Consider the following 72,089-nt stretch of genomic DNA (forward strand, 5'->3'; position numbering starts at 1 on the left):
TCCGATTACTGTGGCCTCCCCCATCCCGCGCGCTTCCCGAAATTCGAATCCCGCTAAATCTGCGGGCAACAGAACAACTTGTCAGACGGAAGATCTCCTCCACACCATCACTCGGAGCCTTTCAAGTAAAGAAACTCACTCGACAAAAAACTAAGAATGGATCAAGGCGACTGAAAAGGAAGTTGTTGTCTTCACTCAGGTTCATTGATCCGAAACAAGATATGCTCATGGCATGAAAAATGAGTCGGAGAAGTTCTCAACTCCTTCCCCACTCAAACCTCGATCCATTCGGGGGCTAATGATGAAGCTATGTACCTAGGGTAGGGTCATGGACCTGTCCCAACTGCCCTACTCAAGGACATCTCTAGAAGAAATCACCTTTCAATCGACTTGGAGGTGTTCCACTCGACAGACTCGAAGACACTCGACCAAGAAGCAATCACTCGACCAAGATCCAACCACTCGACGGCCAGGAGACCTAAAGGCACTCCGCACGCTAACGGTCGGTTATTAAGTAGCTTTTATGGTCATCATAGCACTTTATTAGGGGCGTTACCAGTAACGCCCGACCTTAATGTATTTAAAACCCTGCACAACTGAGGGCCGAAGGGGTCCGGCGAACTCTATATAAGCCACCCCCCTCCTCAGTGTAAAGGGTTCGTACCCCTGTAATTCATACACGCATAATCCAGTCGACCGCCTCCGGGCTCCGAGACGTAGGGCTATTACTTCCTCCGAGAAGGGCCTGAACTCGTAAACCTCGTGTGCTTACAACTACTCCATAGCTAAGACCTTGCCTCTACATACCTACCCCTCTACATTACTGTCAGACTTAGAACCACGACAGCTACCTTAGCCGATATAGCAGAACGTAAGGTACCAAAACATGGGAGCCGGGCAAACCCAACTATTGACCCAAGACATGATTCGGAGCTAATGCATATAATGCTATAAGTTCGGGGTGCCGCACTGTCAAAAGTGTTCGGACTTCTCACGCCGTATTATGGGGTATGCTTAAGCCCCTGGCGTATTGGCCGTACCAGAGTGTACGGGTGCTGAATATCATGAATGAACATATATATAAAAAAGAATAAAGAATGCGGTAATAGTCTAGTGCTATGCATTATTTACTCAAAAAGGTGCGTCGAAGCGGAATGATACAAGTAGTGCGATAAGCAAAAAGTAGGACTATTTGACATGTCCCCTCCAAGGGCAGGCTGAGGAATTGTATTTAAAGCAGGTATTTCGCTCGTTATCAGAGACCACCTGGGAATTCCATGATGCGACATAGCTTTCTGCCTCCTTGGTTGTTGTATCATGTGTCCGGCAATCGTACTGCCGGACGGGGTTTCCAGAGAGTAAAGTCCTGAAAGAGAGAAAAAATAATAAGGCGGGAAGCCCCTAGTACGGTTGAGCCATGTTTTGGGGCGTGCCGTAGTCGTGCCCCCCATCTATGTCCATGGTATTTTCAATGCGTAATTATGTACGCGTGGCATGGATTTTGTCGTTTGGCAGGGACTGCGGTGGGGGCCGCATTGCTATGCGAGCTCGGAGCATGCTAGGCGGTCTTGTTGCAGATTACTCTGGGCGCGCTTGATAGTGTCCGGGCGTTTAATCACCGAACTGGTGGATTGCCTGAAGAGGCTGCTTTATGCTTCTGTTGCGAGGGCCGCAGTGTGCTCCTCCGTGCGGAGAGAGCGCTCTGTGTTTCCATTGACTGTGATGACCCCCCGAGGTCCTGGCATCTTGAGCTTGAGGTATGCATAATGCGGTACCGCATTGAATCTCGCAAATGTGGTTCGCCCGAGTAGTGCATTATAGCCACTGCGGAACGAGACTATATCGAAGATTAACTCCTCGCTTCGAAAGTTATCCGGGGATCCGAAGACCACTTCCAGTGTGACTGAGCCTGTGCAATGGGCCTCTACACCTGGTATGACGCCTTTGAAGGTCGTTTTTGTGGGTTTGATCCTTGAGGGGTCTATACCCATTTTGCACACTGTGTCCTGATAAAGCAGGTTCAGGCCGTTGCCGCCGTCCATAAGGACTCGAGTGAGGTGAAATCCGTTGATGATTGGGTCTAGAACCAGTGCGGCAAATCCACCATGACGGATACTAGTGGGATGGTCCCTGCGATCGAAGGTGATCGGACAGGAGGACCATGGGTTGAACTTTGGGGCGACTGGCTCCAACGCATATATGTCCCTTAACGCACGCTTCCGCTTCCTCTTGGGGGCGTGGGTTGCGTATATCATGTTCACCGTCCGCACTTGTGGGGGGAACCTCTTCTGTCCTCCGGTGTTCGGCGGCCGGGGCTCCTCCTCGTCATCGCTATGTGACCCCTAATCTTTGTTTTCGACATTTAACTTGCCGGCATGCTTGAACACCCAACATTCCCTGTTGGTGTGGTTGGCTGGCTTGTCGGGGGTGTCGTGTATTTGACATGAGCGATCGAGTATACAGTCCAAACTGGACGGGCCCGGGGTGCTTCTTTTGAATGGCTTTTTCCGCTGACCAGGTTTAGAGCCTCTGAATCCGGCATTGACTGTCGTATCCTTGGTATTGTCGTTGTTGATGCGGCGCTTGTGTTTGTTGCGACGTGACCTACCATTGCCATCCTTGGTATCCGAAGTACCATGGTTCTTTGATATATTATTGCTGCGAGCCAGCCAGCTGTCCTCTCCCGCGCAAAAGCGGGTCATGAGTGTCGTGAGGGCTGCCATAGATTTCGGCTTTTCCTGGCCAAGGTGCCGGGCGAGCCACTCATCGCGGATGTTGTGCTTAAAAGCTGCTAGGGCCTCTGTATCCGAACAGTCAATGATTTGATTTTTCTTTGTCAGGAACCGTGTCCAGAATTGCCTGGCCGATTCCTCTGGCTGCTGAATTATGTGGCTCAAGTCATCGGCATCTGGTGGTCACACATAAGTGCCCTGGAAGTTGTCGAGCAATGCGGCTTCCAGATCTTCCCAACAGCCAATGGATTCTGCTGGCAGGCTGTTGAGCCAATGCTGAGCTGGTCCTTTGAGTTTAAGTGGGAGGTATTTGATGGCGTGTAGATCGTCACCGCGGGCCATGTGGACGTGCAGGAGGAAGTCCTCGATCCATACCGCAGGATCTGTTGTGCTGTCGTATGATTCGATATTTACGGGTTTGAAACCCTCTGGGATTTGGTGATCCATTACTTCATCTGTGAAGCATAGGGGGTGTGCGGCGCCTCTATACTGGGCTATATCGCGACGCAGCTCAAATGAGTCTTGTCCGCTGTGTTTGGCCCGGCCGGATTTACTTTTATTGTATCCGGCGTGACGGTTATCATCTCGCATAGTGGCGCGCCCTCATGATCCGTAGATCAATCTTGCGTGTTTTGCTTTGTCCTCCAATACGTCTCGTAGGTCTAGCGTGTTTCCCCGTGCCTTGACATTTTTGTTTGAGTGGCGTCGGGGTGCGGGCTGAGCTTTTGGCTGAAGTGCCTCTCTGTCGCGGCCATGAGGTGGCCGATCATCCACGGCATACGCTAGAGATGTAGGTTTTAATGCTTCCTCCTCGAGTCGGGGTAGCAACCTGCGCTTTGGGTAACTCTTGGAGGGGCATTCGAGTTCATATTCCTCGGCCGCAAGGACTTCGGTCCATCTGTCAGCTAGCAAATCTTGATCAGCTTGAAGTTGTTGTTGCTTTTTTAAGGCTATTTGTCATGGCTATAAGCCGGCGCTTGAAGCGCTCTTGTTCGACGGGATCCTCAGTTACGACAAATTCGTCATCGTCGAGGCTTGCCTCGTCTTCGGGGGGAGGTGTGTAATTATCCTCCTCCTCTCCATCTGCCGCTCTCTCGGGCGGGCAAGCTTCTCCATCCTCCTGCTCTAAATCTTGCTGGAGGGGATTGTTGTCATTTTCGGCACTGTCCGGAGTGCTATTATCTCTTGTGCCGGTATCACTGCTTTTGCCTTGGCGGGACTTAGAACAACGCCGCTGACGTCGGCGCTTGGGTTGCTTCTTGGAGGGGTCATCCTCCGATGTCCCGTCGCCATTGCCTTCTTTGGGTGTGTCCACCGTATATATATCATATGATGAGGTGGTTGTCCACTGCCCTATGGGCGGTGGTTCTTATTCGTCTCCTGCATCGTCGTCCATACCATCGATGTCTTCAGAGTCGAAGTCGAGCATGTCGGTCAAATTGTCGACAGTGGCTACTAAGTGGGTGGTGGGTGGGCGATGAATTTCGTCATTCGCATCCCAATCCTGCCGGGCATAGTTCGGCCAGGACTCTCCTGACAGGGAGAGAGACCTTAATGAGTTCAGTATGTCGCCGAAGGGTGAGTGCTGAAAGATATCCGTGGAGGTGAACTCCATGATCGGCGCCCAGTCGGATTCGATAGGCACGGGCGCAGGCGGTTCGGAGTCCGTGGCCGGGGAAGAATCCGGCATTTTGGCATCGCGGCTCCTGTGAAGGGTAAGGTTGATACTCGGCTCGATCGCCGCTGAGAATGCGGCCTCCGTGGCGGGGTCTATCCACCCGTCCATGGATGGCGCAATTGGCTCCGAATTAAGGGTCGGAGCGGTTGCCGGTGCAGTCTCCTGAACACTGTCCGATGGTAGAGCTAAATCATGCTCATCGTGACCATGCGGCGCACTCGGCAGGGGCTCGAATCCGTCGAAGATCAAGTCTCCGCGGATGTCGCCCGCGTAGTTTAAGCTTTCAAACCTGACCTGGTGGCCAGGGGCGTAACTCTCGATCTGCTCCAGATGGCCAAGCGAGTTGGCCCGCAGTGCGAAGCCGCCGAATACAAAGATCTGTCCGGGGAGAAAAGTCTCACCCTGGACTGCATCAATATTGATGATCGGAGGAGCCATCAAGCCTGACAATGACGACACAGAGGAACTCTCAATGAAAGCACCAATGTCGATGTCAAAACTGGCGGATCTCGGGTAGGGGGTCCTGAACTGTGCGTCTAAGGTGGATGGTAACAGGAGGCAGGGGACACGATGTTTTACCCAGGTTCGGGCCCTCTTGATGGAGGTAAAACCCTACGTCCTGCTTGATTGTTCTTGATAATATGAGTAGTACAAGAGTTGATCTACCACGAGATCGAAGAGGCTAAACCCTAGAAGCTAGCCTATGGTATGATTGTATGTTGTCCTATGGACTAAAACCCTCCGGTTTATATAGACACCGGAGAGGGCTAGGGTTACACAGAGTCGGTTACAAGGAAGGAGATCTACATATCCGTATTGCCAAGCTTGCCTTCCATGCCAAGGAGAGTCCCATCCGGACACGGGACGAAGTCTTCACTCTTGTATCTTCATAGTCCAACAGTCCGGCCAAAGGATATAATCCGGCTATCCAGATACCCCCTAATCTAGAACTCCCTCACCAAGCAAGCTTGGCGAATTCTTCAAGTCCCAACATCTTTGTGTGCCCATGTGCTTAAGACTCGATACTTCAAGGATGACTCGATTCTAACGGCTTCGTGCCCTTCATCTGGATCATACACGTTCATAAGCGTGCTGCATGGGAGGGACCTGCTTAGGAAGGGCCTTATTTGGAGAATAGGAAACAGAACTAGCATCAATATTCACCATGATCCATGGATTCCAAGTTCGGGCAGTTCGAAAACGCTAGGACAAATTTACATTCTGGACATCACTAAGGTTGCGGACCTTCTAAGAGCAGATGGCTTGGGATGGAACAATGAGCGAGTTGACTCTATGTTTACCACGGGGGATGCTACAGATATCAAGCAGGTTGCAGTGGGGGGTCCGACAACTAATGATTATATGGCCTGGAATCTGACAAAAAATGGGCTATTCACGGTGAAGTCGGCCTACCACTTCAGGATGTATTTGAACAGGGCCAAGACCGGACAGCCGGGGCCCTCAAATTCAGTCCAAACGCATAAAGGGTATATGGCCTTGTGGGAGACAAGTGCGCCAGCAAAAACAAAGATCCATATGTGGCGTATTATCAGAAACGGCCTCGCCATTGGGTCGAAGCTCCTTCGTCGTCGTATCAAGCCGGGGATTTTTTTGTGCTGCGTGTGGTCGTGAGGAAACGACGACGCATCGTTTTTGGACCTGCCAGCATTCGGTTTAGTTTTGTAGGGCGTTGTGTTTGGAATTGGGAGTAACGGTGGATATCCCGCCGTGTCAGTTCGACTCTCAGAACGCTATCGCCTCCTGGCTCCTTGGTTGGTTTGCTGGGGCGTCAGACGATGAGAAGGAAATTATGATCCAGTCGGTGTATAGTCTGTGGCTAGCAAGAAATGAAGCAAGGGATGGAAGAAGAATTGCACTGCCACATGAAATTGCCACTGCTATCAAGATGCATCTTGCGGAATGGAAGGAAACACACCAGAACGATAAACTTGTTCGGGAGCAGAAGATGGTGCATCGATGGGAGCCACATGATGATGGATGGGTCAAAGTGAACTCTGATGGAGCAGTTTCACGCTTTGGTGAGAAGGGCGGTGGCGGGGCTGTATTGAGGGATCATCATGGAGCTTTTCTGGGTGCATCCTGCCAGTTTTTCCCACACAACGCCGATCCAGAAGCTGTGGAGGTTCTTGCCTGCAGGAGTGCGGTTCAGTTAGCAAGCGCAATTCAGACTACGAGATTACATATGGAACTGAACAGCAACATGCTGGTGCAAATGCTCAACCAGCAAACACGGAATTTATCTGCAGTAGGGCCTTGGATAAAGGAGATCAAAGAGATGCTCAACACATTCACCGAGTTCAAAGTCGCTTGGGTTCGGCGCTCTGGGAATATTGCCATGCATAAATTAGCTAAAGTAGATGTAGGAGAAGAGAGGTGTGGTATTTGGGTGGATTCACCACCAGACTTTATTTTAGAATGTAATTTCGAACGAGGTTCCAAACTTGATTTGAATAAATAGCGGCAAGTTCCACTAAAAAAAAGGATATTGGCGTGCCAGTGCAACGAACCACACGCACACGGGCCGTCAGCCCGTCAGACCCGACCAAAACCCTCGACCGGCCGCGTCTACCTCCGCGGCCGCGTGCTTCGATCCGACCTGACCGCGCAAAATCTCGCACACGCACCACCCTTCCCCCGCCGCCGCCACGAACGACATGGCCGCAGCGCTTCTGCTCCGCGGCCTCCGCTCGTCGGCGCGCCGGGCGCGCCCCGCCTTCCCCTCGCCGGCCTCGGCCCCGCCGCCCTTCGCCTCCTCGCTCCTCCACCGCCTCTACTCCTCCGCGGCCGCGTCCGCGGCCAGCCCGCCTTCCTCCGCTCTGGGAGGCGTTACGGACCCGGCTCGCATCCGCAACGTGGCGGTGATTGCCCACGTTGACCACGGGAAGACGACGCTGATGGACCGGCTCCTGCGGCAGTGCGGCGCCGACATCCCCCACGAGCGCGCCATGGACAACATCAGCCTCGAGCGTGAGCGCGGCATCACCATATCCTCCAAGGTAACCCTCTCACAGTCGCATGGATAGTGCGTGGCTACTTAGGCTGCGCGCGAGAATTTCTGCTCGGCATTTTGTCGAGCAAACTGCGCGCGTCAGAGGAGGGGCCATAACACAGACACAGGACTGAGATCTGGTCCAAAGGGCATACTCAGTTTGCTATTTTGTTGGCCTCTGTCACGACACCTTGTGCGCATTTATCTATGAATTCGAATTAGTGGGAGGATGGACCGATGGATGCCACGTCTGGTTCAACAACTGGCTGGCTAGAGCTCAGAGCCTGTGCTCAGTTACCCACTCATTAACTCTCTGGCAGTTCTACATACTCTTTAGGCGTGTTGCAATGAGGGCCGCAAGTAGCAGAACACTAGTCTGCCCCATTTTAATGTCCTAATGAAGCATTGTCGTAACAGGGAAGATGTTGACAAACGTTTTCCAATGTAGATAATGTGGCAACGTATGTGACATTTCTTGTTTCCTTTTGGTTAAATGTTCAGGTCACTTCTGTCTCTTGGAAGGAGAATGAGCTCAACATGGTCGATACCCCTGGCCACGCTGATTTTGGTGGCGAAGTAAGCACTTTTGGTATAATTGTATACTTATAAGACTGAAATGATGATTTTGATGTGGTGTTTGAGATGGCCATTGCCTTTTTATAGGTTGAGCGAGTTGTTGGAATGGTGGAAGGGGCGGTCTTGGTTGTTGATGCTGGGGAGGGACCTTTAGCACAAACCAAATTTGTGCTTTCAAAGGCTTTGAAGTATGGTTTACGCCCAATCCTCCTCCTCAACAAGGTTGATAGGCCTTCAGGTCTGCTCATTACCAGAAATTTCGCCCATTAAACAGTAATCCACGTCTCATGGGTGTAGTGTTTGAGTTTGAACAAAATAACGAAAACAACCCATTTTTTTACGCAGAGCAGAATCATTTGGTTGTTGAGCAACTAAGTTGTACTTGTTTGTTCCATTAAACAAGGATGTTACCGTATGAACATGTCCATAGGTGAATTGCCATAATACAGACAAAGCATAAATAGAGACTAGGTGCATGCAAAGTCAACTTAGAGTGGCGGTAATTTAGTGAAGGTAAGGGAAGAAAACTATAGAAATATGTACAGTAGTCATTAATTAACTGTACAATGAGGCTACTAAACCATCACTTTTCTTATGTTAACTCCACATAACTGGAAATCTAGCAAATTTTGTCTTACAAAGGGCACAGTCGGATCTGGTAAATTTGCTTACAACTAAGGAATCTAGCGTTTCCTTATAGTCCTGTTTATCCTGCTAGCAAAGTAAATTTTCTCCGGAAGGTAAAAAAAATATTCTAATTGCAGATGGTATACATGTGCATTAATTTTTTGGCACGTATATGTTCCTTGTACGTTGTATTTGTTGTAACTCTTCTACGCCAACAGTTTCTGAAGAAACCTGCAACGAAGTTGAGAGCTTGGTCTTCGATCTTTTTGCAAATCTGGGTGCCACAGGTGCATTTCTAGCAATTCAAATTGGTTTGCCTTAGAACTTTCTTTTCTTTTTTAGTGACATTGTTTTGTTTACATATTACAGAAGAACAGCTAGATTTCCCAGTTCTTTATGCATCAGCTAAAGAAGGGTGGGCTTCCTTGAAATTCACTAAGTGTCCGCCTGATAGTGAAAAAAACATGTCTCCTTTGCTTGATTCAATTGTACAACATGTTCGTTCCCCAAAAGCTGACCTTGAGGCTCCGTTCCAAATGTTGGTTAGTATACCGAACAACATCAGAACATGATATTTGTTTGAGATGAGAAAGCATTTTATATTTCTTTGTTATTCCTGAATCCATGCTTTGTAAAGTGTACGATACAATGAGTGGTCATTAAGTGGACTGCATTTACTTTCTATAAGAGTGTTCCACTTGAATTAGCAACTACAACACGATTCCTACCTTAATTGTTTTATACGACGTATAGTGTTAGCTTTGAAGAACTACTATCAATTGTTTGACCTTCTACTTACAAAGCAAAACAACGTGTCCCCAAGTCTGTACTCCCTCCGATCCATATTACTTGTCGCTCAAACGGATGTATCTAGACGTATTTAAGTGTTAGATACATCTGTTTGAGCGACACCGACAAATAATATGGATCGGAGGGAGTACTTTATTTCTTCTGGCTTCACACGACTTGGTGCAGCCATAGTTCTTGGTCCACCACTAATGACTCGTACAGCATTCTTTTCATGGAATTTATTTATTTGAGCTCCTGTAGATGGCAAGATGCTCAGTATGTGTCTTAGCTGTACCATTTCGGAAAGTGGTTATGCATCTTAATTAGACCGGAGTAAAATAGCTCCAAGACAAATTATATAACATCTTGAAAAATATCCAAACTGGATACAGTCTCCACTCAGTTCAATCCAATACACCTGGTTAAGCAAGGCCAGCCATGATGGATAAGCTAATTGTGTTTTGCTAGCACATCTGATACAATCTTGAAACATGTTGATTTTATTCTCAAGTCAGCTATGTATGGGGTGATGCAGGTTAGCCTCGTAAGCTAACCTAGATATGGCTTAGGTACAATCATGAGGCATCCACGCATGCTGCAGCAACCATGATAATGTTGTTGCGCGCATTCACCTACCTTTTTAGTAAAAATTGCAAGAGGATTATCCCCTATTGTTTCTTGCTTTTAAGAATGAATTTGCTGAAGGCATCAATATGAAAGGTGCTTGATATGTACTTCTTTATTCCTTTTCTCTTTGGTCCTTGCTTTGTTCAGCGAGCAAAAAAATCTTGGGTGGTTCAACATTAATAATGGAATGTTGAGTAGTGGTTGAAATGGGGCTTTTAGCTTATTGTCCATGCTTCCATGTTGATAGTTTTTCCCCCTCTTAGTACATCTCCTAAGGTGGTGTATGAATTTAGTCCTCGTTATTGAGGAATGAGTATCAATTTGTTTCACTACCTTTTGCAGTATGACATCAACTTTCAGTCTTTCACTGAGTCATATTTTGGATGTCTACATTTCTTGTGATTTCTTTGGCCCAGTTCATATTTCATGGATAGTTGGCAAGAACCTTTGTCGTCCCATGATCATAACAACATGGCTCAAGCTGTTATGTATGCAGTTTCATCTTTCTTTGATATAAAAGTTTGCCACATTAACCATGTTAAAATCACATTTGATTATGTTAGATGTATGGTAGCCGAGCATATTAGTTGGTCTGTAGGTATTAGTTACTACTCTACTGTTGTGTAGTACATGTATATGTTTGGTCCATTGGAATAACTAAAAGTCCATTTCCTTACACATAACACTATGGGAATATGCTGTAAGTTCGAGCCAGGCTAACATCTGTCTGGAAGAGCACTACACTGCCGATGTGTATACCAGCTACCAAGCACTGTCCTAACTTGTAGCTATCCTTGTTGCTTGCATACTCTGAGACATCTGTAAATGGCAAACAATTAAACTATTACAGTATAGAATTGAATGAAATTGCATATGTACTGGTCTGAAAGAAGTAGTCAAATATTTTATTCCAAGTGAGTTGACTATACTGCCGATGTGTATACCAGCTACCAAGCACTGTCCTAACTTGTAGCTATCCTTGTTGCTTGCATACTCTGAGACATCTGTAAATGGCTAACAATTAAACCATTACAGTATATTTTTAATTCTTCGAGTTATCTGTCAGAATTGAATGAAATTGCATATGTACTGGTCTGAAAGAAGTAGTCAAATATTTTATTCCAAGCAAGTTGCATTTTTTTCTTAGCCATTGGTAAGGAATGTCCACAATATAAATCATCATATGGATTTTTCTTGTTTCAACATATCACATTTTATGTTCTACAGACAATTCCTTTATATCCTTACAGCAATTACTTTTCTATAATGCTCCTTGAGCGTGGATCCCCCTTATTTCGAAACAGAGGAGTTTAAATATGATGCTCCATCTAGCATTCATCTGTGTTTTGAAATGTAAACTCAAATAAGTTTGTAACGGTCCTGTACAGGTTTCCATGATGGAGCGTGATTTTTACCTAGGAAGAATACTCACTGGGCGTGTAACCTCTGGAGTTATCCGTGTTGGCGACAAAGTTCATGGTCTGCGCATCACGGATGAAGGGGTTCACAAGATTGAGGATGGAAAGGTGTGACCGAACTTCTTGCACCTTTTCTCTTTGATGCCGAACCTATTCTTTACCATCCAATATGTGTTTGCCAATTGGGTTTATTAAAAGCTTTAACAACCTTTGTATGTTACAAAATAAATTTAGGTTGTCAAGCTTATGAAAAAGAAAGGCACAAGCATGGCAGTAATAGAGGCTGCAGGCGCTGGTGATATAATCTCAATGGCTGGATTGTCTGGTCCAGCAATTGGACACACCGTGGCAAATCCGGAGGTAGGGGTAACATGTTTTGATTGGCTACTTGTTGCTGTACAGAACGTATTCTCCTTTTCAATTGTCAGCAATTCTTTGTTTTCATATGTGAATGTAATTGTGTGTAGGTTTTGACTGCTCTGCCTGCAGTTGAGTTGGACCCTCCCACAATTTCTATGACTTTCGGTGTGAATGATTCACCACTGGCTGGCCGTGATGGCACTCATGTAAGTACCAAATAACAGTTCACCACTTTCGGTGTAAATGATCCATCTTGATCCTCTTTCCATCTGAGCAAACCTGAGCGACTCCTATTTGACTAAGTGGAACAAAAAAGGTGTCTACACATGTCAGAACAGGAGTGCTTGGCAACCAGTTCTTATTTTGTATGCCACATGCAGAACAATTATAAATTTCAAGACATGATAAATGATGCTGTGAAATTTATCGTGCCTGTTCATGTATGTTTAACTGTTGTCTTACAATTTCATATAGAGTTCAGAAATCCCTTAATAGGTGTTAATTGTCGTGGAACAATGATAGTGTACTCTACACATTACACAACTATTTTGTTCAGTAGGTAGATTTCATATGCAGGTTTTGAAAATATATCTTTATATTTCAGGTTGGATTTGATTTGTTTGGTGTATTTACACTAAAAATATTCTCTGTTTGACCTTTGATTTTTGGGGGAAAATAGAAGCATAGCATTTGGCCAGGTTGTAACTTTATAACTTGATGTAGTTGACAACCCATTGCTCAATTACAAATCATGAGTAGATGGAAAAGGCTGACCTCCAGTATATGATGGATGACAAATTTGTTCTCGAATCATCAAATTTTCCCAAATCTATTGTCAGTTAGCTTCTGAATGTGCTTCTAAATTGGTAGGTGAGAGTAAGGAGCTAGTCTCCTACTATCATTAAATATATGGGGGGCTAAATCCAAGGTATGGTGCTAGCCTCCTACTATCCTATGCAATATAAGTTTTTTTTTTGCAGTATGCACCATGATAGATTAATTGTGAAGTTCCTTTGGCATTTTCTAATGTTTGACATAACAAACTTACACCAACGTATTTATGAATTCTGATTATGCCATTTTACATCATCATATGTGGAATTTTATGAGGACTTGTCATTGCTTAAATGACATAAGATCCAATAGCGCTTCTATAGATTAACTTGACATGTTGCTGGTGCCAACTAAAATGAACTCGTTGGAGCATAATCTGTCAATTTGTTGGGTGATATTTTAGTGTATAATTTGCAAAATCTGAACTTGGCCGACTTGGCTTGATTTTAAAATTTTGCAGGTAACTGGAGCGAAAATTGGGAACCGTTTGATGGCAGAGGCTGAAACAAACTTGGCAATTAATGTTCTTCCTGGACCATTGTCAGAATCTTATGAAGTTCAAGGAAGGGGAGAGCTTCAGTTAGGTCTGAAACTTTGATGAAGTCCCTCATATTCTAGCTGAAATTTTATTCAACTCATTTAAAAGTGCCTCATGCCAATTTTTTGTGATATAATGAGAAATTTAGTCATCAACATCATAGGATGATCTGTCTAACTTACAGGAATCTTAATTGAGAACATGCGGCGTGAAGGATTTGAGCTTTCAGTTTCACCCCCAAGAGTGATGTGAGTTCCAATCAATCACAAACATTATTATGTCTCATTTGCATGCAAACACTTTTTGTGGCAAGCTAACCGTCTCAATTCTTTAGCTAGACATTCATATTTGTCTCTTTTATCAATCATATTCACTCCTTCCTTTCTAATACGTGTATCTCTTTGAGCAATTTGACTGCACTTTGTCCACTATGAGCTTGACCAGTTTCTTTATGGAAATTAGGTATAAAACAGAGCGTGGGGAAAGGCTAGAGCCTATTGAAGAAGTTACTGTCGAGGTAGCAATCAGGAAAGCTATGTTTGAGCTTCTTTATCTTCACATGTTTTAATCTTATATTTTCAATTTATGAATTGGATATTGTAGGTGGACGAGGAGCATATCGGATTTGTGTTGGAAACCCTTAACAACAGGAAGGGGGAATTGTTGGACATGGGCCCTGTTCCTGGGACAACTGGAAGAACTCGGGTCTTCATGACCTGTCCATCTAGGTCAGTAGTGGTCTCTGTTCTGCTGATTACTAGTTGCATCACTTGTTAGCCATTTGTACCTTAATATAGTTATATTTCACCTTTTACTTCTATAATTTTAGCCAATTATGTTCGTTTTCGTATTTGTATATTGCCTGTTTACCTCATGGATATGCCCCCAGTAGAATTTACTGTAAAATCAAATGAACCTAATTTTGGAATCTACCGATTCCTTTGACTTGATGTAATATGCATTTATGGTTTTGGTTCAGATAATATGAAATGAGCTATTATGGATGCAGGGGTTTGGTGGGTGTTAAAGGAGTTTTCAACAGCTTTACACGTGGAACTGGATTTATGCATCGTGCTTTCCAGGGTATGATGCTATTTATAATTCGGTGCTACATAACGGTTGCAGTCTGTAACTCACACATGTTGTTTTTAGGTGAATAGCAGGCCACATAGTCATGTCATGAATTCATAGACTTGAAGTGCATAGACAATGGTCAAAACCAGAATTCTCGTCTTCCCAGTTTAGAGGCAAATTATGTAGTGATCTGTGCAGACTTTGCTGTTAGTGCTGTTAGTCTTCGATTTTCTTTCAACTGCATAAGTCAAAGGATCGAGTCCGGAATGATGATATACGAGATAGAGTTGGGGTAGCACCAATTGAAGAGAAGCTTGTCCAACATCGTCTGAGATGGTTTGGGCATATTCAGCGCAGGCCTCCAGAAGCTCCGGTGCATAGTGGACGGCTAAAGCGTGCGGAGAATGTCAAGAGAGGGCGGGGTAGACCGAATTTGACATGGGAGGAGTCCGTTAAGAGAGACCTGAAGGATGGAGTATCACCAAAGAGCTAGCTATGGACAGGGGTGCGTGGAAGCTTGCTATCCATGTGCGAGAGCCATGAGTTGGTTGCGAGATCTTATGGGTTTCACCTCTAGCCTACCCCAACTTGTTTGGGACTAAAGGCTTTGTTGTTGTTGTTGTTGTTGTTTGTTGCATAAGTCAAAGGATCACAGCCCGTTCTGAAAGTATTATTACCACCTTGTGCTGTTTACCTTAGGTAGATGTCAACGATCCTCCAGTTTTCAGGCTATGCATGTGCACACGGTTGCCACAGACCATGAAAATAAAATTTATGCTATGACACAAGAAAATTAGTGCGCTACTGCATCAAAATGCAGCAGTTTATTTGCGTTGCATGCCTAACTAGATTTCAAGAATTCTTGACGTATGATTTCCCAATGAATGCAGCATATGCTAAATACATGTAACTAAGACTTCATTGTTATCTGACCGATGGTTTCCCTATGAATGCAGCATATGCTAAATACAGAGGTCCACTAGGCACTGTTAGAAAAGGAGTTCTGGTAAATCAAATTTCAGCACCTTCATAATCTTATATTCTTATGTTACTCTTATTTGCTTATCTTTTAAATTATATTTTACACTGCAATAAGGTATTAATACTGATATTCATTTGAGCAAAGAAGCAAGCATAACTTAAGTAAATAGAATCAGTACTTTTGAACAATACCTATGTGCTTCTGAACTCTACAAGTGGAGCTTAATTTTTCTCCATGTTCATATATAGGTATCTGTTGGCAGAGGATTTATCACTTCACATGCACTCATGAGTTTAGAAGCTCGTGGTACTCTTTTTGTCTCTCCTGGGATGGAGGTAGCTATCACTTCATTTTGTTATAGTACCTTCTAGGTGCAGGAGATTACCTTAACTCTCTTTCTTCCTTGTTGAAAGACATATGAAGGCATGATAGTTGGCGAGCATTCACGTGATAGTGATCTTGAGGTAAGTTGATTATTTACTTAGCATGAATCAGTTCCTGTCCGCTAATACATGAAAATAATGTTGTTGGGCAGATCAATCCTGTGAGAACTAAAGAACTTACAAACATCCGAGCTCCTGGAAAGGATGAAAATATCCGCCTGTCTCCACCTCGCTTGGTATGTCCTTTGCTCATGTATCAAGACATCATGAGATATCTGCACTTTGTGTGTGCGTGTGTGTGTGTGTGTGGGATATAGACACAACATACTACAAGACCTAATTGACAACCATCAAGGCCCCGTTGTGGACCTAGAACATCATGGCCACACTTTTCTTTGTTTTTGGAGTTGAGGACGGATAGCTTTAGATATGTGCATTATTTTGATGAAGAAATGTAGCATTCCTTCTTTTGGGCTCATTTAACCAAACACAGTGACTCTTAGCTATTGCATAATCTTAATGGAAGCTGTTGAACCATGCAGATGACTTTGGAAGAGGCAATTGGATATGTTGCTGTAGATGAGCTTATTGAGGCAAGTTTTTTTTTCTTAAGTTCTTCAAACATTTAATAGAGCAAAATTTTCACTCTGAGGATCGAGTGTGGTAAATGGTGATAAACAATTGATTCTTCTAGACTCTGAAGCATTGTTCCAATTCCTGTTTCATTGAAGTTAGAAAAATGGATACTTAGTTGGTTATATTTGATTTTTAATGATTACATATAACTTATGTCAAAATAAAATGTCGATACTTTAAAATAAACTCTAGAGTCTAAAATCAAATAAAGATCGGTATGCAATGTTATTTCTTCCAGATAAGAGTAAGCCATAATCTTTTGCCATGCAGTTTGGTATTACTGCTTCTATCCAGGTTTATAAGTCGGGCTTGGGTTTATAAATCTTCAATTTCACTAGCGAAACATGGGTTGTATGCTGTAAAAGATTTATCTTCAGATTCATGGTCAACATAGCTCTATCTTGATCTGGATACGGTGATAAGTGAGGAAGGATCGGCTCGTGACATCCTTAGTGGTGCTCTACATCGACGCTTGGGTGTAGTGAAAAGTGAGCAGGGATCTTCGCAGTTGACTCGACGAGTGCGAAGGGTAAGGAAGCTAGCTGAGCCAAATAGAATTCGCTTAGGTAGTTGGAATGTAGGGTCCTTGACGAATAAGTTACGGGAGTTAGTTGATGCAGCGGTGAGGGCAGACGTTGATATCCTTTGTGTCCTAGAAACCAAATGGTGTTGATATCCTATGTGTCCAAGAAACCAAATGGTGTTGATATCCTATGTATCCAAGAAACCGAATGGTGTTGATATCCTATGTATCCAAGAAACCCAATGAAAGAGACAAAAGGCGAAGGAGGTGGAGGATATCGGCTTCAAGTTGTGGTACACGGGGACAACTAAATGGAGTAGGCATCTTGATTAACAAAGTATAGTGTGGTAGACGTCAAGAGGCAAGGGGACCGGATCATCCCGATCAAGCTCGTCATTGGGAACTTAGTTCTTAGTATTATCAGCAAGTATGCCCCACAAGTAGGCCAAAATGAGAGCACGTGGGAAGGCCTGAAGGACATGGTTAGGAGTGTACCTATTGGCAAAACGCTCTTCATAGGAGGAGACCTCAATGGCCACGTGTCTAACACAGGTTATGAAGGGGTGCATGGGGTTTTTGGTATGGCAACAGGAATGAAAAAGGAGAGGATGTCTTAAGCTTTGCTTTAGTCTTTGACATGATCGTAGCTAACACCCTCTATGAAAAGAGAGAATCCCATCCAGCGATTTTTAGTACTGGTCAACACTCTAGCCAGATTGATTTCGTCCTCCCGAGAAGAGAAGACAGACGTGCTTGCCTAGATTGTAAGGTGATACCTGGAGAGAGTGTTGTCCCTCAACATAAGCTTGTGGTGGCTGACTTCCACTTTCGGATACACGTCTAGCAGGATAAGCGCGTCAAAATCGCTAGAACAAGGTGGTGGAAGCTCTGGGGGAGGCAATTGGGCTTTCAAGGAAAGGGTTATTAAGGAGGGCTCTTGGGAGGAAGGAGGTGATGCAAACAATATGTAGATGAAGATGGTGAGTTGCGTTCAGAAGGTGGCTTCAGAAAATTTGGGGTGAGCAGGGGAAGTAAAAGCGAAGCTAAAGATACCTAGTGGTGGAACGATGATGTCCAGAAGGACCTCTACCGGCGTGAGTGAAGCAAGGGGTCGGGCGTATGAGGACCTCTACCAACTTTTAAACACGAGGGAAGGGGAAAGGGACATCTATAGGATGGCCAGGATCCGTGAGAGTACTGAGTCATGTCAACCAAGTCAAATCCCTTTGTGTTTTGTATACAAGGCCACTATCCCATTTTTCAGGTACCAAAAAAAAGCCAATTAATAAATAGCACGATTAATTGTGTGAAAACCTTTCGTGTTTCGGACTAACTAAACATGTTGTATGTGGCGCCTCCTCTATGGCTGCATGCAACGTTTGCATTAATAAGCACCATCGGACGAGGCAAAAATCTTATCAATTCATCTCGGGAAGAGATATTGGCATTGTATAGATGCAAATTGTATTTCCTTATAGTGGCCTTGTATTTAAAGCCGGAGGGGAGTAGATGGCAAGAGTACTTCGACAATCTGTCCAATTGTTAGAATTAGAGCTCTGCCATTGAGTTGGACTCCTTTGATGATATCAACAAACGTTTTGTTTGATGAATACATGAGTAGAGTCTTGAGGTTAGGGAGGCTTTAAAAAAGATGAACCCTTATTTTCAACCTCATTTTTCAGTCAAAGAAGATGTGTGAAGAATGAAGGCAAGTTATACTAGTACCAATCTTCAAAAATAAGAGGGATGTTCAAAGTTGCATTGATTACCATGGAATTAAGCAGATGAGCCATACAATAAAGTGTGACCAAAAATCTGTTTGGTTTCATGTCTTGGAGGTCAACCATGGAGGCTATTTTCTTGGTACGACAACTTATGGACAGGAAGGACCTTCGTATGGTGTTCATTGACTTGGAAAAGGCCTGCGATAAGATACCGTAGACTGTCATGTGATTGGCCTCATAGAAACACAAAGTCCCAACAAAGCACATTACCCTCATCAAGGAAATGTATGATAATGCTGCGACACTGATGACTTTCCAATTAAAATAGGATTGCGCCAAGGGTCAGCTTGAGCCCTTATCATTTTGCTTTGGTGATGAGTGATGTCATAAGGGGTATACAAGGAGATATCGCATGGTGTATGCTCTTTGCGGGTGATGTGGTGTTAGTCGGCGATAGTCAGACGGGGTTAATATAAAGAATCGAAAGTTTTAGGCTTAGTAGAACTAAAACTGAGTACATAGGTGCAGTTTTAGTACTACGAGGCATGAGGAACAGGTTAAGCCTTGATGGGCGGTCAATGTTGCAAAAGGATGGTGATATCGATGAAGATGTGAGCCATCTAATAAAAGCCGGATGGATGAAATGGCGCCAAGCTTTTGGCGTCCTCTTTGACAAGAGAGTGCCCCAAAAGCTAAAAGGCAAGTTCTATAGGATGGCAATTGTATCGGTGATGTTGTATGGCAGAATGTTGACCAACTAAAAGGTGACATATTCAATAGTTAGATGTAGCAGAGATGTGCATGCTGAGATGGATATGCGGCCACACAAGAAAGGATCGGGTCCGAAATGATGATATACGAGATAAAGTTGGGGTAGCACCAATTGAAGAGAAACTTGTTCAACGTCGTTTGACATGGTTTGGGCATATACAATGTGGGCCTTTAGAAGCGCCGATGCATAGGCGGAAGGATAAAGCGTTATGATAAAGTTAAGAGATGTCAGGGTAGAACAAACTTGACATGTTAAGAGAGGTCCGTAAAGAGAGACTTGAAGGACTGGAATATCACCAAAGAACTAGCCGTGGACAGTGATATGTGGAAGTTAGCTATCCACGTGCCAGAACCATGACTAGGTTTCGAGATCTTATGGGTTTCAACTCTATCCTACCCGAACTTGTTTGGGACTATAAAACTCTTAAAGGCTTTGTTGTTGTAGATTCGCCGTCCAATGAAGTTTTACATATATATACTTTTTATGGCATATTATATATGTTTTGTATGTAACATATGAAGTCCCAACTCCCAAGGGATATACAAGGAGATATCACATGGTGTACGCTCTTTGCGGGTGATATATGGTGCTAGTCGATGATATTCGGACGGGGTCGATAGGAAGTTAGAACTGTCGAGACAAACCTTGGAATCGAAAGGTTTTAGACTTAGTAAAACTAAAACCGAGTACATGAAGTGCAGTTTTAGTACTACTAGGTAGGAGGAGGAGGTTAGCCTTGATGGGCAGGTGGTGCCTCAAAAGGACACCTTTCAATATTTAGGGTCAATGCTGCAGAAGGATGAAGATATTGATGAAGATGTGAACCATCGAATCAAAGCCGGATGAATGAAGTGGCGCCAAGCTTCTTGCATTCTTTGTGACAAGGGAGTGCCACAAAAGCTAAAAGGCAAGTTCTATAGGACGGCGATTCGACCCGCAATGTTGTATGATGCTGAGTGTTGGCCGACTAAAGGACAACTTGTCCAACAGTTAAATGTGGTGGAGATGCGCATGTTGAGATGGATGTGTGGTCACACGAGGAAGGACTGAGTCCGGAATGAGATATACAAAATTTGGGGTAGCACCGATTGATGAGAAGCTTGTCGAACATCGTTTGAGATGATATGGGCATATTTAGCGCAGACCTCTAGAAGCTCCCGTGCATAGCGGACGGCTAAAGCGTGCTGATAATGTCAAGAGAGGTAGGGGTAGACCATGCTTGACTTGGGAGCAGTCCGTAAAGAGATCTGAAGGATAGGGGTGCGTGGGAGACCTTATGGGTTTCATCTCTAGCCTAGCACAACTTCTTTGTGACTAAAAGCTTTGTTGTTGTTGGCATATTACATATGTTTTGTTAGTCAAATTGACAACCTAAAAATCTGTACCTACTTACAAAGTAGGCTGGGAGCATGTTTTAAAAGTAACTTTCTATTGAATCAGGGAACTATACTTTGTGTACCTAAAAAATGTAAGAAAATAGTTTGTATACTATACAATATTGGCGTGTCAGTGTGGGGGCATTGAAATCCAAAATAATTCTGCTAATGTGTTGGGGTGCTGATTAATCCAAACAGAAAATATGGTTTTAGTTGGGATAACAATATACCCATCTGTCTCAAAGAAAATGAGTTATTGTCTAGCTGGTTTTCCATTTGTGCATATTATTATTCCAGTTTCATCTTGGAAGCAAGTTCTTATATTATGCTGCTTTATATTGAGTTGTTGGCATTTGAACCTGATCAGGTTACTCCCAAGGTCATACGGCTTCGGAAGAAATACCTGGACGCCAACAAACGCAAGATGATGAAAAACAAAATCATGCAGTGAAGTTCGAAACTTCCAGTCACATCTATCTAGTACTGCTAAAGCCACTACTAGTATTGCGCTATCCTCCAAAAGGCATGTCCGTTTTTTGCATACAAGGCCCATCCAGTTTCTACACACAGCAGTGGGAGGATTGTTTCGTAGGACACTAGCGATGAATAAGCCCAAGGTTGAGCTGCTGTTGTAACAAAACAGAGTGGGTTTAAGTTAGAATTACCTCGTGAAGGTATAGCATTATAGCTTTTCTTTAATAGTGAATTTTGGGAACACAGAAATATTACCCTCGAAGGGTATGGTACTCTTTCGGCAGTTCGAGAAAAACAAACTGAGGTACTCTGGTTGAATTGGCTGCTTTTGTTGACACATTTGGAAACGTCTTGTGAGAAATTAAAGCAAATAAAGTCTCACGCTAACTATAGCATTCAATATGACAATGTTGTTACAATGTTTGTCATTACAATGGATTATGATGTTTCATTTTTGCTACTCCCTCCATTCCTTTTTTGTGTCAAACTTTCACTTGTAATTTTGGTCAACAAAATATGGATTATATGTCATGAGAACTGTATCATTGGAAAGTTATTTCAAATGTGCATCTAATGACATACTTTATGTGGCATATAACTAACTTTTTGTTGGTAAAATTAATGGTCAAAGTTAGACTAAAGAAATATGAAGTAACCTTGTATAAGAGAATGAAGGGAGTAATTTTATTGGAGTACTAGGGGCGTTTCCTGCACAATAGCCCGCCGAGCAAGGGTAGTATTAGGCGGAGATGTACAAGAAATTTGTTTGGAGTTCTGAAGAAGAACCAAAAATCAACATGTCAAGTTTTTAAAAAATTGAAAAACAGAGCAAGGGTAGTAGGCGGAGATGTATAAGAAATTCGTTTGGAGTTCTGAAGAAAAATTGAAAATCAAATTTTCAAGTTTCAAAAAAATTGAAAACAATCCACATGTACATATAGATGTACTCTACATGTTTGTAAAGCTTACGATGAGATACATGTGAGCTATAGAAGAAAACACACGTGAAGTTTAATGATTTTGTTATTTTTCGTTACCTCATAAGTATTGCATGAAAATTTTACACACGTTGATTTTTTTCAGAATTCTTGAAAATTCGGTTTTTATTTTTATTTTTATTTTTATTTTTAAGAAAATAGGAGCTTCAAAATGTCATACTCCATGCTGAAACTAAGATTTGGAGGACAGATTCACAAATATATATACTCCAGCGAACACTACTTTTTTCAAAAATATTATTTTGTATACCTCCAAATTTTCTGGAAACAAATACACACGTGTAGTGTGTGGTTATGAATTGTCGTCAATATATATTGTCATGTGGCGTATCAAAACATATAAATACATAAATCAAAATGGGTCTCCTTTTTGTTGTATTTGGGTCAAAAATGAGAAGAAGAAAAATATTATGCATGGAGAAATAAGTCTGTTGGGAGACTAAATCAGAGCTGAAACTTCTCAAGTCATACAATGTGTTATATTTAGAGATGACAAAAAAATATCTACAATGTGTTATATTTTAGTTTTGTTTTTAATAACTAGCTATTTTTTTTAAATATGAAGAGATAAATTATGCTCAGAAACCATCTCTTAAATAAGAGAAGACAAGACTATTCTTATGATTTCGCTCTCCTCAATCTCAGCATTTATTTATTTTCTAACACTCGTAAGATAGCACCATTGTACATGCCCTAATCACCACATCTATTCAGTTATTCCATCACACCAAGGTATTGTGTATTTGCCCTAAAAAAGTATTGTGTATTTGATTGATGGCACACATGCGCTCTTCTGCCCTCAAAAATAAGTATTGTGTATTTGATTGATGGCATACATGCGCTCGCTCTTCTCCATCATTCACACAACGAAAGCCCGCAACATCAAATTTCAACAGTTATTTTCCATACCAATTTGAGTGAAAGCAAATCTCACATAAGCTGATCTCACTAAATGTGTACCCTGCCAAGCTCAAGTTTACAGCAAGCCACACCGACAGGACTACTTTACACTTGTCAATGCACGGTTTTTATGGAAATGTAGATGATGCAATAGAGACCAGGGTTTAAATATACTAAGATGCATAGAAATAAATGTCCAGCCAACACAGCACAGCCTCCACAACCTACGCGGTTATTTGCGCGCTTCGGTCTTCCTCTGTTCTTTAGCTGCAAACAACAGGATATGATTCAGTGCACAACTCGTAATATTCTCAAACTAAAGAATGTGACACTGTTTACAAATTTTTAGGTTAATGAAAATACGAACACTTTGTTGTGCATAAGAGACAAAATGATGTTAATGCAAAGTATTCCCTTTATCCGGAATTAGTTGCTGCTCAAAGACGTCTGCGTTTGAGCGGCAGCTAATTCCCGCCGCTCAATTCCGGACGGAGGATGTAGTACATATGGAGAGCCTCCCAAAAGATTCCCTTTCTTTTTCTCTCTGTGCTCCAAACGACTCTCCAAAATATTCTATTCGCCTATATTTATTAGTCTATTACCATTTCTAACTACTTTTCAATAGATGTTATGCGAAGGCCACATAGTACTATTTGGCAGGTAGTCGTTTAGAGTTTGGTTGGTGTTACACTATGCCTAGGAAAAATTGATGTCTGGCATGGGCCTGAGAACTGGGCAGATAACACGGGAAAGGAAGGGCCGGGAAAGTCAGCTCAAAAGCACACAACCCGGAACAAGCCGCCTTTCCCCTTTCCCATGCTCCCGCGAGAGGTGAAGAGGGAGAAGGCTTCGTTTCCACGGTCGAAAGCCAGCGAGCCCGGCGGTTCCTCTTCCCTCCGGCGGCGGGAGGGGAGGGGAACCCCGGCGCTTCGTTCTCAGTGTGTAGATAGGTTAGGTTTAGGATTTGGTGGAGCAACGCTCTAGTGACGGCGGTGTCTCATCAACATTCGTTTCTTCCGAGGCTCCGTCCCCCTTGCCGATGTCCTACAGGATGGAAGAGGAGCCTTTGGGGTAGATTCCTGCCGCTTTGTTTGGGCGGTGAGGTTTGGTTCTACCTTGCCGGCGTGCGCGGTGGCGGGCATCGTTTGCCTAGGTGTTGTCTACTTCGGCACCGTCAGCGAAGATGGGAGAGATGTGTACAGGAGATATGGCCGACACACAGTGTTGGCCCGTGCGGTAAGACGGGGCTTGGTCTCGGGTTTGTGGTCTGCGGCATGCGGCTTCGGTGGTCTCCTTCGTTGTGGTCGGACGGAGACGACGGAGCCGAGGACCGGCAAGCATGGGAAGGATCCCCGGCCGACCACTTCTTTGGCTCACAAAGCGGCTTCGACTGCAATGGAGTCTCTCCGGTTCAGGGTTGGATGGCGACTCGTCCGCTTCCTCGACGGCACTCCAACAGCGGTACGGATCTGCGTGGAGTGTTGGCGTTTTTTGCATTTTGCCCCCCCAGGCTTTACTTGTTTTTCTTGGGGGCCTTTCTGCTGTGTTTCTGGCCCCTTCTACTGAGTGCTGCATGTATGTTGTGTTTACACTGTAATGAACACGCGATTTCTCCTAAAAAAAGAACTGGGTAGACAAGTGTGTGGCTCATGACCTAGCCAGATTATTAAGCATTCTAATACGATGTAATGCCACTGTACAGTTTAGTCCATGTGAAGATAAAAAGTGCAGAAAAGTGACCCCCTAAACTTGGCTTTCAAGGTCAATTTAGTCCATACTCCGTAGTGAGGCAAGTCAGAGAATCTCGTCCACAATGGCATGCTGCCAAGTGCACATACACCACATGTGTGAGGAAACCAACACCTCTTCCAGGCCTAGCTAATTTGCAGAGAAAAAAAATGTATGCAATTCCTGTCGAAAGGCTCCCAATTTCGTCACCACCTCCAAAAACCACAATCGCCAAATCCCTAGCTTCCAAAATTCCACTTCATGGAATCCTAGGGCCCAAATCCCTCTCTACATCTGGTGCAAAATAGCAGCGGCGACTTAAGTGCGACAACGGCAGCATGCGAACAGAGCATCATGGCGCTAGCCTCTCCCTCTCTGATACTCATGTGTGCATTGATAGGAGTAATGACAGTAGGTTCTAGGCGAATCACTATTGGAAAGGGAGGTGTGATTGACGGTTGTTCATAGGCGACTCCCTCTTCGGTGGTCTATGACAGCTCTAGCGTGCAGATTTCTTCTTAGTATCATCTTGATTCGGGGGTTATTTGTTGGGTTCTAATGGTCTAATTTTCACACTCGATTGAGCCATATAGGACTGCTGCTACCTTGAGGAAGACGAAGGGGAGAGGGGTGGAATGGTCTGGTCATGGAGACTGCAAAAAATGTCAGGGTAATAAATGCAAAAATTACATGGTGACCAGACGCTTCAGCTTCCTCCCGTGTGCTTTCTGTCCATCATGGCATGCCATGCTACTTTTCAAAAGTGCAGCTCCCTCCCTCCCTCTGAACCATCAACGATTACGAGTCAAACGACTAGTCTAGACTAGTTGCAAAGTGAGTGTCGACTGCATTTCTCGTGTAGACTAGCAGACCGAGTCGAGCCGTGGATGGACTATTCGACGACTAGTCTGGGCTAGTCGACCAAATCGAGTCGAGCGACTCAAAATTTTGGAGGTATAAATGAGCTTGCTGGAAGAGGCCGCCGCCACTCATCGCCGGGACGGCGGATGTCGCAGCCAGGCGCGGCGGCCGGCTGGAGCTCGTGCTCGGGCGGCGGCCGTGGCCATGACCCGTAGGCGAGCGCGGCCCTGAGACGAGAGAGAAGGAAGAGAGAGAGAGTGAGAGAGAGAGGAGAGGGAGGAGGCACGGCGGTGGTCGGCGAGCTCGCCGGCGGAAGCGGCCGGAGGCGCGGGGCACGCGCACGTACTCCCGTGCGTGTTGGCACTGGCGGCTGAGTTGGGATCGATTGGGATCTTAGGGTTCCAGTGGCTGGGACGTGAGTTAAGTATAGGCTAGCCAATTGGGCCCAAATGGGCCAGCTGGTGGGGGCATGCTGTGTGGCGCTAGGCTGGGCTGGGCCTGACTAGTGTTGGCTAGCACTGCTGGCCTGTAATGTGCTGTACAGTTTACTACATACTACTCCATACTGCTACTAGGTATTAGTAGTTGAGTACTACAGTACTATGTCGACTAGTCCAGCACTAGTCTAAGACTAGTCCGATTAGTCTATGAGTCTCAACCTCAGAACGACTCGTCGACTCGTAATCCTTGTGAACCATACAGAACTAAGTACCCATTCACAACTCCTATTCCGTCACAAATCCCAAATTGCAGACCCTGTTATAGATAAAGAAGTTGGAACTATTCAAAGGTGTTAAAATGCCTTTTAGCAAAAAATATCAAAGGAACAAATACTTCAGCATGAGAAACTGATGAGACAGGTAGAGGTCAAAGACTATATGTGAATACGATATGTAGGGCAACGATGCTGAACTTAACATGAACAATAGACAAATATCAAGGGGCATACCAGCTTTCTCCTCTTCGCGTTTCTTTGCAGCATCTGCTCTTTGCTGCCTTATTAAAGCAAGACGTTCTGCATTTGCAAGACAATAGTTATGGCAATCTGCAACTTCCACGAATGCTTCAATATTGAATGTATGCAGGGCTTTAAAAAGTTGATGATTATATATGATTGGGCAGTAGCTGTGAGTTCACTGCTGCTGATATCAATACTCTATTCACTCAGTTCATTCACAAAACGCTACTCTCCTTATTGTGGTGTATGTTTCTGTGTGAGTCCAATCTTGTAGCAGTCCATGTGAAGAGTACATATATAACCATGGCCAAGAGACACCAAGAGAAGATAAGAGGTAAGCACAACATGGAAAAAATCTCACCCAAATCTTTCTTCGCCTGTTCTGTTTTGCCTTGCTCCTGAAGCTTCATATAGCGCTCATGAGATTTTTGTTTCTCGATCTCCTCTCTAAAAATAAACATGATAGCAGTGTGTCAGCAGAGTTGATGAAACGATTTTTTATAACAATGCAATGGGGCAGATCACAATGGTACGAACTTCGACATAATAGGTGTTGTGTTCTTTCCACTCACACACACACTCTCTCCCTTACAGTTTTACACAGAACTGTTTACCATGAAGACCATCTCTACATAAAGGTGAGTACCAACATAGTGACTAGAGACTAGAACGAATCTGAGATGTGCTACCTACAGACTCATGAGAACCTGCAAACCAGTGGGAATGACGTAATATAGAAGGTAATATGCTGACCACTAATATGTACCACCACATAGGTTTTGTTTATCTACTGATTCATTATATTAGTTTTTTTTTTTGCATGCCCACTTGCCCAGAGGCTACAAGTTCATGTTCCTCCATTTCTCAAGGTAGACACAGAAGCAGTGCACGAGCATTTGCAGCGAGATATGGTACACAAACAGAGTGTAAGACAGAAAACATGGAATAACCATCGCATTTCACAAATAGGAAAATAGCACAAGCTGATATAAGACAAGTACCTCTCACGCCTCGAGAGTTCAGTTGTCTTTCCAAGCTGAAACGTGCAAGCTTAGTTAGTTGGAGATATGTATGGCAATATTTTGTATCAACATGGAAAGAAGATTTTAAAGCTCATAAAGAGTTCCACTTCACTTTTCATGATTGAAAATAGCTGGGCAACGCCATTTGTATGACAACATAGAAAAGGCAATGGAGGAAAAGACGAGGAAACTTAATACTATCACCAGTGTGGCATGCTATTTTATGATATTTAGCCACCAGTAGTAAAGTCATAGATGCTTCTGGTTGTAACACACTTACATCAGCTTCTTTGGCTTTTATATTCTTTGCTTTCACCAGGTTTGGATTTTCGATTTGAATAACACCTTCAGTTCCTTTATGTTTCTGGAATATTATAAACTGAATCAGATTGGTAAACAATGAATCATGCACATGAACATGTACTTCCAAATGGATAAGTGCATAAAACCTTCTCTTCACCGTCGTCTTCGGATTCTTCGTCTTCAGATTCTTCCACTTCTTCCTCTTCCTCTTCTGCTTCAGCTACATTCTATATTAAAAAATATAAATCGATGATCAGAAAGGAGTATATCATGATCACATTTGCATTAAACGTAAACACTTCATCTATATGCACTCAAAAACTCTTGGTATTTTTCCCAAATGATTATGAAATCGGCTGTAACAATTGGAAAAAAAAACTACACAATCAGATTAGCAAATATAGGACCTCAGTGGCTATATGTTAGAATCAGAAGTTTATAATACAAGCACAACAAAGGCATAGGTAACCTAATATTATGTTGATGAAATTAATTCAATTCCGGAAGGTGCAAACCTTCTTAAACGACCGTGGACGCCCTGAAGTTCCAGAAGCTGCATTTAAAATATCAAATATAAGTCAAAGCTACACACGAAAGAATAGCAAAAGTAAAATTGCCAAATACAAATGACTCAATAGTCACTGAGGTGCAAACAAATATATACGAAGGCACCCAAAAAATGTTTTGTAGAGGTACGCAAACAAATTCAAATGTAGCATCTCTCTTGTATAATGCCTCGAAAACGCGTATTCGTCTGAGACTAGATAAATACATGGTGCTATTGATATCTCACTGCGTTTAAACTTCACAAATAAACTTTTTCTGTGAAGCTCTGATAAGAGTGAAAATGAATGGAAACTCCATTAACAAATCAAGGGAAGAAGCAAATGAAGTTGTCCAGTACTCCAGTCATGTGATGGAGAAAGCATCTAAACCTTAGGGAGGAAATACGCAAAATGTGTAGTCTATGAGCATCCAGAGGCTTGCCCACTGGAGGCCTCCGCCAGTGATCCAGACCAAACAAAAACGTTAACACTAAAGACGCACGGGATAGATCAACGAAGAACCCATCGTCGACAACCCATAGCATCATTGTAAGCAAATCGTTTTATGTTAAGCCATGCCTCCTAGTAAAACCAAGCATGTTGACGTCACCATGAGCTACCCTTATCCTACCGGAACACCGCAACCAAGCGAAAGAAGAAGAAGAAAAGCCTCCTCGCCGCAACATCAGATCAAGCAGTCGCCTGGACAACGGCGGCAGACAAAGCCCACTAGCTGGCACTGAATTTGACTACGACGGGACCGAACGGAATCGAGGAGGGGTGAGGGCTCAGGTCGTTACCGATCTCCTCCGGGGTGGAGAAGTTGCGGCGGCCGGTTGGCTTGCCCTTGAACTTGCCCCTGCCCATGGCGGCGGCGGCGGCGGCGGCGGCGGACGAGGAGAGAGGGGACGAGGCGTGTGGAGGAGAGAGGGGACGGGAAGCGGGGGTCGCCTAGTCTGTACGCTGGATGGGAATCGGGAAACCCTACTGTCACGGCCGCCTTTTTACAGTGGTGGGCTGGGATGGGAATGAGATTCAGTGCAGAAATGGTCAATTGGGGAATTCGGGGGTTGGGGCTTTTGGGGTGGGACCCGGGTGCGACCGCTCTACGGGAGGAAAAAAAGGTTTGTGAAATGAAATAATGAAATAAATACTTAAAAAGTCGGAAATGTTAGGCTGGTTGTAATGGCGAGTATCATATACTGATAATAGTGTATGATACTACCTCCCTAATGCATAGTACTATCATATATTAGTATCATATATTAGTATCATGTATTACTTTATTTATTGTCATGCATGACACAAAGTAGTATAACATTTATTATGATATGGTATCATGATATGATACTCCACCCTCTCTTTTTTCATTTAATGACATGACACCTCATCAAAATTGCCTAGTTGACATGCATGATACTAACTATGATACTACCACTATGACCAGCCTTAAAAGTTCGATGGCGGATTTTTAGGCATGCCGGATTGAACGTTTTCCATGACAGTTTATATTGACGTGAGGGTGACCAATTTAGTTTGCAAGTACAATTATTTCCTAGAAGATAAATTTCGAAAACAAAGTCTTTCTCTTGTTTTGGTCTTTGCGGGCTATTTGGGTGACCAGAAAGAGCCTTGCCATGACATTTTCTCTTATCCTTGTTCGACACTACATATCAAATTGTCTACGGATGGAACAACAATGCAACATGCCTCACTGAATCTCGCATCGTAATAGGGATGGCACCATGAAATGACGTACGTGCAATAGTTCGACGGACGCAGCTCCTCTGACGTGTCGTTGGCCCACTGACATGTGGACCCGGGCCCACATGTCAGTGGCCCAACGGCAGGGCACCGTACGTCAGAGGATCCCTCTCCTAGTTCGACGTGAGCAATGACTTTCAAGGGTGGCGGTGTCTCGGTCTAGGGCCTCTTACCATGTCAGATTCCTAGTCTGGTGGGCCAGGCTGAGGTTCCATAGGTCGGTTACATCTTGGGCCATATTAGGCGACCCATGGAGGATTATACGAAGACTCCAGAAGAGTTGATATATAAGCCAGAGATACCGAGGTCGTGGAGGACTCTACCTCCACCGACATAGCCAACTAGGAACAATAACCATAGAACCGCCGCTATGCTATATAAGTTGGGGGTCGGGCTCGTCGATAGACACATTACAATCCCTTGGTATTCACCTATACTTTGTACACACCCCAATCGCAATATACACGGGTAGGAGTAGGTATAATCTCCATCGTGAGAGCCTGAACCTGGTTAAAACCTTACTTCCTGTTACCATCCAACCCAAATCACCTGGCTAAGATACCCTACCAAGGGATCTGCTGGATCTAGCTCCGACCATAGGCTGGCATTCGTTGGGTTCAAAGCCTCTGTAAAAAAACGTTTTTGTTTTTCACATGCCGAAGGGGAGTGCGACCCAGGGTACAAGCTATATTGGTCGACATTCGCTCTGGGAGTCTCGAACGCATGCAAAGCGCGAAGTACGAGTGCTGGTAAGACCACACGTTCTCATACTGTGTGTTGTCTTTCGTGCTAACACAACGATTTGGTGCAGATTTGATCGATTTCGTTTAGTTTGTTTCTTAATCTTTTTCAACCATCCTTATCTCGTGAAATCCTACGGCCTAACCCTCTTATATACCGCTCCAAGGCCTTCCTTCTCACACATAACAAAACAAAATCTCTCTGACCCTTTGTCAAGTTTGTGTGCAGAGAAGCCATGGTGCGTTCATGGGACGATTAGTAAACTTCTTCTCGGGAAGAGGAGAACCATGAGCTTGAAGGCCACAATCCACCACTTGGGATGAAGAGAGAGAGAGAGAGAGACCATGTATAGGATCGAAAGTATGCCTAGAGGGGGTGATTAGACTACTTGACCAAATAAAAATCTAGCCTTTTCCTAATTTTAATTCTTGGCAGATTTTAGCAACTTATCACAAGTCAAGCAATCAACCTACACATGCAATTCTAAGAGTATAGCAGCGGAAAGTAAAACAATTGCATATGAAGGTAAAGGGAGGAGTTTGGAGGGAGCAAACGCAATGTAGACACGGAGATTTTTGGCGTGGTTCCGATAGGTGGTGCTATCGTACATCCACGTTGACGGAGACTTCAACCCACGAAGGGTAACGGTTGCGCGAGTCCACGGAGGGCTCCACCCACAAAGGGTCCACGAAGAAGCAACCTTGTCTATCCTACCATGGTCGTCGCCCACGAAGGACTTGCCTCACTAGGGTAGATCTTCACGAAGTAGGCGATCTCCTTGCCCTTACAAACTCCTTGGTTCAACTCCACAATCTTGACGGAGGCTTCCAAGTGACACCTAACCAATCTAGGAGACACCACTCTCCAAGAGGTAACAAATGGTGTGTTGATGATGAACTCCTTGCTCTTGTGATTCAAATGATAGTCTTCCCAACACTCAACTCTCTCTCTCTCTCTCATAGGATATGATTTGGTGGAAAGATAATTTGAGTGGAAAGCAACTTGGGGAAGGCTAAAGATCAAGATTTATGTGGTTGGAATGGAATATCTTTGTTGGAAATATGCCCTAGAGGCAATAATAAAATGGTTATTATTATATTTCCTTGTTCATGATAATTGTCTATTGTTCATGCTATAATTGTGTTATCCGGAAATCGTAATACATGTGTGAATTACATAGACCACAACACATCCCTAGTGAGCCTCTAGTTGACTAGCTCGTTGATCAAAAGATAGTCATGGTTTCCTGACTATGGACATTAGATGTCATTGATAACAGGATCACATCATTAGGAGAATGATGTGATGGACAAGACCCAATCCTAAGCATAGCTCAAAGATCGTGTACTTCGTTTGCTAGAGCTTTTCTGAATGTCAAGTATCATTTCCTTAGACCATGAGATTGTGCAACTCCCGGATACTATAGGAGTGCTTTGGGTGTGCCAAACGTCACAACGTAACTGGGTGACTATAAAGGTGCACTACGGGTATCTCCGAAAGTGTCTGTTGGGTTGGCACGAATCGAGACTGGGATTTGTCACTCCGTATGACGGAGAGGTATCTCTGGGCCCACTCGGTAATGCATCATCATAATGAGCTCAATGTGACCAAGTGGTTGATCACGGGATCATGCATTACGGTACGAGTAAAGTGACTTGCCGGTAACGAGATTGAACGAGGTATTGGGATACCGACGATCGAGTCTCGGGCGAGTAACGTACCGATTGACAAAGGGAATTGTATACAGGATTGATTGAATCCTCGACATCGTGGTTCATCCGGTGAGATCATCGTGGAACATGTGGAAGCCAACATGGGTATCCAGATCCCGCTGTTGGTTATTGACCGGAGAGTCATCTCAGTCATGTCTACGTGTCTCCCGAACCCGTAGGGTCTACACACTTAAGGTTCGGTAACGCTAGGGTTGTAGAGATATTAGTATGCGGTAACCCGAAAGTTGTTCGGAGTCCCGGATGAGATCTCGGACGTCACGAGGAGTTCCGGAATGGTCCGAAGGTGAAGAATTATATATAGGAAGTCCAGTTTCAGCCATCGGGAAAGTTTCGGGTGTCACCGTATTGTACCGGGATCACCGGAAAGGTCCCGGGGGTCCACCGGGTGGGGCCAACTATCCCGGAGGTCCCCATGGGCTGAAGTGGGGAAGGGAACCAGCCCCTGGTGGGCTGGTGCGCTCCCCTTGGGCATCCCCCTGCGCCTAGGGTTGGAAACCCTGGGGGTGGGGGCGCCCCACTTGGCTTGGGGGGCAAGCCACCCCCCCTTGGCCGCCCCCCCTTGAGATCCAATCTCTAGGGCCGGCGCCCCCCCTAGGGGCCCTATATATAATGGGGGGGAGGGAGGGCAGCCGCACCCTAGCCCCTGGCGCCTCCCTCTCCCTCCCGTGACACCTCTCCCTCTCGCTGAGCTTGGCGAAGCCCTGCCGAGAACACCGTTGCTTCCACCACCACGTCGTCGTGCTGTTGGATCTCCATCAACCTCTCCTTCCCCTTGCTGGATCAAGAAGGAGGATACATCTTCCCAACCGTACGTGTGTTGAACGCGGAGGTGCCGTCCGTTCGGCACTCGGTCATCGGTGATTTGGATCACGACGAGTACGACTCCATCAACCCCATTCTCTTGAACGCTTCCGCGCGCGATCTACAAGGGTATGTAGATACACTCCCCTTTCCCTCGTTGCTAGATAACTCCATAGATTGATCTTGGTGATGCGTAGAAAATTTTAAATTCTGCTACGTTCCCCAACAGTGGCATCATGAGCTAGGTCTATGCGTAGTTTCTATGCATGAGTAGAACACAAAGCAGTTGTGGGCGTCGATATTGTCAATTTACTTGCCGTTACTAGTCTTATCTTGATTCGGCGGCATCGTGGGAAGCGGCCCGGACCAACCTTACACGTACGCTTACGTGAGACTGGTTCCACCGACTGACATGCACTAGTTGCATAAGGTGGCTAGCGGGTGTCTGTCTCTCCCACTTTAGTCGGATCGGATTCGATGAAAAGGGTCCTTATGAAGGGTAAATAGAAATTGGCATATCACGTTGTGGTTTTGGCGTAGGTAAGAAACATTCTTGCTAGAAACCTATAGCAGCCACGTAAAAACTTGCAACAACAATTAGAGGACGTCTAACTTGTTTTTGCAGCATGTGCCGTGTGATGTGATATGGCCAAAAGGATGTGATGAATGATATATGTGATGTATGAGATTGATCATGTTCTTGTAATAGGAATCACGACTTGCATGTCGATGAGTATGACAACCGGCAGGAGCCATAGGAGTTGTCTTAATTTATTTATGACCTGCATGTCAACATAAACGTCATGTAATTACTTTACTTTATTGCTAAACTGTTAGCCATAGTAGTAGAAGTAATAGATGACGAGACAACTTCATGAAGACACGGTGATGGAGATCATGATGATGGAGATCATGGTGTCATGCCGGTGACGATGATGATCATGGGGCCCCGACGATGGAGATCAAAAGGAGCAAATGATATTGGCCATATCATGTCACTATTTGATTGCATGTGATGTTTATCATGTTTCTACATCTTATTTGCTTAGAACGACGGTAGCTTAAATAAGATGATCCCTCACATAATTTCAAGAAAGTGTCCCCCCTAACTGTGCACCATTGCGAAGGTTCGTTGTTTCGAAGCACCACGTGATGATCGAGTGTGATAGATTCTAACATTAGAATACAACGGGTGTAAGCCAGATTTACACACGCAATACACTTAGGTTGACTTGACGAGCCTAGCATGTACAGACATGGCCTCGAAACACGGAAGACCAAAAGGTCGAGCATGAGTCGTATAGAAGATACGATCAACATGAAGATGTTCACCGATATTGACTAGTCCGTCTCACGTGATGATCGGACACGGCCTAGTTGACTCGGATCATGTTTCACTTAGATGACTAGAGGGATGTCTATCTGAGTGGGAGTTCATTGAATAATTTGATTAGATGAACTTAATTATCATGAACTTAGTCTAAAATCTTTACAATGTGTCTTGTAGATCAAATGGCCCACGCTAATGTTGCCCTCAACTTCAACGCGTTCCTAGAGAAAACCAAACTGAAAGATGATGGCAGCAACTATACGGTCTGGGTCCAGAATCTGAGGATCATCCTCATAGATGCTAAGAAAGATTATGTCTTAGAAGCACCGCTAGGTGACGCACCCATCCCAAAGAACCAAGACGTTATGAACGCTTGGCAGTCACGTGCTGATGATTACTCCCTCGTTCAGTGCGGCATGCTTTACAGCTTAGAATCGGGGCTCCAAAAGCGTTTTGAGCAACACGGAGCATATGGGATGTTCGAAGAGCTAAAAATGGTTTTCCAAGCTCATGCCCGGGTCGAGAGATATGAAGTCTCCGACAAGTTCTTCAGTTGTAAGATGGAGGAAAATAGTTCTGTCAGTGAGCACATACTCAAAATGTATGGGTTGCATAACCGCTTGACTCAGCTGGGAGTTAATCTCCCGGATGACGCGATCATTGACAGAATCCTTCAGTCGCTTCCACTGAGCTACAAGAGCTTTGTGATGAACTTCAATATGCAGGGGATGGAAAAGACCATTCCTGAGGTATATTCAATGCTGAAATCAGCGGAGGTGGAGATCAAAAAGGAACATCAAGTGTTGATGGTGAATAAAACCACTAAGTTTAAGAAAGGCAAGGGTAAGAAGAACTTCAAGAAGGATGGCAAGGGGGTTGCCGCGCCCGGTAAGCAAGCTGCCGAGAAGAAACCAAAGAATGGACCCAAGCCCGAGACTGAGTGTTTTTATTGCAAGGGAAGTGGTCACTGGAAGCGGAACTGCCCCAAATACTTAGCGGACAAGAAGGCCAGCAACACTAAAGGTATATGTGATATACATGTAATTGATGTGTACCTTACCAGTACTCGTAGTAGCTCCTGGGTATTTGATACCGGTGCGGTTGCTCACATTTGTAACTCAAAGCAGGAGCTGCGGAATAAGCGGAGACTGGCGAAGGACGAGGTGACGATGCGCGTCGGGAATGGTTCCAAGGTTGATGTGATCGCCGTCGGCACGCTACCTCTACATTTACCTACAGGATTAGTTTTAAACCTCAATAATTGTTATTTAGTGCCTGCTTTGAGCATGAACATTGTATCAGGATCTCGTTTAATTCGAGATGGCTACTCATTTAAATCCAAGAATAATGGTTGTTCTATTTATATGAGAGATATGTTTTATGGTCATGCTCCGCTGGTGAATGGTTTATTCTTAATGAATCTCGGGCGTAATGTTACACATATTCATAGTGTGAATACCAAAAGATGTAAGGTTGATAATGATAGTCCCACATACTTGTGGCACTGCCGTCTTGGTCACATAGGTGTCAAACGCATGAAGAAGCTCCATGCAGATGGACTTTTGGAGTCTCTTGATTACGAATCATTTGACACGTGCGAACCATGCCTCATGGGTAAAATGACCAAGACTCCGTTCTCAGGAACAATGGAGCGAGCAACCAACTTATTGGAAATCATACATACTGATGTGTGCGGTCCAATGAGTGTTGAGGCTCGTGGTGGCTATCGTTATGTTCTCACCCTCACTGATGACTTGAGTAGATATGGGTATGTCTACTTAATGAAACACAAGTCTGAGACCTTTGAAAAGTTCAAGGAATTTCAGAGTGAGGTTGAGAATCAACGTGACAGGAAAATCAAGTTCTTGCGATCAGATCGTGGGGGAGAATACTTGAGTCACGAATTTGGCACGCACTTAAGGAAATGTGGAATAGTTTCACAACTCACGCCGCCTGGAACACCTCAGCATAATGGTGTGTCCGAACGTCGTAATCGCACTCTATTGGATATGGTGCGATCTATGATGTCTCTTACCGATCTACCGCTGTCATTTTGGGGCTATGCTTTAGAGACTGCCGCATTCACTTTAAATAGGGCTCCGTCGAAATCCGTTGAGACGACATCGTATGAATTATGGTTTGGGAAGAAACCTAAGCTGTCGTTTCTAAAAGTTTGGGGGTGCGATGCTTATGTCAAGAAACTTCAACCTGAAAAGCTCGAACCCAAATCGAAAAAATGCGTCTTCATAGGATACCCTAAAGAAACTATTGGGTATACCTTCTACCTCAAATCCGAAGGCAAGATCTTTGTTGCCAAGAATGGATCCTTTCTAGAGAAAGAGTTTCTCTCGAACGAAGTAAGTGGGAGGAAAGTAGAACTTGATGAAGTATTACCTCTTGAACCGAAAAGTGGCGCAACTCAGGAAAATGTTACTGAGGTGCCTGCACCGACTAGAGAGGAAGTTAATGATGATGATCATGAAACTTCAGATCAAGTTGCTACTGAACTTCATAGGTCCACAAGGACACGTTCCGCACCAGAGTGGTATGGCAACCCTGTCTTGGAAATCATGTTGTTAGACAATGGTGAACCTTCGAACTATGAAGAAGCGATGGCGGGCCCAAATTCTGACAAATGGCTGGAAGCCATGAAATCCGAGATAGGATCCATGTATGAAAATGAAGTATGGACTTTGACTGACTTGCCCGATGATCAGCGAGCCATAGAAAATAAATGGATCTTTAAGAAGAAGACAGACGCGGATGGTAATGTAATCATCTATAAAGCTCAGCTTGTTGCTTAGGGTTATCAACAAGTTCAATGGGTTGACTACGATGAGACTTTCTCACCCATAGCGAAGCTGAAGTCCGTCCGAATCATGTTAGCAATTGCCGCATTCTATGATTATGGGATATGGCAAATGGACGTCAAAACGGCATTCCTTAACGACTTTCTTATGGAAGAATTGTATATGATGCAGACGGAAGGTTTTGTCGATCCTAAGAATGCTAACAAGGTGTGCAAGCTCCAACGCTCAATCTATGGGCTGGTGCAAGCATCTCAGAGTTGGAACATTCGTTTTGATGAGATGATCAAAGCGTTTGGGTTTACGCAGACTTATGGAGAAGCCTGCATTTACAAGAAAGTGAGTGGGAGCTCTGTAGCATTTCTCATATTGTATGTGGATGACATACTATTGATGGGAAATGATATAGAATTCTTGGAAAGCATAAAGGCCTACTTGAACAAGTGTTTTTCAATGAAGGATCTTGGAGAAGCTGCTTACATATTAGGCATCAAGATCTATAGAGATAGATCGAGACGCCTCATTGGTCTTTCACAGAGTGCGTACCTTGAGAAGATATTGAAGAAGTTCAATATGGATCAGTCAAAGAAGGGGTTCTTGCCTGTATTGCAAGGTACAAGATTGAGCACGGCTCAATGCCCGACCACGGCATAAGATAGAGAAAAAGATGAGTGTCGTCCCCTATGCCTCGGCCATAGGGTCTATCATGTATGCTATGCTGTGTACCAGACCTGATGTAAACCTTGCCATAAGTTTGGTAGGAAGGTACCAAAGTAATCCCGGCATGGAACACTAGACAACGGTCAAGAATATCCTGAAGTACCTGAAGAGGACTAAGGATATGTTTCTCGTTTATGGAGGTGACAAAGAGCTCGTCGTAAAGGGTTACGTCGATGGTAGCTTCGACACAGATCTGGATGACTCTAAGTCACAAACCGGATACGTGTATATTTTGAATGGTGGGGCAGTAAGCTGGTGCAGTTGCAAGCAAAGCATTGTGGTGGGATCTACATGTGAAGCGAAGTACATGGCAGCCTCGGAGGCAGCACAAGAAGCAATCTGGGTGAAGGAGTTCATTACCGACCTAGGAGTTATTCCCAATGCGTCGGGCCCGATGACTCTCTTCTGTGATAACACTGGAGCTATTGCCCTTGCCAAGGAGCCCAGATTTCACAGGAAGACCAGGCATATCAAGCGTCGCTTCAACTCCATTCGTGAAAGTGTTCAAAATGGAGACATAGATATTTGTAAAGTACATACGGACCTGAATGTAGCAGATCCGTTGACTAAACCTCTCCCTAGAGCAAAACATGATCAACACGAGAACTCTATGGGTGTTCGATTCATCACAATGTAACTAAATTATTGACTCTAGTGCAAGTGGGAGACTGTTGGAAATATGCCCTAGAGGCAATAATAAAATGGTTATTATTATATTTCCTTGTTCATGATAATTGTCTATTGTTCATGCTATAATTGTGTTATCCAGAAATCGTAATACATGTGTGAATACATAGACCACAACACGTCCCTAGTGAGCCTCTAGTTGACTAGCTCGTTGATCAAAAGATAGTCATGGTTTCCTGACTATGGACATTAGATGTCATTGATAACGGGATCACATCATTAGGAGAATGATGTGATGGACAAGACCCAATCCTAAGCATAGCTCAAAGATCGTGTAGTTCGTTTGCTAGAGCTTTTCCGAATGTCAAGTATTATTTCCTTATACCATGAGATTGTGGAACTCCCGGATACCGTAGGAGTGCTTTGGGTGTGCCAAACGTCACAACGTAACTGGGTGACTATAAAGGTGCACTACGGGTATCTCCGAAAGTGTCTGTTGGGTTGGCACGAATCGAGACTGGGATTTGTCACTCCGTATGACGGAGAGGTATCTCTGGGCCCACTCGGTAATTCATCATCATAATGAGATCAATGTGACCAAGTGGTTGATCACGGGATTATGCATTACGGTACGAGTAAAGTGACTTGCCGGTAATGAGATTGAACAAGGTATTGGGATACCGACGATCGAGTCTCGGGCGAGTAACGTACCGATTGACAAAGGGAATTGTATACGGGATTGATTGAATCCCCGACATCGTGGTTCATCTGATGAGATCATCGTGGAACATGTGGAAGCCAACATGGGTATCCAGATCCCGTTGTTGGTTATTGACCGGAGAGTCGTATCGGTCATGTCTATGTGTCTCCCGAACCCGTAGGGTCTACACACTTAAGGTTCGGTGACGCTAGGGTTGTAGAGATATTAGTATGCGGTAACCCGAAAGTTGTTCAGAGTCCCGGATGAGATCCCGGACGTCACGAGGAGTTTTGGAATGGTCCGGAGGTGAAGAATTATATATAGGAAGTCCAGTTTCGGCCATCGGGAAAGTTTCGGGGGTCACCGGTATTGTACCGGGACCACCGGAAGGGTCCCGGGGGTCCACCGGGTGGGGCCACCTATCCCGGAGGGGCCCATGGGCTGAAGTGGGGAAGGGAACCAGCCCTTGGTGGGCTGGTGCACCCCCCTTGGGCACCCCCCTGTGCCTAGGGTTGGAAACCCTAGGGATGGGGGGCGCCCCACTTGGCTTGGGGGACAAGCCCCCCCCCCCTTGGCCGCCCCCCCCTTGAGATCCAATCTCTAGGGCCGGCGCCCCCCTAGGGCCCTATATATAGTGGGGGGGGGAGGGCAGCCGCACCCTAGCCCCTAGCGCCTCCCTCTCCCTCCCGTGACACCTCTCCCTCTCGCTGAGCTTGGCGAAGCCCTGCCGAGAACACCGTTGCTTCCACCACCACGCCGTCGTGCTGCTGGATGTCCATCAACCTCTCCTTCCCCTCGATGGATCAAGAAGGAGGAGACATCTTCCCAACCGTACGTGTGTTGAACGCGGAGGTGCCGTCCGTTCGGCACTCGGTCATCGGTGATTTGGATCACGACGAGTACGACTCCATCAACCCCGTTCTCTTGAACGCTTCCGCGCGCGATCTACAAGGGTATGTAGATGCACTCCCCTTTCCCTCATTGCTAGACAACTCCATAGATTGATCTTGGTGATGCATAGAAAATTTTAAATTCTGCTACGTTTCCCAACAATCTTGGCCTCAACACAAGTGTAGGTGGTTCTCTCTCAGAAAATGTATGTTGGAAGTGTAGGCATGTTCTGATGGCTCTCTCCACGAATGAAGAGTGGGTGGAGGGGTATATATAGCCTCCACACAAAATCTAACCGTTACACACAATTTACCAAACTCGGTGGGACCGAATCGTGAAACTCGGTTAAACCGATTTAGTTCATAATGTGACCGTTAGGATTTTTGGTGGGACCGACATGTCAACTCGGTGAGACCGACTTCGTTAGGGTTAGGGCATAACGTAATCTTGGTGAGACCGATTACACAAACTCGATGGGACCGATTTTGGTAATAGACAAATAGAGAGTTGGTCAGGCAAACTCGGTGGGACCGATTCGCTCATCTCGGTTGTGCCGAAACATTACGAAAGGGAAACAAAGAGTTTGCATTGCAATCTCGGTGGGACCGATCGCTCATCTCGGTTTGACCGAAACGTTGCGAAGGGAAACAGAGAGATTACAATCCCATCTCGGTGAGACCGAGATCCCTATCGGCAAGACCGAAAAGACCAGGGTTTCTGGTAGTGGCTATGTTAACTGAACTCGGTGGCTCCGGATAGACAATTTTGGTGGGGCTGAGTTTGACTTTTGGTTTGGGACATATGTGGATGTGAGAAAGTAGTTGAGGGTTTTTGGAGCATATCACTAAGCACTTTGAGCAAGAATCTCATTAAGCAACACCTCACCCCCTCTTGATAGTATTGGCTTTTCCTATGGACTCAATGTGATCTTGGATCACTTAAAATGAAAAAATGTAGAGTCCTGAGCTTTGAGCTTGAGCCAATCCTTTGTCCTTAGCATTTTGAGGGGTCCACATTTCTCATCCATGCCATGCCAATCATTGAGATTTCCTGAAATGTTTATCTTGAAGTAGCATTAGCTCAGTGAGCTATATGTTGTTAGGGATTACCAAAACCACCCAGGGATAGTTGCACTTTCAATCTCCCCTTTTTGGTAATTGATGACAACATATAGATCAAAGCTTCGACAAAAGATAATAAGATTGAAAAACATCGTCGCTTTGAGAAGTATGTGATAAGCAAGAGCTCCCCCTAAATTTGTGCATTATTTAAAATTTGCTTTTGAATGCAAATGCACAATCGATTAGGATCATGGGTTACTCTTCCATGTCACATACATCTTGGTGGAGCGCTCAAAATGATAGAAGTTAAAAACATGCACTCATCACCAAGCAAGTGAGTGATCATATAGGGATATAAGAGATAATATCATCCAACAAGCATTAAGGGTAGCATATGATCAAACACATGATCAACACAAGTATCTCACAAGGACATAAAGTATCTCACACAAGGACGCAATAAAGTAGTTCAACCAAAATAGCAAGAGAGATAAAAAGCAACACTCTCTCTTGAAGCCTATGATCTATACATTTTTCTCCCCCTTTGGCAACAAGTTACCAAAAAGTTTGAAAATGCATAGTGCTATACGTCTCTCAGGCTTGATCTCCGGGAGGTGGTGTAGAGAGAACTCCAAGGACGAAGGCTTCCAATGAAGTAGTTGGAGCTGATGGAGTGGGTGCTGGAGGTGGCACTGGAGCTATAGTTGCTGGTGCTGACACTGAAGCTCTAGTATCTGAGACTGGCACTGCAGCAGACCTTGGACCTCATGGCACTCGCTTGAAAAACTGCATGATTAGCTCATCATTCCACTTGGGGAGCTTCTGGGCAACAAATGTATTGACTCCCCATGCTTTGAAGCTGTCATATACACCTGGATAGTGATCTTCATTCTCCTTGATGTGCTCCCAGTCAACCCATCTCATGTCACACACTATGGGCTTTTTGCCAAGCAGAATTGTCTCATAGAAGTCTTGTTGTTCCTTAGTGTGAAACCTGTAATCCACAGCAGTTCTCCTCCTGACAGCATATGGATCAAACTGTATCCATAATCTTAGTCCTGAATCCTTCCTGATTTTTATGTTTTCTGCAATAGGATGTGCATCATCGTGGTCAGGGATCTTGGGCTTGAGCTTCCTTAGCACTTGGGCTTCTTCATCTTCTTCATCAATAATCTCAGGCACCGGGGCCTTGTTCTTTTCTGCAGCTGAAATGTTTCTAGTGCTTCTCTTTGGAGCAGACTTCTGAACTGGAGCTTTGGGAGCAGACTTAGGCTTTGATGGAGCAGCCCCTGACTTGATTGCATCTCCCATAAGCTTCTAAGCCTTAGGAGCTGGTGCAGCATCCTCTTCCTCTTCATCTGAACCTCTCATTATGGATGATCTGCCAAGCACTCTGGCAGTGGTCTTATTGACCCTTTCCTTCCTTTTCTTCCCTTCTCCAACTGCCTCTTCAGTTGGCTTGGAGGTTTCAGCAGTGGATGCTTTGGCCTCAAACATAGGAACTCTCTTTGCTGGTGCCTTATTATGCATCCCTGGCTTAACTGTAGCAGTTGTGTCATACTCCTTTTTAGCACCTTTTTCCTTGAAGTAGCCTCATCCTCAATGGCCACATAATCCTCATCCTCAGATTCTGAGGTTTTCTTCTTCCTGGATCTGGTTGCTTCCTTAGGTAAGTTGCTTGGAGTGCTCATGCTTCCATCATCAGAAGAGCTGGAGGGACTAGTGCCCTCACTCATCTGAACCTGTTCTTCAGATTTGTTCTGGCTGTCACTTTATCAGGCATCTTGCAGGCAAACTGTTAACAGACCCTGTGAATAGGTTGTAGATGAGGTAGAGTAGATGAGCATCACAAAGTACAAAGGTTTTGCAAAATAACTGAGGCAAAAAGCTTAGTTTTAGTTCTCTACAGAAGTGATCTCGGAGCTACCGAATTGACAAACTCGGTGATACCGAAGCAACACTTGGAACCTAAACTAGTGAACTCGCTAGGGCCGAGTCACCGTTCGGTGGCACCGAGATTGCTAGGGTTTCATGGAATTTTGAGCTCGTTCACACCGATTTGCACGTTTTGGTCAGACTGAAAAGCGCATGTGCAATGGCCAAGGCCGAATCGGTGAGACCGATTTCTACAGTTCGGTCAGTCCGAGATGAGTTTTGCGGAGAGCTAACCCTAAAATTTTCAAATCAATCTAGACCTAAGGGAGTTTTAGCTGGATGGATCAATCTCAATCATGGCAAGAAACATGGCATTGTCCTTGTGCTAGGAATCGGAGTGAAAAAGACAGCACAAGGAGTCGAACACTTACCCTAGAGCGGCGAGTGTTCGCTACGGCGGCAACGGCGGAGCAGATTGCCGTTGACGATGGCGGAGACCAGCGACGGGAGGTCGCTGGCAGCGAGATGACGATCCGGAGACCCAAAGAGGCAGAGCAGATTACGCGCGGGTGAAGGGTTTCGGAAAATTTTCCAAAATTTGACCCGTCGGTATATATAACCTGACCCTGTCGGTGTGACCGAGTGGAACAACTCGGTGGCACCGAGATGCAGAAGTGCAAGCGGTTATTGCAACTCGGTGTGACCGAAACGTTCTAGTCGGTTGCACCGAGATTGAAAACCTAGATCAACTTAGTGATCTCGGTGTGACCGAAATGGATGACTCGGTCATACTAAAATGCACAAAGAGGTTTTGGAAGTTTAAGTCTATGACGAATCGGGGACTCCGAGTGCTCCTCACACAGAGTGGTTCGAATCTGACCTGATTAAACTTTGTGATGTAGCATGAATAGAGTTTGAGACGAGGAAAGCATAGATAGCTAGAGGGAGTTCTTAGGCATTCTTGTCCATCCATTTGGCAAAAGAGAAAAAGTCAAACAATCAAAGCAACAAATGGATGTCCTCGAATGAGTAAAATATGCATCCAACATGCTCACACAATAAGATGGCAAATGAAATATGTGACAAAGCATGCACAATCACTCTAGCATCTATCAAGCAATTTGGCGATGACTAGGTCATCCATATATGAGTATATTGACTTAGGAGTCAAATGAGAACATTTGATCGTAGGTCATACTCATCGTTTAAGCACAAGTGGGGTTGCCACTTTTACATAAAGCATTGTTGTGTTCACACCATTAGAGTTGCTTTAGCTCAATTGATTGGAGTAAAGCCCCCAATAGATGTGATATCCCCCCTAAGAGGGATGAACTAACCTTGGGTTTTGTCGATGATGACTTCATGTAGGTGTTGAAGATGTAGATGCTCAATGTTGATGTAGATCTTTTGTAGCAATCCTTTGGAGTGAGTTGCACTTTCAATACCTACAGGGGTTAGTCCCACAAGGAACAAACAAGGATATCCATAGACATAGAGTGATGTTCACATAGGATGATGTCCATGAAAGCATTAGGTTACCTTGTCCCTTGTCTTACCAACAAGAGGGTTTGTGACTCCTTGAACTAGTGCAAGATAAGGAAGTTGTTTGCACTTGTCCTCGCCAAAATGATATGAGTGAAGTATGTTGGCGGAGTCACCCTCAAGAACTCTCTAGTTCTTCTTCTTCGGGATCCACACCATCTTGATGGGAATCCTTGGAGTTGTAGTCATACTTGATGAAGTAGAACTTGATGTAGTCTTGGGAACCCACTTGACCAAGGCCTTAGGTGCTTCTTCAAATGCATCAATATCCTCTTGAAGCATGTCCTTGCCTTTTAGCTTGTGGTCTTGTGGTGGAAGATTATCTTGAGCTTGTGTTCCTTGGAAAGAAGTAGGATCATACTTCTCTTGTTGAGGAACAAACTTCGTCTTGGGGTATTGATCTTCTTCCCACTCAACTCCATTGGCATTGAACTTTCGTTCAAAACCTACACCTCGATTCTTCCGGTGTCTTCCTTGCTTGCGTACAATTTCCTCGAATTGCTTACTCCCTACAAGGCTCTTGTAAACACCTTTCTCTATAATTCCCTTCAATAAGCTATTTTCTTGCTCAAGTGTAACTTGGCTAAGAGAATCATTAGTGGAATCAAGAGAACTACTAGAAGCAACAATATTGGATTTAGCATGATTGTTGTTACTACTAGAAGAAGAATCTTTCTTACTCTTGTTGCTAGTTTTAACTTGTGGCATGTAAGTAGACAAGAGTAAACGCTTGGCAATGTAAGAAGAACTTTTCTTGCGAAGATCATCATTGATTGCTTTTAAGAACTCATGCTCTTGCTCAAGGTTGAGTTTTTCAAAGCGTAGCTTCTCATGAGTCTTTAAAAGTTCTCGATGATCTTCTAAGGTAGTTTCATGAGCTAACTTAAGAGTGTTTAGTTCTTTAGTTAGACGCTCAATCTTCTTCTTATCATCGTCATTCGTTTTATCTTGATTATTATGATTAATAGCAAGTTCATCATAGTTTTCATAACTAGAGTTGTCAACAAGTAAATCATCATCTCCTAGCAAATCATCTTCATCACTATTGAAATCAACATACTCGGGGTGTGTTAACTTTGGACCTTTAGCCATGAAGCATCTTCCAATTCCTTCATTTGGTGAGTCAAATATGTCGTAGGAGTCGGTTGACACAAGTGCTAGACCGGCAACACCTTCATCTTGAGTATATTCGGAGTCGGAGTGATAGCTTCTTTCGGAGTGATTGTCGGAGTCGGAGCCGGATACCCATTCACCAACATGAGCTTGATGTCTTCTTTTTGTGTAGCTCTTTGATGATTTGTCCTCTCTCTCCGAATCCTTGCTTCTCCGAGAGGGTCTTCATTCATAACGATTATCTCTACTCCTTCTCTCTCTTGGCGGTGATTCTTCTCTCCTACTTCTTCTTTTGGGAGAATCTTCTCTTCTTTTGTAAGGAGCCATACACTCATTTGAATAGTGTCTGGGTCTTCCACAATTGTAGTAGTTACACTCACGACTAGAAGATCTTTTGTCATTGTAGGACCTTGACTTGGAACTTCTTTCCTTGCTTCTACTCTTGTAGAACTTGTTGAAGTTCTTCACCATTATGCTCAATTCTTCATTGAAGGTTTGCTTCTCATTTGATGATGTGGGGGCATCACATGAGGCTTTGTAGGCACCACTTGACTTGTTGTGGAGCTCTTCCTTATCCTTGAGTGACATCTCATGAGCAACAATTCTTCCAATGACTTCCGTTGGCTTGAGATCTTTGTAGTTGGGCATCATTTGGATCAATGTGCACACGGTATCATATTTTCCATCCAAGGCTCTTAGGATCTTCTTGATGATGAATATATCGGTCATCTCTTCACTTCCTAAGCCGGCAATCTCATCTGTAATGAGAGCAAGCCTAGAGTACATTTCAGCGACACCTTCACCATCCTTCATTTTGAACTTGTCAAGTTGACTTTGAAGCACATCCAATTTGGATTCCTTGACGGAGTAGATACCTTCATGCATACCAATCAAAGTATACCAAATTTCCTTTGCATTCTCAAGACGGCTGATTTTGTTGAATTCTTGGGGGCACAATCCGTTGAAGAGAATATCACAAGCTTGAGCATTGTATTGCAGCATCTTCAGCTCTTTCGCGGTAGCTTCACGATTTAGTTCTCTCCCATCAAAGAATTAACCTTGCAAGCCAATACACACAATAGCCCAAACGGCGGGGTTATGTCCAAGAATATGCATTTTCATCTTATGCTTCCAACTAGCAAAATTAGTACCATCAAAGTAAGGACCTCTACGGTGGTAATTTCCCTCGCTAGACGCCATACTCTCCTAGGTTGTGAAACCAAGGCTATGCCCACCAAAAGCTATGGAAATAAAAGCAAATGGAGACCAAAGCTCTGATACCACTTGTAGGATCAAAAGTATGTCTAGAGGGGGGGGGGGTGATTAGACTACTTGACCAAATAAAAATCTAGCCTTTTCCCAATTTTAATTCTTGGCAGATTTTAGCAACTTAGCACAAGTCAAGCAATCAACCTACACATGCAATTCTAAGAGTATATCAGCGGAAAGTAAAACAATTGCATATGAAGGTAAATGGAGGAGTTTGGAGGGAGCAAATGCAATGTAGACATGGAGATTTTTGGCATGGTTCCGATAGGTGGTGCTATCGTGCATCCACATTGATGGAGACTTCAACCCACAAAGGGTAACGGTTGCGCGAGTCCACGGAGGGCTCCACCCACGAATGGTCCACAAAGAAGCAACCTTGTCTATCCCACCATGGCCGTCGCCCATGAAGGACTTGCCTCACTAGGGTAGATCTTCATGAAGTAGGCGATCTCCTTGCCCTTACAAACTCCTTGGTTAAACTCCACAATCTTGAAAGAGGCTCCCAAGTGACACGTAACCAATCTAGGAGACACCACTCTCCAAGAGGTAACAAATGGTTTGTTGATGATGAACTCCTTGCTCTTGTGCTTCAAATGATAGTCTCCCCAACACTCAACTCTCTCTCATAGGATAGGATTTGGTGGAAAGATGATTTGAGTGGAAAGCAACTTAGGGAAGGCTAGAGATCAAGATTTATGTGGTTGGAATGGAATATCTTCACCTCAACACAAGTGTAGGTGGCTCTCTCTCAGAAAATGTATGTTGGAAGTGTAGGCATGTTCTGATGGCTCTCTTCGCGAATGAAGAGTGGGTGGAGGGGTATATATAGCCTCCACACAAAATCTAACAGTTACACCCAATTTACCAAACTCGGTGGGACTGAGTCGTGAAACTCGGTCAGACCGATTTAGTTCATAATGTGACCGTTAGGATTTTCGGTGGGACCGACATGTCAACTCGGTGAGACCGATTTCGTTAGGGTTAGGGCATAACGTAATCTTGGTGAGACCAACTCGATGGGGCCGATTTTGGTAATAGACAAACAGAGAGTTGGTCAAGCAAACTCGGTGGGACCGATTCGCTCATCTCGGTTGTACCGAAATGTTACGAAAGGGAAACAGAGAGTTTGCATTGCAATCTCGGTGGGACCGATCGCTCATCTCGGTTTGACCAAAACGTTACAAAGGGAAGCAGAGAGATTACAATCCCATCTCGGTGAGACCGTGATCCTTATCGGTAAGACCGAAAAGACTAGGGTTTCTGGCAATGGCTATGTCAACTTAACTCGGTGGCTCCGGATAGACAGTTTCGGTGGGGCCGAGTTTGACTTTTGGTTTGGGACATATGTGGATGTGAGAAAGTAGTTGAGGGTTTTGGGAGCATATCACTAAGCACTTTGAGCAAGAAACTCATTAAGCAACACCTCACCCCCTCTTGATAGTATTGGCTTTTCCTGTGGACTCAATGTGATCTTGGATCACTTAAAATGAAAAAATGTAGAGTCCTGAGCTTTGAGCTTGAGCCAATCCTTTGTCCTTAGCATTTTGAGGGGTCCACATTTCTCATCCATGCCATGCCAATAATTGAGCTTTCCTGAAATGTTTATCTTGAAGTAGCATTAGCTCAGTGAGCTATATGTTGTTAGGAATTACCAAAACCACCCAGGGATAGTTGCACTTTCACCATGGCGCATGGAGAGCGACGATTCCTTATCTGAAGAAGAAACATATGGTGTAATATTCGAAGATAAAGATGAAGAAGAGGAGGAGACCAACGAGAAATTGGGTGAGATTTCAATTGAGTCAATAAAATTTATTAGCATCAGTGGTCGTCTCTGTTTTGTCAAGATTCAACCATTGTGGTTAGTTCCTGCATGGGTGGTGATTGTGTCCTGGACTAGGAGGTACTCACCTTGTCTCCTAACCAGGAGGGCCGGGTCAAGGACCCCTATGGTGGTTAATTACTGGGCCTCTTTGGGTAGTCCATGACATATACAAGGAAGATTCCACAAGACTTGGCGCGCAAGACGATGACTCTTCTAAATCCCAGGCGAGTAGGCCTCCTGTACATTATATAAACCGAGGCATCCTCCCCGCCGAGTTGCACCTTGACGACGGCGAATTGCAAAATGAGGGTGGACCAATTCCTAAGGAGATACAATCCTAGGGTCAGCCATGTTGCCCGATCCAAATCTCAGGGGTTACTACATTGACGATTCATTGTGGAAAAATTCAAAGTGTGACACTGTTTCCGAGGAGATTACAATCCTTGGGTCGGTCGGCCGCACCTGACTGAGTCTCAAGGCTATTGCACACCGCGTTTCTATTCCTAAAGTATGTTGCCGAACAAGCACTTGATCCTCAGGCTGATTTCGCGAATTGACCTGAGTCTCAGGGCCTACTGTGATCAGCGGTTTTATTCTATCCTTCAGGGCAATACCGGACTTTAGGCTGCCATACACCTTGGGGGTTACTGACTATACATCTCGACAAAGAATAAATTACACCAATCGGAAAAAATCCGCAAAATATCATCCCAAGACCGAGGTGGTACACCACTTTGGAAGCAGTCCGACATGGAGGCCGACAACGAGCAAATGATGGACTTCGGGCCCCCCTACCCAAGATCTGCCGGATTAAACCCCGACATTATGCACTACCAAATTCCAGAGGAGGGGCTTGGGAGCAACATCGTCTTGGCAAGGAATGCGCCAATGCATTAACTTGCACCCCTGCATGTTGGGGAAAGGTAGTAGAAAAAAAAATTCTCCCAACGATCAACCAGGAACACTATGAAGATGCAATAACGGTTTAGATCGAATAGTTAGCAACTCCGAGTTGCAGCAGAAAAAGACATCGGTGTAGGTCATACTTGAAGTTCCTCGAACGGTTCACAAATGATCCCTCGAATGGAAGACCGAAAGCACGACCTCTCCATAGTTTGCAAGTGTAAGATCTGCACGATCTAGTAGCGCTTTGCCATCTAGAGCTAATCATCGCTGGAGAATTAGAGGGAGGAGATTAAAACCACACTGGGCTTATAACTATGATGATTAGAGAGGATATAGATCTAGCTCTATTGGATCAACTAGAACTAGAAATAGAGAACTCACTACTGCAGGTTGCTCTAACGCGACACTACGATCAGAGACCCTTTGACGTAACTGTGTGCGATGCATTAATCACAAACGGTGATGTAAAAACCCGTCAAAAAAGACGCAAAACGTTTGCGATGAATGATACATCAAACACGCTTTAGATTTTAGTTGCGTGTGCGGTGCTGGGCATACGGTTGATCCATACGAACTATTTGCGATGAGACAAAACAACAGAAACGGGCAGCCAGATCAAGGTGTGTGCGATATATGGCATACAATTCGATCCAATGAACCATTTTGCGATGATCGAGGTGAACACAAATGATTCAGCGTAACAAGATGTGTGTGATTCCAGGAAAATAGGTCGGTAATCAAAATTGTGTGCAATCATTATAGACAGCCCATACGGTCTTTTTTGTGAATTTGTGCTCATCAGGGTACACAGTTCAACAAACCAACTTGTGGGCGATAATGTAGAAAATATCTGTCGAATATGTATTACTAACCGTCTGCGATGAGATTGACAGGATAAACAGAGATAACAAATTAATATGAGTGAACATAAACAGAGATATATACAGTCTGCTTAATTTAGTCCTTCTTCTTCTTGTTGTTGTTGTTGTTGTTGTTGGATGGCCCCGCGACATCGTCTTGGCGAGGATGCTTCTTGCCGCTGACCGTTGGCTTTTCATCGCCGTCGTCGTCATCATCATCGTTGCTGTCGTCGTGGTCCTCCTCCTCATGCGATCATTCCTCCTCCTCCTCCTCATCGTTGTCCTCTTCTTCGTCCTCCGACGGCTCCTCGTCCATCTGGTTGTCGTCTGACGACTTCGGAGGCGTTGTCCCTTCCACGATCCAGATATAATCGAGGTCTGGGCTCAACGTCGGACTCATGGAAGACGAGAAGGATGATTCCGATGTTGACCTATCATCGGGCGCCAGACTGCTGGCCGAACTGTCGTCCTCGTTGTCGCTCAACATGGCCGCAGAGTGTGTGCCAGTGTGTAGCGTGGCCTGCCGGGGACGATGAAGATGGTGGACACTTCAGCGGGGTATGCAGAGAAGAGGAAATGCCAATTGAAGCAGGGGAACATATTTTCTAACTGCTGATATAATCAACCGCAATTATTTGTATCCAGTCACTCCAAATTCCCAGGGTTGCGCAGGACTCCTATTGGCTATTTGGCTAGTTTTTTAGTACAAAAACAAGGAACAAGTTTTGGGATTATGCACCGGCATCGGTAAGAATGGAGTAGGACAGTTGGTAAGCAATACATTGAGCTCTGCTTATTGATAAATCCACTAATAATCAAACTACAAAGAAAAAGAAAAAATGACAAAGGAAAATATCTGCACGAATCTTTGTGTAACATCAATGGCATAGGACCTTGATGTGCATTACTTAGAGCACATCTAGATGTGCTTTAGCAATACTGCCAAACAAAACCCCTAATCATCATTGCAAACATCACATAGAACATGGCTAATGCGACAACCACAGCTACACATGCTAGTTCCTTCTTGTGTCTTGCTTTCATCTGTTGCCTGTGATTGATTCTTTCTTGCTTCATCGTACTGATTGTACATTCCAGATCATCTAGTTTCTTCTTCAACTTTACGTTATCTTCTGCGAGCTTGGTGATAACACTCCGAGACTTGCCATGCCATTCTTCATCCAGCCAGTTAACAAAGGCACAAGCCTCATATCCCTGCCAATGTTAAATAGTATTCAGGATGAGCGGTGGCATTAACTAAAGTAAAATGATGAACTTAGCACTAACCTCTGAGGGGCAACTAAGAAACCGCCTGCCAATGTCGAACCCTCCATGCATATACATCGAGCGGGAGTGTGCCCATGCACACAACTCAACTTTTGGTACTTCTCGGTGGCGCAAAACTCGGAGTCGAACTCGTGTTGCGGGAGTCTGGAGTCATGCTCCAGATCCGGTGGCAGATCACTTTCCTGGGGGGTTCATTCAGGACGGATTCAGCAAGGAGCTACTTTGGACATGCTAAAAAAGATCGGGATAGGTTGGAACCTGACAGGATGATTCGGATCCGTAGTACACCTGCCTTCTGATGACCTTAGGCAAGTGCTCGGCGACCGCCGTCGTGGCGGTGATACGAGCAGGAGCAGTCTCACCGAAACCATCAACACCACTCATCCGCATTCCCCCAATGTCAGCTAATGGGGAAATGGGGAAAGTGTGGGGATAAGCTAACGGTCGGGAACTACTTATGGCACTATATGTTGTATACAACACACTGTTTATACATGTCGTTTGTGTTAGGTATTACAACGTCACACACGATTTCTGCACCAAACCCTATGAGAAGACAACGTAGGTGAGACACGGTTGCCGTTACATAACTGTATGCGATGTACTACCCTGTACGTATAATTGAGTTACAGTGATACCGTGTAAACAGCCGCTCTACGGATATCCGTAAAAAAAAACCAGCCGCTCTGCATATAGAGATGGTGGCAACGGCCTAGGCAACGGGTACCAGAGAAGAGGTCAATCCTTGATCATGGGCAGTGGCGGCGTCATAGGAGGTCAATCCTCGGTCTGCGGCGGGAGATAGGAGGAGCTCAACCATCAAGGTCAGCAGCGGCGTGATTCGAGCACATCCATCGCGGTCGATAGCAGGAAAGTGGAAGTCGAACTTCAGGTGGCAGGTGCACTAAGCTTTGCTCCTCGACCCTACTTTCTGATGTCGCTTGAAGCTACGTCGGTATTTTCCCAAAGAGGAAGGGATGATGCAGCACAATAGCGGTAGGTATTTCCCTCGGATCTGAAACCAAGGTTATCGAACCAGTAGGAGAACCAAGCAACAAAACGTAAACAACCCCTGCACACAAATAACAACACCTCGCAACACGACGTGTTAAAGGGGTTGTCAATCCCTTTCGGGTAGCGGCGCTAGAAACGGTGCGTGGACGGGAGATAAATTGTAAATATTGATAGATCGAATGCCAAATAAAACAAATTGCAGCAAGATATTTTTGGGTTTTTGGTTTAGTAGATCTGAAAATAAAAGCAAATAAAAGGGTAGATCGCAAAGGCAAATATATGAGAAAGAAGACCCGGGGCCCCATAGGTTTCACTAGTGGCTTCTCTCGAGAAAAATAACAAGCGGTGGGTAAAAAAATTACTGTTGGACAATTGATAGAACCTCAAATAATTATGACAATATCCAAGCAATGATCATTACATAGGCATCACGTCCAAGATTAGTAGACCGACTCATGCCTGCATCTACTACTATTACTCCATACATCGACCACTATCCAGCATGCATCTAGTGTATTAAGTTCATGGAAAAATGGAGTAATGCAATAATAACGATAACATGATTTAGACGAGATCCGTTTATTTATGGCGGTAGATACAAATCCCATCTTTTTATCCTTAGAAGCAACGATACATACGTGTCGGTCCCCTTTCTGTCACCGGGATCGAGCACCGTAAGATCGAACCCACTACCGGGCACCTCTTCCCATTGCAAGATAAATAGATCAAGTTGGCCAGACATAACTGAAATATTGGAGAAGAAATACTATGCTATAAGAGATCATGCATAAAAGAGATCAAAGAAACTCAAATACTTTCATGGATATAAAAAGATAGATCTGATCATAAACTCAAAGTTCATCGATCCCCCAAAACACACCGCAAAAGAGTTACATCATATGGATCTCCAAGAGACCATTGTATTGAGGATCAAGATAGAGATGAAGCCATCTAGCTACTAACCACGGACCTGAAGGTCTACAAAGAACTACTCATGCATCATCGGAGAGGCACCAATGGAAGTGATGAACCCCTCCATGATGGTGCCTAGATTGGATCTGGTGGTCCTAGACTCTATGGCGGATGGATGAATATTTCGTTGACTCCCCTTGGGTTTTGGGAATATTGGGGTATTTATAGAGCAAAGAGGCGGTCAGAGAGGCAACCGAGGTGGGCACAACCCACCAGGGCGCGTCTGGGCCTCCCGGCGTGCCCTGGTGGGTTGTCCCCTCCTCGGGACTCCCCCCAGGTGCAACCAGGGCCCAATATCTTCCATCTGGTCCATAAAAAATCTTTGTAAAGTTTCGTGGCACTTGGACTCCGTTTGATATTGATTTTCTGTGATGTAAAAAACATGGAAAAAACAGCAACTGGCACTTGGCACTATGTCAATAGGTTAGTACCAAAAAATGATATAAAATGACTATAAAATGATTATAAAACGTCCAAGATTGATAATAAAACAGCATGGAACAATCAAAAATTATAGATACATTGGAGACGTATCAGCATTCCCAAGCTTAACTCCTGCTCGTCCTCGAGTAGGTAAGTGATAAAAACAGAATTTTTGATGTGGAGTGTTGTTCATCATGTCATATCATATTCTTTTCTTTATAGCATGGACATTTGGACTTTTATGTGATTCAAAGCAATAGTCTAGTTTTGACATAATAATTTAGATACTCAAGCATATCAACAAGCAATAATGTCTTTCAAAATATCAACGCTAAAATAAGTTATCCCTATCCCATCATGCTCAAACATTGATCCATTCATGAAACACACTCGAATATTAACTACACCCAATACTTAAGCATGATCATATTGCCTCCTAGTTGGTGCTTTTATAAGAGAAGATGGAGACTCGAAATAAAAATAGAAATTGCATAAAGTAAACATAGGCCCTTCATAGAGGGAAGTAGGGATTTGTAGAGGTGCTAGAGCTCAAAGCGAAACATTTGAGATAAAAACATTTTGAGAGGTGTATCCATCCCACCAACGAAAATGACTTAGAGATCCCAATACTTTCCATGCATAGATATATCATATGCGGTTCCCAAACAGAAAATAAAGTTTATTCCTTTTTCCACCATAACTTTCACTTACCATGGCTAACCGTATCCACGGGTGCCCTCCATACTAACACTTTCCAAGGAATTTATTATTTGACAACATAAAGTAAATTCATTTATTTTTGCATTTCGGGACTGGGCATCCCTAATACCTTTGCCTTACTCTTGTGCAATGACAAGTGAATAAACACTCATCTTGAGAATAACACATCTAGCATGGAAAATATTAGCCACCCCTCACCGCTCCGCGAGCGAAACAAACACACAAAAGAGAAGTTTATTTTGAAAATTAGAGATGGCACATGCAAATTTGCTTAGAACGGCAAAAGAATACCGCATATAGGTAGATATAGTGGACTCATGTGGCAAAACTGGTTTAAAGGATTTTGGATGCACAAGTAGAGGTCATACTTAGTGCAAAATGAAGGCTAGCAAAAGATTGGGAAGCGACCAACCAAGAAACGAATAATCTCATAAGCAAGCATTAAGCATAATTAACACCGAATAATGCACCACAAGTAGGATATAATTTCATTGCATGATTATTGACTTCCGTGCATGCATAGGGAATCACAAACCTTAACACCAATATTCCTACTAAAGCATAATTACTCATCAAGATGACTCACATATCACATCATCATATCTCAAAACTATTACTAAGAATCAAGTTTATTTTGTCCAATGATATTCATGAGATTTTTCTTTCTTTCTTATTTTCTTTCTTTATCCTTCTTGGATATCTATCACTTTGGGACTAATCTTCATGTGTTGCTTTTCATAAGCTCAAACAAATATAAGTGAAGATCGTGAGCATAATAAATTTTCTTTCTCTCAAAATAATTTAAGTGAAGCAAGAGAGAATTTCTTCAAAAATTTACTAACTCTCAAATAAATCTAAGTGAAGCAAGAGAGCATTTATTCAAAATACTAAAACACACCGTGCTCAAAAAGATATAAGTGAGGCACTAGAGCAAGTCCATAGCTCATAAAAATTTAAGTGAAGCATAGAGAGCAATTCTAACCAGTCAAGATATAATTTTGTCTCTCTCAAATAGGTGTGCCCAGCAAGGATTGATGACTTAAAACACACAAAAAACAAGCAAAGAAACATATCATACAAGACGCTCCAAGCAAAACACATATCATGTGACGAATAAAAATATAGTCTCGAGTAAAATACCGATAGTTGTTGGAAGAAAGCGGGGATGCCACTTGGGGGCATCCCCAAGCTTAGTTGGTTGCTCATTCTTGGATAATAGCTTGGGATGCCAGGGCATCCCCAAGCTTAGGCTCTTATATCCTTCCTTCATCCATCGTAAGATAACCCAAAACTTGAAAATTTCAATCACACAAAACTCAACAAAGCCTTCGTGAGATCCGTTAGTATAAGAATAATAAATCACTACTACAAGTGCTGCATCAAACCAATTCATATTTTTTATTATATCTAATGTATTCAAACTTTTCTATGGCAAAAACTCATCAAAGAAAACCATAGAGCCATCGAAATAAGCACACAACACAAAGAAAACAGAATCTGTCAAAACAGAACAGTCTGTAGCAATCTGACTATTTTGAATACTTTTGTAACTCAAAAAACTCTGAAAAATTAGGACGACCTGAGAAACTTGTATATTGATCTACTTCAAGTGGAATGGGTATTTTATCTCTCTCTGGCAAAAATGAAAATTAATTCCGTGAGCGTAAAACTTTCTGTTTTTTCAGCAAGATCAAACAACTATCATCCAAGAAGATCCTAAAGGCTTTACTTGGCACAAACACTAAATTAAACACAAAAAACACAATCATAACAGTAGCATAATTGTCCTAACACTCAAAAACAGGAAGCAAAAAGCAAAAACTAAATTTTATTCCTTGGGTTGCCTCCCAACAAGCGCTATAGTTTTACGCCCTTAACTAGGCATAAAGCAAGGGTCTAAGTTTTGTCATCCAAAGTGTTGGCAACTTTTGTAAGGGTTTTCTCAAACCCGGGAGGCTCTTTACGCTTACCTAAATTCCCCGGAAAGGAAACCATCTTAAAACCCGGTAGAGGGATAGTATGTAGCGTGCGGAGGCGCTTTTAATAAGCAAAATTGCTGATGATCCATGCCCAAAGGGTTCCTTTCCAGAGGTGTCCGGATTATGGAAATGGGAGTGGTTCTACATCATAGCTCCACGAAGTGCCAAGTGGGTGGCTGCCCCCACCTTTCGCTCGGGCCCTCCACCACAACTAATGTCATGGATCAGCAGGGGACTGGGCTGGGGTCCAGCCAAGGACGTGCCCGTATTGCAGAGCCGCATCTGAGATCTCTTCGAGGGAGATTTTAGTTTGGTTATGGTAATGCAAGTCATGCTGGTTCGTCAAGTCCAACCTTGCAAACGCCGGCCCCTCCGCCTATGTGAATTCAACCCAGAAGGACCGTGCGCCATTCAGAATTTCCTCGGCCTGACGCATGAGGAGATGTACAAATCATTCTTCGGACCTCAAATAGAATATCCGGACACTACCGAGGACGTGGGCCTGAGCAGCAACCGCACCGCGACCCAAGTAAGTAATCCCATGGCCAAACACACTGTCCTTTTTATTTATCATGACATCATTCTAAAGAATCGCTCATTGACCAGGATTGGATAACAAAGGCGAAGATGATCCGGTGTTTGGCCCCCCTTCCTGAAGGCTTGGACAATTCGGTGCTGGAAAAGACGCTTGAGCTAGCACCTTGCTTGGTGCCCACAAAGGAAGATGAAGGGGGGAATAAAGAGGGTGAAAGCGGGCCTCCACCGCTACCTATTCCAACCGAGGTAATGAGCGCCTCCGTGAAGGAGGATAACCCAGGGGAAGAATCTGACATTCGCTCGCCCCGGGGAAGGAAGAGGACTACCTCCGAAGATCCGGAAACCAAGGTTTCCAAGCGGGAGAGGAAATCTCCACCAGAGGGCCCCGCCTCGGAGGGTGCTTTAGCCGTACAAGGCCTGCGCGGGGATCAGCCCTCTAACGAGCTGTAAGTAATCAAAAAGTACTTGATAGTGAGGATATCCTACCTTACTTCTGAGGAAAATAACCGAAGTATTTATCTTGCAGTTCGGATCTTAGCCCTTCTCAGCTGAGCTCGTCTTCAGGGGATCTTCTTCCGGAGATGATGGAGAGCGAAACGCCTCCCCCGGACTCCCCAGCTCAAGAAGCGGGCGACCTTGAATTGTCGTCACGGAGAGTTTCTCCTGATCCGGTAAGGCCAGAAGGTAATCCTATGGCCACCCGAAATCCCCCGTATCTGGCTCTTGAAGAGATCAATCAAAAGAGTCCGGCACCATCTGGTATGCGGTCGGATGTACGAAGGGATCTGCTGGAGAGGGCGGTTATCTCAGAAGAGCACCATACCTTGATGGGTACGGTGATTGAAAGGATTTCGTCCGCCGAAAGCGGGCTGCATGAAGCCTTTATGAGTCTACTGACGGGTTTTGAGGTACATGGAATGATGCATATTTTTTTGAGAGTACCGCACATTTTTAGATGTGCCCTGTGTAGATAGTAGCCCCTGAGACTCTGGTTGTCGCTGAAAACAGCGGCAAACAGAGGATCATAGTCCCAGTCATAACCAGACTGCCTTTACGTGTAGGTGGTGGAGGCGCCGGTGGCTAGCCGGACTGATAGGGTTGCCGAACTAAAGCAGCAACTGGATGCGGCCGATGCCGACATCGTGCTTGTTAACAAGCGGCTTGACGAGGCGCAGGGTAGGTGAATTTTCTGGTGAAGTCTCATAGTAAGAGCAGCATGATGCCAGTATCTTTAATATGTTGTGACTGGAGATGGGGCTACCGCCGTGGAGACCCTTCGGGCGGAGCTTGCCCTGGCCAAGGAGCAAGCGAGGAGTAGTAATGCGGCTGCTTTAAAGGCGGCCGAAGAGTTAAGAGCCGAAAAGGCCGCACATTGCAAGAGCAAAGAGAAAATGACCGAGATGGCTGTAAAGTTAAAAGACACTGCCGACCGTTGTCAGCTTCTTGAAGAGGAAAACCTGGCGAAGGCGAGGGACCTGGAAAAGGCCGCCACGGTGACCAAAGACACCTGCTCTGCCATGAGAGCGAAGAAGGAGGAGCTGCATCAAGCCGGGGATATCGCGGCTGGGAAACCCTTCCTGTTGCAGAGAAAGTTTGGAGATCCTTAGTATGCCCCTCTGGACTGGCCGTGGAGTTCGGCGGACACATATATGGACTTGGCGGCGAGTGCTGTCGATGCGGCCGAATACTTCCAAGATCAAACAGATCATGAAGTGGACAAGCTATTCTGGTCACAATTTAATGTTCCAGAGCGTCTGCTTCCATTGGCTGATCGGCTTGCCGAATGGGCCGAACTGAATAGATTGTCCGGACTTGCCATGAGGTCTGTTGTGGATCACCTGTGGCCGGAAAGGCAAAAGCCGAACAACTAATTTAGTTTAGTGCAGCAGCCCTTGGTACGGTGCCGCGCATTAATGCGATGAAGAGGTCGGCGTGCATAGAAGGCTCGCGGATGGCCCTTGCCCGTGTCAAAACATACTAGGCGGAGATGGATGCCACCGCTGTCGCGGCGCAGGGTTCGGCCATAGGCCGAGTGGCTGCCGAGCCCTATTTTGAAGAAGTTCTTGAAGGTGCTCGTTCGATAGAGGCCCAGTGCTCGAAGAATATTATGTTTGAATGACATGTATTCCCATTGTAAACACAATGTTTTTATCAAGGCTGTATTTATAATTTTGCCCGAAGGTATTATGATGCCTCCTGTGCGGCTGTTTACGTATATATGTATATAACCTGAAAGATTGCAGTCGTCGGCTTCAGCCCCCACGCATATAATGCGGGGGTGTTCGCAGAAGACGCATTTTCACACTTAACCCAACGTCTTGGTCCATTAAGGAGGTGATAGCACAGCGGACGAGGCAACCGGACTATAATACTTTAACACTTTCACTTAGCCAGAGGAGTTTGACAGTGGGGCTACTATATAGCCCCTGGTGGCTCTGCACTTATCTGAATTCGGGGTGCGTACATGCCTGGCCGGGAAACGGCCCTTCGTTAAGGCGGAGGAATCTCGAAGATTCCGATAGGTCATCGAGTGGTTGACCAGTCTCACGCTATATCATGATAGTCAGTTTTCGGCTTTCTCTACTAAGGTGCTCGCCCGGATGAACCAGGGCACAATCGTAGTAGTTCTCCTGGTGCCGCCTTAGCCGATAGAGCGGAACGTAAGGCAGCAAAACACAGGAGCCGGGCAAACCCAACATTTAACCAAAGACATGTTTCGGAGCTGATGCATATAAGGCCAAACTCGTGACGCCGAACACTCCCTAAGGTATTCGGTCTTTATGGTGTAAACCGGGCCTAAACAGTGCCCTTTGTAATAAGCCCCTGGTGTCCAGGTACATGCATTATTCTGACGTGGCCACATGCCAAGACGCCAGCATCCTTCTCAATTGTACTGAGAAATCGAGGGATGTGTATCAACAAGAGACAGTAAAAAAGGTTCACGCAGGGTCTTAATCTAAAAAGAATCCTTGGAACGGGTCCCTACTGTACGTCTGCGCCTGTGTCTCCGTTGTGCCGTATTCTGGACGGGTGTAGCACAATGATCATCTGTAAAAGAGAGGAACTTTAATTGAAAAGTTGCCGTGCAAAAGGTAAATTATACTAAATAAACAATATATAGTCCAGAATGAGTACGATTGAGCCGAATTGCCACTTGTTTGCGCATGTTGAGCCCATTGTATTGTACTAGGGGTATGGCCATCAAACCTGTATTAATTACATATAGCCGCGCCGGACTCGTCTAACCGCGTTCGTGGTCTTAACGACCTGTCAAATGCTTTAGTTGGTGTGGCCGTTTAGTGTGCGGCTGCCAAGGCGGCCGCGATGTCTTCGGCGCGCAAGGAGCACTCAATATTTCCATTGACTGTAATGATGCCGCATGGACTGGGCATCTTAAGCACGAGGGAAGCATAATGCCATATTGCGTTAAAGCGAGCGAAAGCTTCGCGTCCGAGTAGTGCTTGATAGCCACATTGGAACGGAGCAATTTGGAAGGTTAAATTTTCGCTACGGAAGTTATCGGGGAAGCCGAATATAACCTCTAGTAACAGGGAGCCCGTGCAATGAGCCTCTGGGCCTGGCGTTACTCCTTTAAAGGAAGTATTGCTATGGCTAATTTTTGCTGGGTTTATCCCCATGTTGCGTACTGTGTCCTGATATATCAAGTTTAAACTGCTGCCGTCGTCCATCAGAACTCGTGTGAAGTGGTGTCTGTCAATTATTGGGTCTAATACCAAGGCAGCCATCCTGCCCGCTGGACACTTGCTGAGTAATCCCGATGATCAAAAGTGATCGGTTGGGACGACCAGTGGCAGAACTCCGCGGTGATAGGCCCTGGGGCATATTTATATAGGGGTGCCGTTTTGTTTCTCCCCTTTATCACGTGTAACACATTTACTGTTTTGACTTCTGGTGGGAATTTCTTCTGTTCCCCAGTGCTTTGCTTGCGAGGCTCGTCCTCGTCTTCGCTTGGTGACTCCTGACCCTTGTGTTCGGCATTGAGCTTGCCGGCTGCTTGAAGACCCAACATTCTCTGTGGGTATGATTGGCAGGTTTACCGGGGGTGTTATGGATCTGACATGTTTGGTCCAGAATTTTGTTTAGGCTGGACAGTTCGTCTTTGTTGCCTTTGGAGGGCGACTTTTGCTGACCCGGCCGAGAGCTTATGAATCTGGCGTTTACCGCCGTGCTCTTCGGGCTGTCTTCTTTATTCCGGCGCTTATTTTTGCTGCGTTGTGATTTCCCGTTTCCATCCCTGACTTCGGATGTACTTGGGTCGCTGGTGCTGCATCGGGCTAACCAGCTATCCTCGCCCACGCAAAAGTGGGTCATGAGGCTTGTTAATGCTGCCATTGTTCTCGGATTTTCTTGGCCGACGTGTCTGGCAAGCCATTCGTCGTGAACGCTATGCTTGAAAGCTGCTAAGGCTTCGGCGTCCAGACAATCGACTATTTGGTTCTTTTTAGTACGAAACCTGTTCCAAACCTTTTGGGCTGACTCTCCGGGCTGTTGAGTTATATGACTCAAATCATCTGCATCCGGTGGTCAGACATAAGTCCCTTGAAAATTTGCCCGAAAAGCGTCTTCAAGCTCTTCCCAGCTTCCAATGGAGTTTTCGGGGAGGCTTTTAAGCCAGTGCCGAGCTGGCCCTTTGAGCTTGAGGGGTAAGTACTTGATGGCGTGGAGATCGTCTCCTCGAGCCATATGGATATGGAGTATGTAGTCCTCAATCCAGACCCCAGGGTCTGTTGTTCCGTCGTACGCCTCTATGTTTATGGGTTTGAATCCCTCTGGAAATTCGTGGTCCAGCACCTCGTCGGTGAAACATAGGGGGTGTGCGGCACCCCTGTATTTGGGTGTGTCGTGGTGTTCGGATGTTTGTTGTGTTGTAGTGTATGTTGGAGCGTGCCTGCGTGGTCCATAGATGGATCTGGTTGCGTCGTCCTTTTGATGCGGGCCCTTACGCGGATCGCGTACTGGTTTATGTGCGGCGCCGTTTGCCGCTTTATATTGGCTATGAGGCCCTCTATCCGACCGGATGGCCATTTTATTTTTTAATTGCGGAGGATCTAAGGCCTCCTCATCGAATTCGGGTAGCAACTTTCGCTTCGGATAGCTCTTGGTGTGGCGATTACTACCGTACTTCATTGCAGTGTCGAGTACTTCACTCCATCTTATTTTGAGTGTGTCTTGTGCAGCCCTGAGCCTTTGCTTCTGCTTTTTCAAACTCCTCCTAGTGGCAACCAGCCTTTGATGGGCATTCTGTTGCTCCGGGTGCCTGTCCGGTGTGATGTCGTCCGGTTTGTTATCTTCAACGGGGTTGGGTTGTTCGGCTTGATTCTCCTTGTTGCCGAGGTTGGGCGATGGTTCACCCTGCTCTAACGCTGGGTCTATATGATTGTTTGTTCTGCCGAGGCAGGATTTAGAGCGGTGTTTATGCCGCCACTCTGACTTCTTCTCGAGGGAACAACCCTTCGTTGCGTCCTTCCGTTCCTCATCGTCGTTTTCGTTGGGTGTGTCCACCATGTATACATCATATGATGAAGTGGGCGTCCAGTGCCCTGTGGGCAGTTGTCGATGTCAAAACCGGCGGATCTCGGGTAGGGGGTCCCGAACTGTGCGTCTAGGCCGGATGGTAACAGGAGGCAAGGGACACAAAGTTTTACCCAGGTTCGGGCCCTCTCGATGGAGGTAAAACCCTACGTCCTGCTTGATTAATATTGATGATATGGGTAGTACAAGAGTAGATCTACCACGAGATCAGAGAGGCTAAACCCTAGAAGCTAGCCTATGGTATGATTGTTGATGTGTATGTTGTCCTACAGACTAAAACCCTCCGGTTTATATAGACACCGGAGAGGGTTAGGGTTACATAGAGTCGGTTACAATGGTAGGAGATCTGAACATCCGTATCGCCAAGCTTGCCTTCCACGCCAAGGAAAGTCCCTTCTAGACATGGGACGAAGTCTTCAATCTTGCATCTTCATAGTCCAGGAGTCCGGCTGAAGGTATAGTTCGGCTATCCGAACACCCCCTAATCCAGGACTCCCTCAGTAGCCCCTGAACTAGGCTTCAATGACGACGAGTCCGGCGCGCAGTTTGTCTTCGGCATTGCAAGGTGGGTTCCTCCTCCAAGTACTTCATAGAAGATTTTGAACACAAAGATAGTGTCCGGCTCTGCAAAAATAAGTTTCCACATATTGCCATAGAGAGAATAATATTTACACAAATCTAATGTATTGACGTATTCTGTAGCGTGACACACCACGGCCAAGCCTTTATCCGAGTCGTTTCATTATCCCACCTCAGCACATTATGCGAGGCAGTTTCCTTGGCACGTCTTGTCAAAGCAGAGATCGTGTCCCCTTACTCCGGCATTCTCATCAATACGGGCGTGGGTAACCCAACCACTTATAGGACTCCTAGATCATAGGCAAGTCCAAACGGACACGGAGAGGACGCTCGATATCCACCCTCTTTATAAAGGGACGAGGCCTTTTATTTTTCCCTCCCGTGCTCAATCGAATCCTTCCCCCACCTCAAGCTCAAACGCCCAAAGTTCAGGTCAGGTGCTCCGAACCTTCAGTCATGTCCGGATCTAGCCTTCAAGGCTGATGGGTGCCTTCTTCCGTCACGGAAGAAGACGTCAAAAAGTTTAGGGAGGCCAGATATCTGACCGCCGAGATTCTGCATCGGCTGCCTCCTCGGGGGCAGGCCGTCCCCTCCCCCGAACCCAACGAGAGCGTCGTGTTCGTCTCCCACTTCCTCCGAGGTCTAGGCCTTGCATTGGATCCTTTTGTCAGGGGCTTGATGTTTTACTACGGGCTAGATTTCCATGATCTAGCTCCGGACTCCTTTCTTCATATCACGACATTTATTGTTGTGTGCGAGGCCTTCCTCCGGGTTACCCCTCACTTTGGCCTATGGCTCAAGACCTTTGAATTAAAACCGAAGATGATCGAGGGGCAACATGCGGAGTGTGGAGGCGCCTCAATAGACAAGATGACGGGAGTTGCATGGCCCAAAGGTTCCATTCCAGAGGTGTCTGAATTATGGCAACAGGAGTGGTTCTACATCACGGCTCCTAGAAGTGCCAAGTGGGCGGCCTCCCCTGTCTTCCGCCCGGGCCCTCCACCACCGCTGATGTCATGGATTAGCAGAGGATTGAGCTGGGGTCCGGCCAAGGACGCGCCTATACTGCAAAGCCGCATTCAAGATCTCTTTAATGGAGATTTTGGTTTGGTTGCGGTAACACAAGTTATGCTGGTTCGTCAAGTCCAGCCTTGCAAACGCCGGCCTCTTCGCTTGTGGGAGTTCAATCCCGAGGGACTGCGCGCCATTCAAAATTTCCTCGGCCTGACGCACGAGGAGATGTACAAGTCGTTCTTCGGACCTCAAGTGGAGTGTCCGGAAATCACCGAGGACACGGGCCTGAGTAGCAACCGCGCCGCCGAACAGGTAAGGCGACTTCCGACCGAGCGTACTACCTCTCCTTTGACGCGAAGTTATTTCGCTTTTTGACCAGGACTGGCTAACAAAGGCGAAGTTGATTCGGTGCTCGGCCCCCCTCCCTGAGGGTTTGGAAAATCCAATATTGGAAAAGATGCTCCAGACCGCACCCTGCCCGGAGCCCTTGAAGGAAAATGCGGGCGGTCGCAGGCCCCCAACGCTGGCCGCTCTAGCCGAGGGAGCGAGCGTCTCCATGAAGGAAGATGATCAGAAGAGGAAAAGGATTGCGTCCGGGGATTCGGAAGCCGAAGCTTCCAAACGGGAGAAGAAGTCTCCCACAGAGGGTCCTACCCCGGGGGGTGCGGTTGCTGCACAAAGTCCGGGGGGGGGGGATCAATTCTCCCTCGAGTCGTAAGTGACCCAAAGTACTTTAATAGTACAGATATGCCGTCTTTTCTTCTGAGAAAATAACCACTGCATATATCTTTGCAGTTCGGGTCTTAGCCCCTCTCAGATGAGCTCGTCTTCGGGGGATCTTCTTCCGGAGATGATGGAGAGTGAAACACCTCCTCCGGACTCCTCCGCTCCGGAAGCGGGCGATCCTGAAGTGTCGTCGCGGAGGGCCTCTCCGGGTCCGGCGAGGCCAGAAGATAATTCCGTCGACCCTCGAAGCTTCCCGTGTCCGGCTCCCGAAGAGAGCAGGCAAACGAGTCCGGCACCGTCTAGTGTACGGTCGGATGTTCTGAGGGAGTTGGTGGGGCGAGCAGCCATCTCAGATGAACACCGTGTGCTGATGAATACAGTGATGGAGAGAATCTCGTCCACCAAAAGCGGATTGCATAAAGCTTTTATGAGTCTACTAACAGGTTTTGAGGTACGTAAAATAATGTATGATAGTCCTGCACATGCTAAGTGTGCCCTGTGTAGATAGTAGCCCCTGAGACTCTGGTGGTCGTTGGGAACGATGACGATCAGAGGATCATAATCCCAGGTAGTAACCATACTGCTTTTATGAGCAGGTGATGGAAGCTCTGGTGGCTAGCCGGACTAGCGAGTTTGCCCATTTAAAACGGCAGTTGGATGCGGCAGACGCCGACATCGAGCTTGTTAACAAAAGGCTTGACGAGGCGCAGGGTAGGTGTTATTATTTAGTAAACGCCGCATAGTAAGAGCAGCGTGAAGCCAGTATATTTAACATGTTATTACTGCATATGGAGCTGCCACTGTTGAAGCCTTGCGGGCGGAACTTGCCCGAGCCAAGGAACAAGCGAGATTGGGTAATGCGGCTGCTTTGAAGGCGGCCGAAGAGTTGCGAGCCGAGAAGGCTGCGCATGGCGAGAGTCGGGATAAGATGGCCAATACGGTCGTAGAACTAAAAGCCGCCATCGACCGTTGTCGGGCTCTTGAAAAGGAAAACCAGGCGAAGGCATCGGACCTTGAGAAGGCTGCTGCAACGGGAAAGGACCTCTGCTCTGCTATGAGGGCAAAGAAGGAGGAGCTGCGGGAAGCCGGGGATATTGTAGCCGGGAAATCCTTTATGCTGCAGAGGAAGTTCGGAGATCCACGGTATGCCCCTCTGGATCGGCTGTGGAGTTCGGAGGATGTGTGTATGGATTTGGCGGCGAGCGCTGCCGATGTGGCCAAATACTTCCAGAGTCAGACGGGCCGTGAAGTAGACCAGCTGTTTTGGAAACAATTCCTTTCTCCCGAGCATCCACTTTCATTGACGGACCAATTAGCCGAATCGGCCGAACTAAATAGGTTGTCCGGACTCTCCATGAGGTTTGTTATGGATCAGCTATGGCCGGGAAGGTCGAAACCGAGCAGCTATTTCATCTTGGTACAGCAGTTCCTTGACGTGGTGCCGCACATAAATGCGATTAAGAGGTCGGCGTGCATAGAAGGCGCATGAATGGCCTTTTCCCGTGCTAAAGCATACTGGTCAGAGATGGATGCTACCACTGTTGCAACGCAGGATTCGGCCATAGGTCGAAGGGCTGCTGAGCACTACTTTGAGGAAGTTCTTGAGGGTGCTCGTTTGATAGAGACCCAATGCTCAAAAAATATTATGTTTGAGTGACATGTAATCTCATTGTAAGCGAAATGCTTTTATAAATTTTCATAAGGCTACTTTTATACTTTTGCCTGAAAGTAATGTGATGCCTCCTGGGCGGCCGTTTATGTATACATGTGTATAACCTAAAAGATTGCAGTCGTCGGCTTCAACCCCCACGCATATAATGCGGAGGTGTTCGCAGAAACACGCGTTCACACTTAACCCAACGTCTTGGTCCTATTAAGGAGGTGATAGCGGAGCGAGCGAGGCAACCAGACTATAATGCTTTAACACTTTCACTTAGCCATAGGAGTTTGACAGTGGGGCTACTAGATAGCCCCTAGTGGCTCCGCACTCTCCCGATCCCGGCGTGCGTATATGCCTGGCCGGAAAGCGGCCCTTCGTTAAGGCGGAGGAATGCTAACATTCCCATGGGTCATCGAGTGGTTGACCAGTCTCGCGCTAGATCATGACAGCCAGTTTTCGGCTTTCTCTACTGAGGTGCTCGTCCAGATGAACCAGGGCACAATCGCAGTAGTTCTCCTGGTGCTACCTTAGCCGGTAAAGCGGAACGTAAGGCACCAAAACACAGGAGCCTGGCAAACCCAACATTTGACCAAAGACAATGATTCGGAGCTGATGCATATAGGGCCAAACTCGCGACGCCGAACACTCCCTAAGGTATTCAGTCTTTGTGGTATAAACCGGGCCTAAATAATGGCCTTCGTAAGAAGCCCCTTATGTCCAGGTACGTGCATTGGTCTGGCGTGGCCACATGCCAAGACATCAGCATCCTTCTCAACGGTGGATATGTATCAACAAGAGACAGTAAAAAAGGTTTACACAGGGTCTTAATCTAAAAAGAATCCTTGGAGCGGGTCCCTGCTGCACGTCTGCGCCCGTGTCTCCGTTGTGCCGTATCCTGGATGGGTGTGGCACGATGATCGTCTGTAAAAGAGAGGAATTTAGGTGAAAAAGGTTGTCGTGCAAAAAGATAATTAAAGAAACTATGCATAATTCAAGATGAGGAGGAATGGCTGTTGGAAATATGCCCTAGAGGCAATAATAAAAGGATTATTATTGTATTTCCTTGTTCATGATAATTGTCTTTTATTCATGCTATAATTGTGTTATCTGGAAATCGTAATACATGTGGAATACATAGACACCAACATGTCCCTACTAAGCCTCTAGTTGACTAGCTCGTTGATCAATAGATAGTCATGGTTTCCTAACTATGGACATTGGATGTCATTGATAACGAGATCACATCATTAGGAGAATGATGTGACGGACAAGACCCAATCCTAAACATAGCACAAGATCGTATAATTCGTTTGCTAGAGTTTTTCCAATGTCAAGTATCTTTTCCTTAGACCATGAGATCGTGTAACTCCCGGATACCGTAGGAGTGCTTTGGGTGTACCAAATGTCACAACATAACTGGGTGACTATAAAGGTATACTACGGGTATCTCCAAAAGTGTCTGTTGGGTTGACACGGATCAAGACTGGGATTTGTCACTCCGTATGACGGAGAGGTATCTCTGGGCCCACTCGGTAATGCATCATCATAATGAGCTCAAAGTGACCAAGTGTCTGGTCACGGGATCATGCATTACGGTACGAGTAAAGTGACTTGCCGGTAACGAGATTGAACGAGGTATTGGGATATCGACGATCGAATCTCGGGCAAGTAACATACCGATTGACAAAGGGAATTGTATACGGGGTTGCTTGAATCCTCGACATCGTGGTTCATCAGATGAGATCATCAAGGAGCATGTGGGAGCCAACATGGGTATCCAGATCCCGCTGTTGGTTATTGACCGGAGAGCCATCTCGGTCATGTCTACATGTCTCCCGAACCCGTAGGGTCTACACACTTAAGGTTCAGTGACGCTAGGGTTGTAGAGATATGAATATGCAGTAACCCGAAAGTTGTTCGGAGTCCCGGATGAGATCCCGGACGTCACGAGGAGTTCCGGAATGGTCCGGAGGTGAAGAATTATATATAGGAAGTGCAGTTTCGTCCATCGGGAGAGTTTCGGGGGTCACCGGTATTGTACCGGGACCATCGCATGGGTCCCGGGGGTCCACCGGGTGGGACCACCCATCCCGGAGGGCCCCATGGGCTGAAGTGGGAAGGGGAACCATCCCATAGTGGGCTGGTGCGCCCCCCTTGGCCCACCCCTTGCGCCTAGGGTTGGAAACCCTAGGGTGGGGGGCCCACTTGCCTTGGGGGCCACTCCACCCTTGGCCGCCGCCCCCCTAGGAGATCCCATCTCCTAGGGCCGCCCCCCCTTTGGGAGCCTATATAAAGGGGGGGAGGAAGGGGCAGCCGCACCCTTGAGTCTTGGCGCCTCCCTCTCCCCTGCTACACCTCTTCCTCTCGCAGTAGAACGGCGAAGCCCTGCTACGGTGACCCCTGCATCCACCACCACACCGTCATGCTGCTGGATCTTCATCAACCTCTCCTTCCCCCTTACTGGATCAAGAAGGAGGAGACGTCACGCTAACCGTACGTGTGTTGAACGCGGAGGTGCCGTCCGTTCAGCGCTAGGATCTCCGATGATTTGGATCACGTCGAGTACGACTTCCTCATCCCCGTTCTTTGAACGCTTCCGCGCGTGATCTACAAAGGTATGTAGATGCAATCCGATCACTCGTTACTAGATGAACTCATAGATGGATCTTGGTGAAAACGTAGGAAATTTTTTGTTTTCTACAACGTTCCCCAACAGTGGCATCATGAGCTAGGTCTATGCGTAGTTCTTTTTGCACGAGTAGAACACAATTTGTTGTGGGCGTAGATGTTGTCAACTTTCTTGCCGCTACTAGTCTTATTTTGCTTCAATGGTATTGTGGGATGAAGCGGCCCAGACCAACCTTACACGTACGCTTACGTGAGACCGGTTCCACCGACTGACATGCACTAGTTGCATAAGGTGGCTGGCGGGTGTCTGTCTCTCCCACTTTAGTTGGAGCGGATTTGATGAAAAGGGTCCTTATGAAGGGTAAATAGAAGTTGACAAATCACGTTGTGGCTTTAACGTAGGTAAGAAAACGTTCTTGCTAGAACCCTCTTGCAGCCACGTAAAACTTGCAACAACAATTAGAGGACGTCTAACTTGTTTTTGCAGCAAGTGTTTTGTGATGTGATATGGCCAAAGTTGTGATGAATGATGAATGATATATATGTGATGTATGAGATGTTCATGCTATTGTAATAGGAATCACAACTTGCATGTCGATGAGTATGACAACCGGCAGGAGCCATAGGAGTTGTCTTTATTTTTTGTATGACCTGCGTGTCATTGAGAAACGCCATGTAATTACTTTACTTTATTGCTAAACGTGTTAGCCATAGTAGTAGAAGTAATAGTTGGCGAGCAACTTCATGGAGACACGATGATGGAGATCATGGTGTCAAGCCGGTGACAAGATGATCATGGAGCCCCAAGATGGAGATCAAAGGAGCTATGTGATATTGGCCATATCATGTCACTATTATTATTTGATTGCATGTGATGTTTATCATGTTTTTGCATCTTGTTTACTTAGAATGACGGTAGTAAATAAGATGATCCCTCATAATAATTTCAAGAAAGTGTTCCACCTAACTGTGCACCGTTGCGACAGTTCGTTGTTTCGAAGCACCACGTGATGATCGGGTGTGATAGATTCCAATGTTCACATACAACGGATGTAAGACAGATTTACACATGCAAACACTTAGGTTGACTTGACGAGCCTAGCATGTACAGACATGGCCTCGGAACACAGAAGACCGAAAGGTCGAGCATGATTCGTATAGAAGATACGATCAACATGAAGATGTTCACCGATGTTGACTAGTCCGTCTCACGTGATGATCGGACACGGCCTAGTTAACTCGGATCATGTTATACTTAGATGACTGGAGGGATGTCTATCTAAGTGGGAGTTCATTGAATAATTTGATTAGATGAACTTAATTATCATGAACTTAGTCTAAAATCTTTACAACATGTATTGTAGATCAAATGGCCAATGTTGTTCTCAACTTCAACGCGTTCCTAGAGAAAACCAAGCTGAAAGACAATGGCAGCAACTATACGGACTGGGTCCGGAACCTGAGGATCATCCTCATAGCTGCCAAGAAAGACTATGTCCTACAAGCACCGCTAGGTGAAGCACCTGCTCTCCCTGCAGAACAAGACGTTATGAACGCTTGGCAGACACGTACCGATGATTACTCCCTCGTTCAGTGCGGCATGCTTTACAGCTTAGAGCCGGGGCTCCAAAAGCGTTTTGAGAGACACGGAGCATATGAGATGTTCGAAGAGCTGAAAATGGTTTTTCAAGCTCATGCCCGGGTCGAGAGATATGAAGTCTCCAACAAGTTCTTCAGCTGTAACATGGAGGAAAACAGTTCTGTCAGTGAGCACATACTAACTATGTCTGGGTTACATAACCGCTTGACTCAGCTGGGAGTTAATCTCCCGGATGACACGGTCATTGACAGAATCCTTCAGTCGCTTCCACCGAGCTACAAGAGCTTTGTGATGAACTTCAATATGCAGGGGATGGAAAAGACCATTCCTGAAGTTTTGCAATGCTGAAATCATCAGAGGTAGAAGTCAAAAAGGAACATCAAG

General features: G+C 45.3%; 2 protein-coding genes across 2 annotated transcripts; one reads left to right on the forward strand and one right to left on the reverse strand.

Moving 5' to 3' along the window:
- The first annotated feature begins 7,013 nt into the window (after positions 1–7,013).
- Positions 7,014–21,533, forward strand: LOC119269016 (50S ribosomal subunit assembly factor BipA-like). Its single transcript, XM_037550759.1, has 19 exons — positions 7,014–7,427; positions 7,922–7,996; positions 8,084–8,234; positions 8,842–8,910; positions 8,993–9,165; positions 11,428–11,565; positions 11,692–11,817; positions 11,925–12,023; positions 13,112–13,235; positions 13,374–13,437; positions 13,652–13,706; positions 13,793–13,917; positions 14,199–14,272; positions 15,220–15,269; positions 15,494–15,580; positions 15,659–15,709; positions 15,781–15,864; positions 16,171–16,221; positions 21,027–21,533. Exons 1-19 carry the CDS (start codon positions 7,086–7,088, stop codon positions 21,108–21,110), a joined length of 2,022 nt encoding a protein of 673 aa, XP_037406656.1. The 5' UTR covers positions 7,014–7,085; the 3' UTR covers positions 21,111–21,533.
- A 1,480-nt stretch (positions 21,534–23,013) lies between these two features.
- On the reverse strand, positions 23,014–29,464 carry LOC119269017 (28 kDa heat- and acid-stable phosphoprotein-like). The gene is made up of 8 exons (XM_037550760.1): positions 29,249–29,464; positions 28,419–28,456; positions 28,050–28,130; positions 27,881–27,964; positions 27,580–27,614; positions 26,940–27,025; positions 26,570–26,635; positions 23,014–23,298 (listed from the first exon to the last, which is right to left on the reverse strand). The coding sequence occupies exons 1-8, from the start codon at positions 29,313–29,315 to the stop codon at positions 23,264–23,266; spliced, it is 492 nt and encodes a 163-aa protein (XP_037406657.1). The 5' UTR covers positions 29,316–29,464; the 3' UTR covers positions 23,014–23,263.
- Between the last annotated feature and the right edge of the window lie 42,625 nt (positions 29,465–72,089).

The sequence above is a fragment of the Triticum dicoccoides genome, chromosome 3A, assembly GCF_002162155.2.
Source record: "Triticum dicoccoides isolate Atlit2015 ecotype Zavitan chromosome 3A, WEW_v2.0, whole genome shotgun sequence".
Taxonomy (NCBI): Eukaryota; Viridiplantae; Streptophyta; class Magnoliopsida; order Poales; family Poaceae; genus Triticum; species Triticum dicoccoides.

Excerpts from the sequence above, each read along its gene's own strand:
- LOC119269017 (XM_037550760.1), bottom strand. The coding sequence starts at position 29,315 with ATGGGCAGGGGCAAGTTCAAGGGCAAGCCAACCGGCCGCCGCAACTTC. Across the intron at positions 27,965-28,049 it reads AAGACGACGGTGAAGAGAAG|AAACATAAAGGAACTGAAGG; the intron begins GTTTTATGCACT and ends ATAATATTCCAG. Across the intron at positions 26,636-26,939 it reads ACAGGCGAAGAAAGATTTGG|AACGTCTTGCTTTAATAAGG; the intron begins GTGAGATTTTTT and ends TTGCAAATGCAG.
- LOC119269016 (XM_037550759.1), top strand. The coding sequence starts at position 7,086 with ATGGCCGCAGCGCTTCTGCTCCGCGGCCTCCGCTCGTCGGCGCGCCGG. Across the intron at positions 7,428-7,921 it reads GCATCACCATATCCTCCAAG|GTCACTTCTGTCTCTTGGAA; the intron begins GTAACCCTCTCA and ends TTAAATGTTCAG. Across the intron at positions 14,273-15,219 it reads TATGCATCGTGCTTTCCAGG|CATATGCTAAATACAGAGGT; the intron begins GTATGATGCTAT and ends CTATGAATGCAG.